Here is a 72089-nt window from a genome sequence, read left to right on the forward strand (position 1 = left end):
TTGTGAATGTCTTTTATTTCACCAATGTCTCAGAGTGAGGAGGCTAAGCCGACATGTGTTTCGTCCTTCACCTTCAAGGTCTGGCACGTGTTTCGACCTTCACTTTCAAGGTCTTCTTCAGGGCTTTAGTCAGCAAAACAACAATATGATAATACAGAAACTGGTATTATATGCAAAATATATACAGACCAGTGGCCAACCAATGGAGAGTCACAACGTTGTGGAGAGCAGAAACAATACATGGTAATCATAAAAATAAAAAAGCAAGAGAGAAAAAGAAGGACAAATGAATCAATTGTACACCCATCTCACTACATGACTTGCCATTGTGGCGCTGGCTCACTTTGTGAAAATCGTACTTGATTACAATTATATATTGATTGCTTTAAACCTTGGGGTGCATTTCATCTCTGCGTTCCATGCAACATCATAGACAATGTCAGTTTCCCTCCTTCTGTCTGTCTGAGGACATTCAGAACCCCTCAGTGAAATATATCCGATAGCTGATAACTACACACCTGTAAAAGCAGAATTCCAAAAGAACAGACAGTCGCAATGACTTTCGTGAGAATGAAGCATCAAAGGCTGTAAGCAGAGCAGTGATATGAAGGAGACTAGCTGGTGGGTACTCCAAAATCATTTCTTATTTAACAAGAATTGCAGGAAATGATGGCAGAAACTATTCACTCGGCCCTTGCACTTCTCTGGACCGCTATGGTGTGCTTCATCTAGAGGAACTTCATTGTCTCTAGCTATACGCAGGCAGTGGTAGAAGTGTAACGTAAAAAGTAGTGGAACTGTTGTCTCGGCAGTGGAGAGGGTAGCTAGGAGCATAGTGCAACATGTGACAAGAGTTGCGGCCGGGGCAGTGCAATAGTCTGTGCCTAGTAACTAAGGCTCCTATTGCAAAGTTACACTTGCACAAGGACATGACTGGACAAATCCTCTGTATAGAATGGTGGATATGGTTGTAAAAAGTAGAGGAATGGTAAACAGAAAAAGCAAAAGTAGTGGAACACCGCTCCCGACCGTTCCCGCTCACTTCAATCACTGGTTGCAGGGTGTTGGCTTTTGAAATTGTGTTCCTTTGTGCCTCCCAACCACGTTCCAACTGGCACATTAAATAGATGATCAGGCTTGCCATCTGAAATGTACCTACTGCCAATGAAAGTTTAGTCCTACAGTTTGCAAACCCTCAGTAACCTTTGGATAGGTGGATTATCCCTTCCTGGGCAAGGCCTACTACATGCAGAAGTGGTGCACTTCAATTGCTGGTGTGCAGCTACAGTCTCCTAGCAGGCTGTTTTATGTGCTAGAATTATGACTCACGAGGCATATGCCTCCCTAAGTTAGGGTCCCTACTTAACTCTTTTTTCAATAACCATAATCAGCTGATTCGAGAAGTGCCACTGTGGCCACTTCCAGAAGCTAATTGTTGTGAGGAAACTGGCCAGTGGAGGAGAGCATGGCCACCAATTTACTGAGATTCTTCGCCAGAATTTGCCGATATTACGAGTCGGTAAGCCACCTGCGCAAGAAGGGTCAGGGAAGCAGGCTGAACCTGAATAACTGCTGAACCCATATACATGCACTTACAAATGGCCGAACCCTTACCCTCACCTGTAAATAAGTTGGAGCACAAAGGTTGTCAAGTGTTGGCAATAAAAGGCCGTAGGATTTTATTGTGCAGATATGGTATGGGAATTACAATAATCACATATCATAATAATATCATACTTTTGGGCACCGGGTCCTGAGGTTACCCCCTCTGGCCCGTGCCGCCTTATTGTCCCACGACTTGTAGTGGTCACTGTCCAGTGTCCTCCTTTGCTTTGTTTTTTCTTTGTTCTTCTCCCTTCTTTTTGTAGGGTGGGAGGGTTTTTGTGGTAAAGAAGCAAAGAGTGGAGGACGCCAAGTAAACAGCGAACCTCCTGTTTGTTTGGGTCCCCGTTCAGGGTCCACAAACAGATTGTGATTTCTTAGGGCTTGCTGCCCTTATTTATAAAAAACCCAGGGAAGCCCTGGACCTTTGTAGTGCGTAGTGGGGGCTGTAGTCCAGCCCCCAGGCCGGTGTAGCCGACTGTCTTCCACCCCCCCCGAGGGGAGGGGCAGGTCTTTGCACCTGTGCCCTGTCTGAATGTCGTTACTTCCAGGTGCATTAGCACCTTGCTGCTTTGGGAAGGGTGAGGTGATTGTTCAAACCTCACCCTTCCCTTGCATTGTGTGGTAGAGACTGCGTGTCTCTGTGTCCATGGGTGGAGAGGAGCAGAATTGGAGTGGGGGGCTGACCCTCTCCCGGGCCTGCCAAATGGTAACATCAGTTACCTTGCCTCACCTTGAGCGGCCCTGCGGCATTGCCCATAACTGCTGAACCCATATGCATGCACTTACAAATGGCCTAATACCTGTAAATAAGTTGGAGAACAATGGTTGTCAAGTGTTGCCAATAAAAGGCTGTAGGATTTTATTGTGCAGATATGGTATGGGAATAACAATAATCACATATCATAATAATATCATACTTTTGGGCACCGGGTCCTGAGGTTACCCCCTCTGGCCCGTGCCGCCTTATTGTCCCACGACTTGTAGTGGTCACTGTCCAGTGTCCTCCTTTGCTTTGTTTTTTCTTTGTTCTTCTCCCTTCTTTTTGTAGGGTGGGAGGGTTTTTGTGGTAAAGAAGCAAAGAGTGGAGGACGCCAAGTAAACAGCGAACCTCCTGTTTGTTTGGGTCCCCGTTCAGGGTCCACAAACAGATTGTGATTTCTTAGGGCTTGCTGCCCTTATTTATAAAAAACCCGGGGAAGCCCTGGACCTTTGTAGTGCGTAGTGGGGGCTGTAGTCCAGCCCCCAGGCCGGTGTAGCCGACTGTCTTCCACCCCCCCCGAGGGGAGGGGCAGGTCTTTGCACCTGTGCCCTGTCTGAATGTCGTTACTTCCAGGTGCATTAGCACCTTGCTGCTTTGGGAAGGGTGAGGTGATTGTTCAAACCTCACCCTTCCCTTGCATTGTGTGGTAGAGACTGCGTGTCTCTGTGTCCATGGGTGGAGAGGAGCAGAATTGGAGTGGGGGGCTGACCCTCTCCCGGGCCTGCCAAATGGTAACATCAGTTACCTTGCCTCACCTTGAGCGGCCCTGCGGCATTGCCCATAACTGCTGAACCCATATGCATGCACTTACAAATGGCCTAATACCTGTAAATAAGTTGGAGCACAAGGGTTGTCAAGTGTTGCCAATAAAAGGCTGTAGGATTTTATTGTGCAGATATGGTATGGGAATAACAATAATCACATATCATAATAATATCATACTTTTGGGCACCGGGTCCTGAGGTTATCCCCTCTGGCCTGTGCGGCCACACATGGGCAGGTTACCGGCTGACCGTGTTCCCCCGAAAATATCTCTTATAGGCAACCCCTGGAGGCTAGGGGTGCTGAAATTTCCCGAAATGAATGTTCCATGCCCTGGTTTGATAAGTGGGTGCCGTCTTTGAGGAAAAGGTCTGGGTCACCCAAGGTAATGGCCGGATGTTTTATGAAGCCCAGGCCTCTTGCTATACAGAATTTCTCTAGCCCCCTGTTTAGTTTCCTTCTGGAGATGTCTACTGATTTGTAAGATAAAGTCCCCTGCCATTTCTTTCTGGGTAGGATGGCCAAGAAGTATATTTCGGTGTCCCTCCAGTTGTGTGAAATGCCCGCCAGAGAGCAGCAGATTTCCTCAAATAGTTTTCTCCTTCCTGTGGTCACCAGGTCGTTGCCCCCCAGGTGTACGATCAAGAATACTGGTGGGTCTCTGTATGCTACCAGTTCTGCTAGCGTGTCGTGGATGTCAGCCCAAAGGAGGCCTCTGTATCCCCACCAGGAAGCAATGGTGTTCCTGAAAGGTGGGCCCTCTTTGCTTTCTTCTGCCCAGCGACCTGTCCTGAAGACGAATAAGTGTCCGACTATCCATGCTGATCGGAGTGGGGTCTTCCCCACGTCTGTAGTTTCTAGAGAGGTGGAAAGGGAAACGGGGGGGCAGGGGGTGAGCTATATTAGCTGTGGTCTGATGTATCTTTTGTAGCAATCAGACTTCCATCCCCCTATGTTTTTTAGCTGTTGTGGCGCCAGCCCTCCTTGCCATGCTGATGTAGCGGCCCCGATTCTAAAAGAGTGTGTGCCAACTTCCTGTGGATCCCATCCCGCTTTGCTGATTGGTTTCATCAGCACCCCTTTAAATTGGTAGCGGCTTAGTGCTGAGGCATCCTTGTGGATTAGAAACCTCCCCACCACTTTGGGCCTTTGTGCGTAATAGAGGTTGGTGATGCACACCGGGCAGTTTGTTGCATCATCAATGCAGCAAATGTTGATGGTTCTTTTGGCTCCTGTTTTGGACTGTTTGGACTGTTGTATGTCTATACTGACGCTGTCCTGTCTGACCCTGGCCTCCATGATGCCTAACCCGTTGTTGGCTTTGGTGCTGGAGGCGATGAGTCCGAAGTAGGCCAGAAAAAATGCTGTTTTAAATAGCATGGTCTCAAATGGATGCCAGCATATGGCCTCCAGCTGGTCTGCTATCTTTACTAGCTTGTTGAAGTCTAGGGGGCGGCGGGTGTCTACATGGGTCCCTCCGTTCTTCCCCAGCCTTTCATGGCATAGGAGATTAGGACATTCTGGGTGGGGGCTGAATCTCCCCGTATTTTTGTAAAATATGAAATTGCTACTAGGTGTCTTTTTGCCCAATCTCTCTTAAAACCCTGTTCATGCGCCCATTTTAAAAATATTTCTGTCTTTGATCGTTAATAATTCTACATGGTTTAAACCTGTGGCTATAAATACTGTTTGTAAGCACTTACTGTACTGAGCTGTGGTAGTGCTTGCCAGTGCTTTCTCTGCCATCTCTGTTAGGAACTCCGTGCCAGGGTTCGTATTCTCTGTGGGCAACGTGTTGTTGGCACCCGTTTCTGAGGTGCCTGGTTCTTGTTGGGCATCCCGGCCTGGGCTCTCTGGCGTTGGCGTTGATACCGTTATTCCTTGTCTCCCATTAATGACCAGCATTCCGCTGGTATTGCGGTCATCTGTTCCTGAGTGTGTGGTGCTAGCTCCAGGAATCTTGGCCACTGAAAGCGAGATAAAGCATCAGCAATATTATTGTCTGCTCCCGCAATGTGTTTTGCCTTGGCCACAATGTTTTCTTGTAGTGTGACTGCTGTAATGGTTCATAGTACTTTCCGCACTAGATGACATTTGGTAGATCTTCTGTTTATGGAACCTACCACCGCCATGTTATCGCACCAGACCAAGAGTTCCGTGTTGGCTAGCTGTCTGCCCCAGATGTGTTACGGGTAGCCAAATGGGGAATATTTATAGAAGGGTAATGTTTTTTGTCCACCCTGCAGATTGCCATGATTTGGGCCATTGTCCTGCCACCCATTCTGTGTCTAGGATGGCTCCAAAGCCCCTACTCCCGGCTGCATCAGTGAAGAGGACCCTTTTTGCCCATGTATTCAATGGCGTGCGCCAAAGTGAGGTCTTGTTACATTTCTGAGGAAATTCCCCCAAATTTCTAGATCTTGTTTCACCTCTTTGCCTAGCTGGATGTGTAGGTGGGGTTTGGTGTATGATTTGATTTTTAGTTCTAGAAATCTGGAGAATATTTTCCCCTGGGGGATGATTCTGGCTGCAAAGTTGAGGCCTCCCACTAGTAACTGGATTTCCTTTGCAGTGCCCTTGTTTTTAGCTGTTAGGCCCTGAATTTTTTCCAGGAGTTCAGTTATTTTTATTTTTTGGATTCTGCATAAGCCCCCGGCCGAATCTATCTCAATGCCCAGGAAGATTATATTGTTGGCTGGTTTGGTCGTTTTCTCTGTTGCCAGAGGGATGCCCCATGATGCGGCCATTCTTTCTAACATGGCCAGTGCTCTACTGCATTCCCTTGACTTTGCTGGTCCCATCACCATGAAGTCATCAAGGTAGTGTACTACCTTGGTCCCTGGTCTCTGTTTTTGGAATGCCCATTGGAAGAAAGAGCTGAATTGCTTGAATAGGGCGCAGGATACTGTGCATCCCATGGGGAGGCATCTGTCGACATAAAATTTGTTTTTGAAAGTAAACCCTCGCCATTGTTGAGAGTCTGGGTGAACTGGCAGTAGTCTGAAAGCAGATTCAATGTCTAGTTTGGCCATCAGGGTGTCTTTACCGCATTCCTGCATGAGTCTTACTGCCTCCTGGAAGTGTGTGTAGGATACCGCAGATTCAGTGTGCTGGATGCCGTCGTTCAGTGATAGGCCTTTGGGGTAGGACAAATGGTGAATTAGCCTCATTTTTACAGGTACTTTTTTGGGGACCAATCCCAGGGGGGATATTATGTAATCCCTAAAAGGCATGGATTCCCAGGGGCCTGCAATCCTGCCTAATAGCAATTCGTTTTCAATTTTGCTCTCTACTATTTGTGGGCTGTCCCTGGCTGACTTCAGGTTTTTGGAGATACTCTGTATCCCTGATCCTTTGAAGGGGATGATGAAACCCTTGGTGAGACCTTGCTGGATCGCCTCGCTGGTTTCTCTGTCTGGGTAATTCATCAGTGCTTCTCTAAAATTGTTTGGGTTGATGGGGGTTCTACCTGGTTCTAAAAGTGGGGTTGGCAGGGTGGGGTTGGTGCTAATCTTTTGCATTTTTGGCTGGGAGTCTAGTGCACTTGCTTGCTGCAAGTCACCGTTGCAGTTTGTGCAAGAGTGTTTGTACCAGCATTCCTTCGCCCAAGTGCATAGGTTTTTCCCAAAATTCCTGCATGGGATATTGGCTTTGGGTGAGTGGTTTTTGTTCTGCCTGTGGGCATTAGACTTAGCCGCCCATGGCTGATTCTTCCGAAAGGACTGTTCCTCCCCCTTTTTGTGTTTTTCATTTTCTGAAAATCTGGGGCCCTGTGCACTTTTGTTATTTTTGGGTGTTGCTTGGCTGGTCTCTTCCTCTGATGGAGGCTTGGCATTTAGCATGTTTAAGTCATTCTGTACCTCATCCCACTCTATAGCTGGCCTCTCTGACATGCTGCGCCTGAATCTAATATCATATGCTAACGAGGTTTTTCCCTTTTGAGCGATTTTTACTTGTCTGATTTTGTCCATGTATGCCCATAGTTTTCTGCCATCCTGGGAGAATTTTTCCTCATATATAGTTGCCAGGATGGCGAAGGATTGCAACCAGTTGTCCCAATTCTGCTCTACCTGGGTGTTTCTGGCTATGGCTTTCTCCTCTATCTTTTTGGGAACCCTAAAAGCATCTCTCCCTTTTCGTTGGGGTTCTATGAGTGAAAAGATTTCGATGAACTCTTTTGCCCATATAGCTTCTTTGATTGAAATGTCAATGTTCCATGTCAGGCATCTTTTGTATCTATTCAGGATTTCTGTCTGGAAAGATTTCAGTTCTAGGTCTAATTGTGCACTGCTGATCATGACCATGTCTGATGGGCTGTTGTTGCTTGTACCTGTCTTGCATGGTGTGTTTGCATTGGGGGTTGCCCATGCTTTTAGTGCACCCGTCGGGTCTGGTGTTGCTGCTGTTGGAGTATGACCTATGGCGGCTGTTGTTGGTGCTGTTAGGGTGTGGGGCTGTGGTGTTGATGGGGCTGGTGGTGTTGTTGATGTTGCGGGTGGAGGGGGGTTCACTATAATTTCAGGTTCTAGTGGTATGATGGGGCTTGAAAGCCCGGTCCTGCCTGTTGGGGTGGCTGTTTGCCCCTAATTTCGAGCAATAATTGTTGCATTTCACTCATGTTTTGCATAATTTTGAAGTTTTTTGTTTTTGTTAGCTTTTCCTGTGCCCTGTGTTGACTTCCTTTTCTTTGGTGGTGGTGGGTCGTCTTCCTGGGCGGGTGGCATGGGCACCCCTTCTTTTGGTAGGCCATACATGTTTTCTCTGACCCAAGCCCAGCCATAATGCTCAGCCGCCTCAATTGCTGCCAACAAGTGGGGTGATTTGGGTTTCTGTGTTGGGGTTGTGGGTTCCTGTGGTTTTCACTTGGGGGCCATTATTCTTTGCCTGTTTGAGTAAAAGAATTGTAAAATACTTTATACCCTTTTGAAAATGTGTGCAATTACCCAACTGCCTTCACGAACACGTGACTATTAAATTGCCATTTGGCTTACTTGCCCATGCAGTTAAAATTGTATATGCACTTGATTGTTTATGCTGCTACTTGCTTTGGGTAACTGTTTGTTGTTGTGCCTGTATACCTCCAACTTTATGCAATTTGTCGGCTATATTGTTTCAGCATAATGAACAACCTTTAACAAAGTAGCATGGATTCTGAAAACTCATTGATTTGTGGCCTGGCAGCTATACAGTTTATTTTTAATTAATTTCTTAGGGCTTGCTGCCCTTATTTATCAGACCCAGGGAAGCCCTGGGCCTTTTATAGTGCGTAGTGGGGGCTGTAGTCCAGCCCCCAGGCCGGTGTAGCTGACTGTCTGGCCCCCCCTGAGGGGAGGGGTAGGTCTTTGAACCTGTGTCCTGCCTGACTGTTGTTCCTTCCAGGTGCATTAGCACCTTGCTGCTTTGGGAAGGTTGAGGTGATTGTTCACATCTCACCCTTCCCTTGCATTGTGTGGCAGAGACTGCGTGTCTCTGTTTCCATGGGAGTAGAGGAGCAGGCTTAGAGTGGGGGGGCGCCCCTCTCCCTGGCCTGCCAAATGGTAACATCAGTTACCCTACCTCGCCTTGGGCGGCCCTGCGGCATTGCCCAAGCCTGGCCCATGTCAACCAGAAAGATGGTGTGTTCCAGCCAGGCTGAGGTAAAATGGAAGAGGAACCCCAGCAGAACGGTTTTAAAACCATTATAGACTGTTGGCTGGACACCACTTCTAAGTAGGCGAGAACACTGAACCACTGAGATCTGACAAACAGAGCAAGGAATTATGGTATTTTCAACATTTCAATGCACCATTTAGCCTATAATCTTGAGGAATCTGTAACCCAGGCTATGTGCAGATTTTCCCAACTAAAATTGTAAAGCATGCAACAGTGCATAGCTCCAAATGATCAACAAACCCTTGTATCAGGGATGTGATTTGGGGGTCGCCAGGGGTCACAGCTGCGACCATTGAAGTCTCCCTTGCTACCCTTGAGGTCTCCCTTGCTACCCCTAAAAAAAAATATACATTTTTTTAATGGAAGTTCCTGGGCTGTGACCAGCGCCATGCGGCTCTTTGTTTCTGGAGTGGCTGACTTTCTTGCTGGTTGGGTTATATTGTATGTATATTTGTTCAATATAAAACGCTTAAGCTTAAGTGCTATACAATAACACATCATTATCATTTGGCCTTGAATGTCTGCTTGCATTCACAGTCATTTGGTAAAATGGGCATATACACACTAATATTAACGAAACATATAGTGATCAATTTTTGTATGAAATGTATATCACATTACAGTGATATCATAACCATATGTTTCATAGTGTACTTAGGAACAATGCTATGCGATGCCATTTCCTGTTTTGTCAAGGGGTGAAAGGTCGTGTTCCATTGCTTCCCATGATGTCACTTCAGGTGGGGTCAAATTACATCACTTCCTGTGATGTCATCAGAGGTCAAGGGATGTGTGATGTGACTTCCGAAAACCCCAGGCATTTTCGTTAAATGACGTCCCGGCCTTGTCTTACCATTATTGTTTATTTTTATGGAAAAAGGTACAGTTTTCTGCTATGATATGCCATAGATTTTACACGGTCTGCTGTCTTTCGATGGCATGAGCAGGATGAACCAGCTTGCAGATTTCAGAGGACACGCCTCACTAATTACAAACGTTGATAGTCCCTGCCCAAATGAGCATGCTACCAGGAGAATTTGTAATTTTTAAAAGTGTGCATACTGGGAGCATATGGAAATTAAAAATGGACACAGACGGACACTTAGAGCACATTGTTAGCTGAGCTGGCATGGCAGGAATGCAACATTCATGCCGTGGAACCTTGGCAGACGCTCTGGAAAAAAATTGACACTGCCGATTTCCAAAGACGAATAAGTCCTTGCTGGTGGATAGTACGTGGGCATAGCTCTCAATCTGTTGTGGCCCCAAGCCGAGTGAAAACACCCGATTTTTGTGTTGCCAGGTGAAAGCCCCTTGACCTATATGGGTGTGTAAGGGGCTTGGCGGGTGAGAGAGCTGCTTACAAGGCAGGTGATGGTTGAGAGATATGTTTCACAGGGGCGTGTCCAGACTCTTTTGACCGGGGTGGCCCAAGTGGGGCACTAACGTATGCAGGGGTGGCATGAAGTACCAGCGCACACACAGATAATGATCATAGTTTAGGAAAATGGGGTGGCAACCGGGGTGGCCAATCAGATTCCAGAGAAAGCACGTGCCACTGCAGGCCACTCCCTGGACACGCCTCTGATGCGTCGGACGAGATCCAGGATGCAGGGATGCTGGCACTGCGAATGCAGGCCGTTGGTGAGGATTGGAGTTCTGGAGCAGTGCTCTTGGTGCTACTTGCTGCTGCTGTACTGTTGCTGCTGCATTGTGGGTACTCATTCGGATTAGCTTTCTTGTTCAGCAAGATGCCAACAATGCTCTCATTGAGTGGGTCATTTAGCCCCATAAAAATCTGTTTAGGAATCCAGTTTGAGAGCACCCTTTCTGCTATCCCACAGTGGGATGGAACATGAGTTCCATCCTAATGTAACCACAAGCTAGAGACATTTTTGAGAGCGACCAACCCTGGCCAACACCTTTCCATCGACTCCATAATTCCTAGTGTTTATCGATCATCTCCCATAATCCTATGATGCCAACCTTCCCCTCAACTGCACTCCTTCCGGTCTTTCCCTGGAATTTCCTGCTGTGGTGGACAGGATCAATCCCCCATGGCTATATTGATATGTATGGGGTGTTCTGGTACTCAATCTCTTATTGTGCCTAGATCCTGGTGCGTATTTTTGTGACCATCGTGTATTGTTTTCTGTTGCCAGCATTGTCCTTTTCTGGTGTACTCCCATTTACTTTGCTATGCTTTTGGTCTTTCAGACAGGGGCATGCCTCCATTTTAACTTTGTTATCAAGCCATTTCTCTGCATAACCGGTCAGCGTCAATGTACCTTTTCAGAGGTGATAGTGTGGTCTCTAAAAACATTTTAATTTTTTTTTTAAAGTATTTGTTTGCGCAGTGGGACATTATACAAAATAATGTACGATGCCTAAAGCATTAAAAAGGGTTAATAAGAACACCTTTTATTACAGCACTTAGAAGCAGGAGAAATCCAGCCTGAAGCTCTATATAAGAAAGCCCATTATTATTCCCATTATTATTATATTGCCATGTTGTAGTGCTAATGTGGATTGCCCTTAATCTATGTAAGTAAACACATGTATTTTCCACAGTGACTGTTCCATTTGCTCCCCACCACCACCTGCTCAGAATGACAGTCGAACTCAGCCCAATGTAGGAAGATTCCCGTCAAATCTGATATCTTATCTATTGTACCTTCTTTTGCGATCAGAACGAGCATTGTTCTTCCCTGTATATGAATCTAAATAAGTAAATTTCGGCCTTAGTCCGCGCTATACAAATGTTTAAATAATATTTTAAGTAATAATAAATCTGCACACGTTCACAGTGTGGGAGAGTACAGAGTAAAATAAATCTTGAATAGCTCAGTGGCCAACTATGTAAACAAATAAATAAATAAAGAAATGTCTATTGCTGAAGACCTGATATTATACACCTACACACAGGACAATGGGGCAATCATTTTAAAGTCGAAATAGGTTGAGGCCAGGCTATTTCTCATTTTCCATCATCACACATTGTCGCGCGGTATCAAGATTTTATGTTTTAATAAACCCCGCCGCATACGCTGGTAGTTTACCATTCGCCACTCTGACCTTTTTGAAGATTCAGCATTGTCATTAGGTGGCCACAGCACGCTCACCTCCAGCCGGGATAGCGCCGCTGTAAATAGAGGAGAGCCATGGCCGACCGGCCAGATCGCGGAATATTGAAAAGGTCAGGAGACTAAAGAGCAAATAGACACACTGTGCCGTAGCTCATAGAGCAGATGAGACATTGCAATACCAATATTTCATCTGACGACACATCGTAATGGCGGTAAAAAAACGGCACAACATTAATCCATCTTCGTGCCAAAAATCACCAATGAGTTTGGAAGAGGTAGCGACTTGGCTCAAAGTTTCTACTCGTGACACTCCAGCATCGTGGGCAGAATTGGTGGGATGGGCATACAATTCACTCCCTAGTTTTGTTAAATTCTGAATACTCTCACAGCTGTAATTGGCTTGAGTAACTGGTTTTATGGTCCCATGCACAAGGGTGATCTGAAAATTGAACTAAAATCATACAACTGTAATGGTGGACTATATTGCTAGAAGAACATATAGGCCACCATCCTTAAATTTTCTCAAGGTTTCTTTTTTTTTTACAAAAGGTACTTGTATGAAGTGAAACGTCAGATAGAATAATTCAAAATGTGAAGACAGTAATGAGCATGTTCGTATTATATTCTTTCAAAAAAAATCTCAATTGAAGATATGTTATTGTTAACTTCCCTTCACAAAAAACATAGTAATTCAGTGAAAAACTTTCTTGAAAGGACCTTATGATTTTAGAACAAGGGATACGCCTTGCCTGAGAGGTTGGGGTAATGTGACCATGGGGCCTGGGAACCAGGGGTGGACTGTTCCTCCTCTGTGTGGTAACCTAGTTTATTTACAAAGTTTCTCATAGGAAAGGGGTTGGGCTTGCTGGCAATGTGTAATATGGGGCCACTTTGAACATTATTTCCAGGACCTCCTTTGGTTTCCAGTCCACCCCTGCTGGGTGCCACCCCCTGTTGCATGATGCAGAGCCATGGGTGGCATGGGGCGTACCCACAGTCTACCCCACCGTCAACTATGTGATTGACTGGCGCTTGTCACAAGGACATCTCATCATTTCTCATCCAAAGATATTGGTTCAGCCTCTAGCTGCAAGAAGATGCAGGAATAACATCAGCAGAGAAATAGCACCCACAGGACAGAGATTCCCAAGTGCATGCTTTCCCAGGGGAGGTTTGCGAGCCCTACGCCTTAACCATATGTTCTGGGGGTGTTAATACTCTCAAACCTGAACCCCCCCCCCCCGCACATATACTACCTCACAGGTCCTGGAGAGACAAGACAAGAATTCTCATGGCAAACAGATTACCAGACAATTCCTCTGATCAAAAGCATGACCTATAAATCAAAGATCGCCCAGTGCCTATAAAATGTCTTGCTTTTTGGAGATGGAAGCAGTGGATCTAGCAACATGAAAATCAAGAAAATACTGGTCAAGAGGAAACCTGGCCAATCACAAAACCAGCATCCTGAATGCAAATAAGTGAAACCCATACAGCTCAGACCAAATCCAGCGATTGGGTTAAAGGGGCTTAAAAGGCAAACCGAGAGGCTGGGTAATGTGGATGTTTGCAGAGAGTGGAGTCAAGGAAATGGAGCATGCTGGAGGTAGAGGTTACTTTGAATGTGGCTGGAGGTGAGGATGTGACTGGGAGAGAAGAGCAGTGGGTCAATTTCGAGGAGAGCAAAGTGGTAGGCATGGCAGAAAGAAGGAGAAGGTGAAGAATATCTGGAAGCAGTTTGGGAGAGAAAGACTCAAGAGGCTGGGAGAGAAAAAGCATCAGTGGTGGGAGAGACAGAGACTCCAGATGTTGGGGAGAGAGAAGCACCAGAGGTTCAGAAGAAAAAGGCCACAGGGATAGTTGAGAGAGATAACCCATAGGTTGTATACATGGGAGAACCGTAAGAAATTAAGACGATGGAAGACAAGGGTGTAGAATTGGTGAATAACCAAGAAGAGTGAAAAAGGGGAGTAACACACATACAGGAGGAGGACGGGAAGGCATGAGTCACCATTATCCATGATTTGATGGGCATCCTCTACCACCTGGATGGTGGCTGTCTGCATGCTACACTTGGGGAAGAACCCCAACTGGTAGTCATGGAGGAGGTATAGTTGTTCAGTTCTGGCAAATAGTTGTGTTGCGACTACTTTTTCCAAGATTTTGCCAATAAACAGAAGGTTCTTAATTGAACGGTAGTTGGCCAGGTCATCTGGGTCTAGGGTCAGTGTTTTCAAAATAGATTGTATGAAACCAGTCTTGAGGCTGTCCAGGAATTACTCTTCTGTGAGGGAGGCATTAATGATGCTGAGGAGTGTGTTGAACGCCGGACCCATAAACTGTTTAATGATGGAATACGGGGTGATATCATCGGAGTAGGAAGTAGGTTTATGGGAAGCAATTGTTTTTAGGAAGTCTGGGGGAGAGAGTGGAGAGAATTCAGTCCAGAGGGGCAGTGTGCCTGCTGGAGTGCAGGGGGGCTAATGCTGTGTGAGTTTGATTTGATGATCTGTCAGATTCTTTCTATGTTTCCAATACAAATGCTGATTCCATCAGATTTTTCCTGAGTTGCTGGCTCCTTGGGGTGGAATAAGGGTTTTGTACAATGTTTTACTACTTCAAAAAGGGCTTTGCTTCTTTTAGAGGCTGCTGCAATGATGGTGAAGTAGTAAGCAGTTTTGGCTTTGGTAATCAGAATCCTCGGGTTGGCGAGGAGAGATTTGAGGTTGGCGAGATCTCCAGGGTTACCTTTTTGCCCACCCATTTCTCTAGGGCTCTGATTGAGTGTTTGTTGAAGGCGAGCTTGTGGTGTACCATGGGGTGGATGGTTTGCTCTTAGCATGGCTAGTTTTTAGGGGGCATGAGAGTCAACCAGTTTCATAGCAGAGTTGTTGATTAATTCCACGAGGACAGGGGCATTTCCTGTGGTTGGGAAGTCTGAAAAGTTTGTCGCTAGATCATTAACCGCAAAGGTTTTGAATGAACAGCGCTGAGTGAGGGGACATTTGGCCTGATCATTGAGGTCTGTGGTGGAGTGGGTGATCGACAGTTGGATGGCAGCGTAATCAGACCCCTCAAGTGTGTTATGGTCTGCAAAGGTGATGAGGGCAGGGGTGATGGAAAGACTAAGTCTAGGATGTTGTTGTTGCGCATTGGCGACAAGCACAATTTGCTAAAGGTCCATGGATCTGGTCAGTGCAAAAAACATTTTTTCAGTCTGGTTGTCTGTGTGAGACTTGGGTTTGTTAAAATCGGTGAGAAAGACATTGTGCCTCATTACAAGTTTGCCGGTCCGGTAACATCTGTTCCCATAAGCTACCAGCACTGTTGTTACCAGACTGGCAAACTAGGAGTCCTGCTCGCAGATGGCTTTCTGTCCGCCAGGTCTGACCTGGCGGGCAGACCGGTACTGCGAGCAGATCATGTCGGATGCACCGGCACCATTCACAAATGGTGCCGGTGCATCCAACCTCCCCATTCCCATTGAGTCCAAGAGGACTCAATGGGAATGGTGAGTAATGAATACCGGCACCCGGCAATGGGGATATACCGGATCCACCGGGACTGGAATGCCCCGGTATGTCCCCGTTGCCAGGTGCCGGTAGATTCAGGACTCCACTGGCAGCCGTAGTCATAATGAGGCCCAGTATAACTATGTGCAAATTCGTCAGAGAAGTGTAAGCTGGAGTTCCAGTGAGCATGAACATGTCCATGGTGGAACCCTGATGCAGCATTTCCCCATCCAGCAATTCTATGCAGTTAAGAGGCAAGGGAGCCTATAAGGCAATGGGTAATTTCATGGATCTTTTTGTTGGAAATATTGGTGCTTTTCTTGTGGCCACTTGATGGTGATTTTAATGCAGTATATTGTTGGATTGTGGGGGCAATTAACTTAAATACTGAGGACATTGCATTTTGATGGCAGTCTCATTTAATTATTGTTATGACCGGCTCTTGGTCGTAGGGTTCACTCCACGGGACACTCAGGATACACAGGCCAGGTATGCTTAGTGGTTACTTTATTAGGGTTCTTCTGTTACAAGGATCAGATGTCATCATAGTCATTAGGAGATAAAGAGGATAAGGGACAGGAGCAGGAGCCCACTGGCTCCCACCACCCAGGCTCACATAATCGAACTGCCTGGATTGGAACCCATTCAACTCTAAACATTCTAATCTCACGCTCCAGACTCACAGCCTACATTCTGATGGTGACATCAATCCTGGCTCAGCACACATGCAAGTATAAGAGCCAACCCTAACACCTCCTTTCCTACAACAAACAAACACACATGGAGGAAGCAACTCTAACACCTCCTCCTCTTGCATAAAGAACAACACACTCTTTCAAAACAACAAAACACACCTCACTCTCAGCAGAGTTCCGCTAACCCCAGCGATTGAACAAACAGGCGTAACTAACATCCTACGACAGTCCCAGCCGCCACAACTAACAGTCCTAACCAATCAAAATATCACAAATCAACTTCCGTTGGGAACAATTATGTGCTTACGTTGATTTTAGTGGGTCATTACATTTAGTGGGGCGTTGTGGCATTTCATGATGATTTTAAGGACATTTTATGGAGACCTGGGGGACTTATTAACTCATTTGACAGGATAACCATGATGAGCAGTTGCTGAAATGCCTCCTACCTTTGCCAGATGTTGTGTCCCATACCAAAATCCACGTTTGGAGATTGTTGGAAAGTAAAACATTTAAGGACACACCTATTGGATTGCTCAGCGATGGAAAGAAAAGGCCTTTCTTAAAACAGTTAAATTCTGAAACCTTTACTAGGATCCTTGTGTAAAGAAAAGTAGTCTAGTTCCAGGTTGATAACTTTCATTTTAAGACCAGTCTGTACTTCATATCTTCCATTCCCAGAAGGACTGACTCAGCTCGTCATCGTTCTCAAGTCGGACCATTGTGTACCATAACATTTTCAAAATAAGAATCCTTGTTATTTTAGAGTTTACAAACTGAAGAACTCCAGCATGAAGTGATGCATAAGAGCATACATTATTAAATAATTACTAATGCAGCGCCTTGAAGATATACATCCATGAACCTGTGCGCTCTTACCTGAGCCAGAAATGAAATTCAGACATCGTACAGATGACAGAGCTGGCAAGAAGGAACTATATCACAGCTGTTTTAAAAGGTCAAATGTAAGATTGTCTTTCAAATTATTGACTCACAGATTATTTCTTGACAGGGGCCCACAATAGCCGACTCAAAATCCATCCATGTGTACTTTGAAAGCCCATTTTACACGTGCTTACTAGACCCATTCCTGGCTCTATGAACAATGGACACGTGCGTGGCCAATCTCCTCATGATGCACAATGGGAGGCTGCGCACCCCCATCAGTAGGGCCTCACTCTGGATCCTTCTGGATCAAATTGCTGGCTTACACTGGGGGTTTCATTAAGAGCTTAGCCGTGCTACCTCTGGTAACACTGCCAAATGGAATTACTGGTCAGTAACTTGAAAAGTCGGTTCAAAATCATTTAGACCAGTTATTCCCCATTTTAGAGCCCAAGAGGACTCCATTGAGGAAATGAGACATTACTGCATGTGGTATTATTGCATGCAGTCATGGTTTTGTGTACAGAAAATGCCCTTCTCACTACCTAGAATAAACTTTATTGGATCCGATTGCTCTATTAACAGATAATAAATAACACACAAAAATACAGCAATGTGCAAACACAGACAGCCTACAGATCATAAAGATAAACAGAATACATAAATAAAAACCCTTTGGAAAAGACTCTTTAATGGGGTTGTGCAAGCAGTAATAAGATTTAGAATTAGGTGTGGCTCAACAGCTCTCTCTCTATCAGCAGAGCCTCCTAGACAAATCCATTTATACTATAGAGGACTTTTGAGTTATTACAATTCTTTATAAAAGATAACACAGCGCAATACAGCCTTATATTAAAATTGCTAAAATGGGGGGGCGGGGGGGGTCAATGTTTTCTGCGTATATCAGAGAACTTTCTACAAAACAATCAAAAATGGGAAAGATTCTCAACAGCTCCTGTGTTGCATAAATATTTTTTGTCACGCACCGACTTACCCCCATTTACAGGAAGTAAATTGAGTCTGGTAATTAGGACCGGTCTTCTACACTCGCCAGATATTATGTTACATATTTCACCTCCATGCGTTGCGTTTGTACGATAACTAGCAGAGAGTTTCATCGAGGATATGGTATTCACTTTTAGCCTGCTCTCTGCTTTACAATTTATATGACCTGTGTTAGAGAAGAGAGCTCATCAATATTCAAGTTATGGATCCCCCAGTCAGACAATAGTTTAGGGCCTTGCATGTACCAAACGTATTTATTGACCACAGAGGAACCTTCTATTTGCCCCATTACAATTTTCAGGTTTGGGTTTTCTGAAAGGCGTAGATAAACATCAGGAAAATAACAAACGCAACAAGCGCAACAAGCGCAACAAGCGCAACAAGCTTTCGCATGTGATGCAATGCTAAGCACCGCCATTTCAAGGTGCAGCACGCAATTCCGGATGCTTCGCAGGAGAGTTAAAAGTTTTTTTTAATGGTCTTTTGTGTAACCTCAATCTGCGAGCAATCAGAGTATCCCCAGATCTCACTCCCATAAATCAGAAGGGTACCCAGCTTAGCCCTGTATAAACTGAGACATGTGTCAAACATACAGCCACCATGCAAATAAAAAAATCTGAGAAGACCTGATAATCTGGAGGCCCCCTGTACGAACCATGAGGAATGATTTCTGCATTTACCAAACACCAGCACTTTAGTTTTTATTATAATCATCTTAAAGCGTGAACGCTGGAGTACTAATCAGAGTTAGTAAGGGCTTGATTTAGACCCCCTAGGGGTCAGGTCCAGTAATGCAGTATCATCAGCATTTAAAAGCGCCACAAAAGTGTTGATTGTCAATAAGTGCCCATTTCTCTACTCTTGTAAGCAAGCATTTGGTGAAGAGTTTGCTTGAAATATCTTAGAGTGAGATTGGGCAATAGCAATTATGGTCAACAATAGACCCTTTTTTTAAAATAGTGGTACTTAGATTATATAAAATAGCCTGCCACCAGTTCACAAACAGTTTAAAAATGGTTGAAAGGAGACCGTGCGGTTCAGCAGCTTTGCCAGAGGTCAGCTCTTTTAAATTCTTGGCAATCTCTTCCGTGCTAAACACCATGGGCCTGATTCATGGAATATTTGCCCAGTTCAAAGTGAATTTGCACTGCTGAAAAGTGACTTTGCACTGCCGACACAAACCCTGATTCATGGAACCGTGCAAAGTGTATTTTTGCTGTGCAAAGTCCAGGTAAAGTCATTTTGTACTGCAAAAACGACTACGGGCTGACTCTGCCCAGACTTTGCACTGCAAAAATACACTTTGCACGGTTCCATGAATCAGGGTTTGTGTCGGCAGTGCAAAGTCACTTTTCAGCCATGCAAATTCACTTTGAACCAGGCAAATATTCCATGAATCTGGCCCTATGTCTCTTTCCTTTAAATCTGTCCCTTTTTCTCTAGCCGCCTGATCTTAATCAAAGAAAATCCCTTGAAAATGGGATATCCACTGATCAGGAGAAATTTCAGGATCAGTCTTTCCTCCTGGGCTATCAAACACCCTACCCACCAATTTCCAGAATAATTTACAGTCATTAGTTTGAACTTCCCTCTCTAGATGCTCCGAATTATTTGGTTACATAATACATTTTTTCATCTTTATACATTGTTTATATCTCTCCTTAAGGCTAAATAAGACTCCTGCATGAACAACCCCCCCTGTAACCGACTTCGTAGCTCGGCACTCATGCCGAGCACTACGAGCACTCATGCCAATACTGATATTGCCATTATTCCCCCTCACGCCAACCTCTTACTCAGGTCCCAAGTCCAACTATTGTTGCAGCAGAAAATAAGGTTCTTCATGGCTGCTTACTTTGACCTGTTTCAAAACGGCCACGGTCTTCACTCACAGGACCTTATTACGAGCATCGAGGTAATGAAAAAAGGAAGGCAGAATGGTATTAGCGGCATCAATTACTGGTCTGGGCCATTACGAGCCGACAACATGTTAATGCGGCACCTGCTCGTACCGTGCCCCTTCTTACCGGCATGCGCGCGTACACGCGCCCCTTCACAGCGGCAGTACCGGGATGCCGCTAACAGGAGGACATCACAAGTCACGATGGGCATGCACTTACCGGCATCCCACAGGCGATAAATAGGACCTGCACAATGGTGGTATTACAGGCATCACGGAGCACCCGCAAATAGCAACCTGCAGTGTAGCCAACTGCCACAGGTGCACACAATCACCACAGGTGGAGCCAATGGAGCCTGTCCCAGCACAAAAGGAGCACACCCACACACCACACCCCTTCCAACACAAAAATGATCCCACCTGCTGTAGTAATCCTGGGGCTGGAGGACATGCCTGCACTGCTACACCGGCAACAACAACTACAACAACAACAACAACAGGCAGCACAGAGGAGACGCAGGAGGAGAAGGAGGGTGAGACAGGCCCAGCAAGTCCCACCAGTGCAGCCAGTGGTACCAGGTAGGCAGTCACCAATACCTTGCATCAGAGCCAGTCCCTTCAACCTAACCCCCATGCAGATCCACACACTGTACCATTTGTACCGGGACACCATCACCACCATAGTGGACATGATACACAACAACATTGTCAGCCTGATAGAAATATGCACTGCCATCCCCCCTCTACTGAAGGTGGTGTCTGTGCTCCACTTCCTGGCCACAGGCACCTACCAGCACACAGTGGGCAAGCTACATGGCATAGCACAACCACTCTTTTCACGCATCCTGACCGAAGTGCTGGATGACCTGTGAAGCATGCAGGCAACCACATATCCCTACCACAGACTGCCCAGGAGCTCGCTGACACCAAAGTTGGCTTCCATGCCCAATTGCGTCGGTGCCCTCGACTGCACCCATGTAGAATTGGTGGTCCCTCATGCCATTGAGGTAGTGTACCGGAATCGTAAGCAATACCACTCCATCAATGTGCAGATGGTATGTGACTCCAGCAAGATGATCATACATTGTTGTGCCTGATATCCCGGATCCACACATGATTCCATAGTGCTGCGTAAATCCACGCTACCCCGCTACATGGAGCGACATGCTGGACGATGTGCCTGGCTGCTTGGTAAGTTGCCCGACAGGCCCATGGCAGTGCAGTGGGGGGGTGAGACCGGGGGGGGACGCATACTCCACCTGGGTGAGATTGGGGGGGACGCATACTCCACCTGGGTGGAACACTGTGGGGGCAGTGTAGGTGGAAGGTGCAGTGCCACAGTGTCCCAATGCTGGACTGCCCTCTGATGTTGTGGACAGATGTGGACTGGCCAGTAATATGGCATGTTATGGCATGGGGCACACTGGTGTGCCCTGTGTGGAGTGCCGGGGGGTGGGCAGGAGACTGCGTGTATGCGGACACACTACATGGATATTGTTCTCCATGTCAGAGAATTCCTCCACGTGGCCATCCACGTCAGTGAGGGGGGCAATGGCTGCTACCTCCCCTATGGAACTTGTGGCAGCTGACTGGGTTCCATCGCCCTCTTCATCTGCAGGAGTTGTCGACTCCATTGTGGCTGTGTCGTCGCCTGCTGTTGTCACCTCCTCTGCTGCCTTGGCATGTACTGCTGGCCCTTGTTGCACTCTGGGCGTTGTTGTTGCCCTGGAGATGGAAGGTCCAGTGCCTTCTTGTCTGGCCTTGGTACCCTTTGTGGATGTAGTGGCCTTTGGGGCAGACTTCTGGCCATCACTTTCTGCTTCTGTGCCTGTGGGGGGACAAGAGATGCAGGGCATTAGTGATGGTGGTACGTGCAAGATGCATGATTTGGTGCTGTTCAGTATTTCACATTTAATGCATTGCTTTCTTGTAGGTGTGACACTCATAGTACTTGCAATGTGGGGGGCCATATTGGCATATGCCGTGGACTCTCATTTCTGGACTGATGTGTTCTAGGTGGCATACCGTTGTATTGCATTTTGCGTGATGTGTGACATGTGATTGATCCTGTGTGTTGGTTGTCTGTTGGTAATGGTATTGGAAAGCAGCATGCATTTCATTGTGCAAGTGTTTGGGCCACCATATGGACATGGATCTGTATATGTGTGTATGATGGCCTATGCATTGGCTTGGTTCACTTTCACATCTGTTGTGCTACGTCATGCTTTGGTTTACTGGGGTTTGCGGGGTCACTCACCTCCATCTCCTGACGTCGCCACACCCGTCTCCATTTTTCCGAAGCCCTCAACCGACTCCATATTTATAGTGGTGCTGCAGGTCTCCTCCCATCGCATCAATTTGGTGGGCGAGTGGGCCCTGCCGCCTGTAGCCATGGCCTCCCTGCGTTTTGAAGATAGGATGTTTTGCACCCGGAGATGTAGGTCGTCCCATCTCTTCTTGCAGTCTTTCACCGTGCGGGGGGTGGTGCCAACCGCTGTCACCTTCCGTGCCACCTCCTCCCATATTTGTTTTTTTCTCAGTTGGACTTCCCGTTTCAAGTTGTTGGCAAACGCCTCATCCGCATGGGATGCCAGCGTATCCGCAAGCATGTTGAGCTCCTTGTTGGAGAAGCACTTCTTGCGCAAGCGGGGGTTGGACTTGCCTTTGACATGATGGATTTAATGGCCCTGCTCTCAACTCTGTAGCACTACTGTGTTAAGCGGATTGCAATGGATTACGTTTTTTAAGATGGCCACCAGCGCATTTCCCATTCTGGCGCGATGACGTTACTTCCGGGTTCTGGTATTACATACCCAGTATTTGCTTGATGGTATTGCCGGGTCCGTTATTAAGGGGTTGCTCCTGGGCGGAGGCGGTATCAGTGGGTCCCCTGAAGGCGCTATCGGGAGGTTGGGGGGCCTTTAGCGGCATGACGGTGCAGCCATTACTGGCATGGGGGTTTGCACGTGCTCGCGCTCTCGTAATCAGCCGCTATTAGCGGCGTCGAGGGTGCACGGACGCGCTAATACCACCATGCCGGTAATGACTGCGTTTTTACCTCCATGCTCGTAATGAGGCCCACACTCTTCTAAAAAAGAAAGGTGCTGACCCAAACGTATCGGCTATCTTTCGTCCTGTGTTTCTCTTTCCGCATTGCGCTAAAGTGATAAAAAAATTAAATAAGGTAAGCAAACATTGTGAGTTGAGACTATAGAGTTGTTTAGCATAACTAAATGATCAAAAAATAGGAACTACATATGTGTATATTTAAATGAAACTAGAACATTATTTACTTGTTTACAGAAGTTGTCCCATGAAAACTACAAGACAAAATAGAAAGAATTGTCAAATATAGTGCAAGGTCCTGACGAAGACGATGGACATGGGGGAAGATAACCATGAGTCCAATGATTTGTCGAAACATGTGTAGAGCAATACCACTGATATCATTCTAAGCGGGAAGAACTCTATTAATCAAACAATCGTAGATTGAGATGACAATTTCCTTTTGTGACCTAACAGAGAAATATTGTCTTGGTACAGCACCATTTTGTTTTTTAATCCTTAGGATTGTAAACAAACATTTTAATTTAAAACCGGTTCAACCCAATGTGTAAACTGCATTCGGTGGTTATGTTTTGTTTACCATTAACAAGTAAAGCCTTGTTTTGTGCAGCATGTGAGGAGGCTGGATTTCGCCTAAGGAATATAGAGAGATGTGTAATCAGTCGTCTTGTGCACTGAGCCCGAACAGATTCCTCCTTTTACAAACACGTTTAATACAATTTCCAACTAATTTTGTGCAGTAATTATTTTCTCTAGGATTGCATGGGTTCAACTTTGTTAAGGGACGTCACATCAAGCAAGAGCTTAGTGAGACACGTGATTCCAATTTCGCAAATCCTGCAGAGCATGCAGCTGAGGAAAATGAAAGCCCGGGCTCGCCATTCCCATTCTGATGCTAACAAGACACACCCCCGGTGCTGAGTGCTCGCAGAGCTCTGACGCAGTATAATTGTCTTAGGACAGTGAGCTTCCTTTATGCAAAGCGACACCATCGTCGATTAATGAGCTGCTTGTGCGTTTCTGTACATTTATGCCTGACATGCACATGATGCATCTATATAAAGCGAGCCAATAAACAATTACTTTTTTCCCTCGCCTTTTAACACAGAGCAGGACAGAGTTGAGACCCTTGGAGTGATAATAGATGACGCACTAACATTTAAATCTTAAATTAACTGACTTTTCGGGCTCTTTATTGTTTATTAAAAATGCGTATGAAATATGAGAGATTTTCTGCAGGCAGGAATTGAACATTGTGGTACAGATGTGTCGTACCCTTGGAAGGCACCGCCCAGGGCCCTGCTCTGGTTCTCAAGGCAGAGGAAGATTGTGCATGGTGCTGAATTTTGTGTGAGATATATCTCTGATTATTTCCAGTGTGGGAAGCTAGACTTTAGTTTGGGCATAGCTTCAACAGGGCTCAACATGGTGACATAGGCACGCATCAACTCATCTCCTTTGTTCTACCACACATGTGTTAATGCACTCGTTGAGAGACAGGTATAGGCAAGCAAGGCAAAAACCTTTAAATATTTAACAATTTAATAAGACTTTAAAAACTGTAATTACGGAGCTGGTAGGGGCTGATGCGATTAATTGGGACACTATGATACTGTGGGCCCTCTTTGCTGTTCTTTAAAAAAAAAACAAGCCTCCATAGGTTTCTCTCCATTCGAATGTCTATTGAAGAGGGATGGGCAAATTCACCCCCTGCTCCCTCTCCTATAAGGTACATGACGCAGAAGAAGGCCATAAGATATTGTAACCCCCATACTATTTCGGACTGATTCCTAGTGCTCCAGTAATCGATAAGTATGTCGAAAGGTACCCACTCAGCCAACCCTACAGACCAGGTGCGGAACAAGCCTTACCCAGAGTGGATGAGAAGCCTCAGGCGACATCCAAAGAGAACTCAATTGACAGTATTGACTAAAGCGCTGAGAAGGCAAAGCCACTGACGTCGGTAGAGACACCCCGACGTAGCAGCATTAGACAGGAAGCACACGTGCCATTCGCACATCGGGAAACAAACACCTGAATACACAAAGAACACGAGCGTACAGTTCTATAGTTAGAGGACAGATAAATATACATATTGCCATTGCTTTTATTATTTTGTCACTAGCTTAATGCACCAATGCAGAAACCGTAAGAAGCAAGAGATCCTGAATAAAGCTTGCAGATGCTTATATGCAAATAACGTAATGGAACTGCAGGTGCACCTATGGGACTTGACAGAGCCAAGTGTGACTAACATATGGAGAATATAGAAAAGTACGAACATGTAGAAGCCACGTTATGGCTTAGAAAAATTAGGAAAATTACAGCAGGCCCCAAGCCCTTGAGCTGAACTGAGGCTAATTCAGGCTAAATGAAGAGCAAACGTGTGAGACAGGACCTGCGGCCAACGCTACCAGATACAAACGATATTCCATTCCCTGAACCACAGTAACACCAACTGAAATTAAGGCAAATAATTCCTCATAATTCAGAGCTGCAGAAGCTCCAAATCACAGTCTCCGAACACCTGACCCGGCCAATTCAGATGAATCAAAACCAGGAGCTGGGAAAGAGAGTCGATCTCATGCCGCCAGACAGAGGCTTGCAACAAAGATGTTACAGTGTGAGACAAGTGTTGCACAATATGAACAAGCACTCCCATAGTCTAAGGTGGTGAACACAAGTTACAATGCAGACACATAGTCATTCTTATCACCTTGAGAAGGTACACCAAGAGCTGAGAATCACTTCAGATCCCAGGCCTGGGGAGATCAGCTCTAGCCAATCACAGCGCAGACTCCTAGGGGTGGGTAGCAACGGGCAAGAACCAATGGTAAGACCCTCACACTGCAACATTGTTTAACGGTAGTAAGTTGGGGATGGACCAGACAAGACACCTGACATCCGGGAGCCAGTAGACGAACAAGTATAGGGTCAACTATAGGTGGCACTCTGTACTCAATCCAGTAGTGCGATAGGTTTTCTGGAGAGTGGCCCAGGTTGTGACATCACAATGACACCGTTGGGATACAAAACTGGCCTGCGAGCCAAGAGACATTGAGATGTCTTAGGATTTCTTCAATCCTTGTGCTGATCCCTGTTGGTTTTTGGCTGTAATAAACTGCAGTTGAACTTGCTGACTGGCTAGATCTACGTTCCTTTTGGGGGAAGGTATTAGGCATTCCAGGAGTCTGCAAACTCCTAGTAGCCCTCGAACCTACCTGGGAGTTTGTCCCCAACACTATATTGTGGAGACCCCAGGGATACGGTTGCAGCAGCCAATAAGTCATTTGCTTACTGACTGCTGTAAAACCACTAGTTTGCCGGATGTATTTTGTTCCAATGAGCAAAATACTTTCAGCACACCAGCAAGTGTGGCATTTGCAGCAGAGTATTGGTTACTGCAGCCTAGCAGTGTTTTGCTGGCAGTGTTTTTCTCACAGAGCACCTCCAAAGGAAATCCTTCGAGACTCTCCATAAGCAAAACACATTTTGCACACCAGTAATGGTGGTGCCACCTCTATCGATCTGTGGAATGTATTTTGCTCGCAGAGGGTCTCCAAGAATTTCCTTTGGAGATGCTCTGCAAGCAAAACACTGCCGAGGGATGGCTGCGGCAGCCTCCCATGGCATTATCTTTCCAGCAGTGTTTTCTCTTCACACCGCATCTCCAAAGCAAATACTTGGATACCTTCCATGAGAATACATTCTGCACATCAATGAAGGTGGTATGTACATAGCGCCACCTTTAAGGATGCTGAGACTTTGGGGTGAAAGTTAGTAGTGGGAAGTGAGAGGAGAATGAGACATATAGTAGGGATTGGTAGCTGGGGAATGTAGTGTTAGAGGAAAGGTGTGAAGGAGGAGAGTGAGAACTGTAGGTCAGAGAGAAAGTGAAGAATGGCAGCCGATTTTAATTTCCTTTTAGTAATGGGGAGGAACGTGGTGAGGAGAGGTCAGAGGGTGGAGAGGAGATGGTGGCAGAAACAAAGGAGTGATGAAATAGGGATGGTGTGACAGTAGTATTCGTGGCTGAGAGGGAGGTGGAGATTAATTAGAGATCCAAAGCATTACCCCCTGTGGCAGTGGGTAGGTTATGGATAGAGTGGATAGCATTGTCACCAAGAAAAGGCTGAAGTTCAGATTTCTGAGAAGTGGCTGCAGGCTGAAGGTTAAAGTCACTTTAGAGAACAAGGTGATGTTTAGTGGAAAGAGAATCAAGCAGTTACCAGAGTTCACCAAAGAACCAAGAGGGTGATAGATGGAGATGATGTGAACTGAGCGAGGTGGAACAATAGTAGAGATGGTGAATTCATTGAGGATTTGTGAGGCATTGAGGCAGGAAGAGATTAGGTGTCCGGTACCTCCACCTCTGCCAGTCAGACGAGGAGAGTGAATGAAGTACAGTTTGGAGTCATCTACAGCCACCAGAGTGGCAGTATCAGATGAAAAAAAGTAAGAAGTTCTAGGGCAGGAGAGATGGCATGAAAGTAGTCAGTGATAAAGGATGTTTTGGTGCATACAATTTGAGCATTCCAGGTGCAATAATCCGTTAATGGGGTAAGGAAGATAGGAGAAGTTAAGTCTCAGAGGAAGAGAGGTGAGGTGGATAGGTATTAGGGGAGGTATGGTTAGCTCGTTGGCTTGTTAGAAATAGAAGTAGAGAGATAGAGTAGTGGGAGTTATGAGATGTGATTTCTACAATAGGGATAGGGATAGGTGAGTAATAAGAGCAGCAGGAGAAGCTGGAGTGTATGCATTATAGATGAGTACCGCAGTGTGGAGAGACAGCACAGTAATTAGCAAGCTAGGAACACTAACAGGTTTTGCAGGGAGCAGTGCAAAAGCAAAGGCTCATAGGTGAAGAGGCAAAGAGGCTAGTCACTTTACTGCCCTTAACTGGGACGCCCTTGGCTGGCCGCCCCTAAGGAGATCAGAAGTGATAGCACTGATCCACGATGGCCACAGGAAGTGATGTCACTGATCCAAGATGACCACAGGAAGTGATGTCACTGATTGAAGATGGCTGCAGGAATTGATGTTATAGACAGAAAACAAATCCACAAACCAGAGGTGCTGACACATTCTCTCATCACCTGATCGTCTAGTCCATCAGTGGCTTGGCTCTCTGATTTTGTCCCCTGTGTTGCTGAGATGAGACAATTACTTCCTGATTCGTGTTCCCAGAGGAATCTTTCATGGCCTTCAGCTGCAGAGTGGGATGATCCAACATGGCATCAAGTAGTATAGTAAACTTTCTTTTGTATCAACAGGGCAGGAACCACACTTTGCCCCCTTATTGATCTATCTGGCTATATGTTTGCCTTCGGCTGAATACTTGGTACAACTATTCATTATTTCTCCAAACAGTAATTTTCACTATCCTGTAAACACCTAGTAGAAAGGTCAGGAAGGAAAGGCTGTAAGTAAGGAAAGGATGCAACCCACTGATGAAGGAAACACTGATTGCTTTCAAATATATACACAGCAACTAAAGGACAGGAGGACAACTGTAATGCTGTTGTATGAGTTCTTTCAGTAGCGAGATGGTGTACATGAAGTCTTCGGCAGGTGGCAATGCTGGTCTAGTACACCAGCAGTTTTTGAGTTTTTTTATACAAAGAGGGACAATGCACTACGATTATATGCCTAACACCTAACTATTCGTATTGTTAAATCTACCATTATATATGCAGATGCATTAAAAATGTTTCAAAATGTAAAAATCGCCCTAAAAATATAAAGTCCACTTTATACAAATCCTATTTACATTGGGTCCTCACAAGTGAGGCAACCTAGCCATGGCTCCCTGGTGTTCTTTGTTGCTGTAGCTCCTTTTTCTGGATGATTTTCCCCTGGGCCACGAGTGCTTGGTTTGCCCAGGGCAGCATTGCTACCAGAGTTCAGACCCAGACTGCGTATGTTAGGAGCAGCCTCGGGTCATCCTGATGAAGTGGGCACATTTACCAGAGGCCGCCTGGTACACCTAGCTGCAGAGGAGGCCCCAGAGAAGTCCTCCAGCTGGGCTGCATATACCCGATGTGACCTGGGGCTGTTATGCAGCCAGTGGGTCCACCATGGAATGATTTCAAGCCCTTGCATGGTAGTGAATGCAGTGCAGTGCCCCTCCTGGCAACATGGCACAGCAGAGTAACTTCAAGACCAGGCATGGTGGTGAATGCGGTGCACAGCACCCCTCCAGGCAATGGGGCTCCACTTTATCAGTTGAGACAGGCTCAACCAGGTATGACTTCAGATTATCAGGCATGGAGCATCAGCTTGACCCTCCAAAGTGAGGGTCAGGATTAACTACCCTAACTGCTATATGCTCGTTCCATAATTTATCTCCACAGTGAAGGTGCAACCTGGGGATATTCCTGGCTATACCACTTTGTTTGTTTGCCTCAAAGAATGACCACATTTCAAGGGAGGAGGGGTTGCATAAGGAACATTGGCCCTCAATCTTAGTTTGGCAGTATTCCCTTACTAATTGTGTGGAAATACCACCAAACTCTGGTACCATTGCTGCCACTCAGAGCAGTGGAATTACTGCTGGATTATAAATAGTGGCATGACGGTGTTAATCCCCATTTTTGGAATCAACAGGACTCCATTAAAAGATTTGGCAGATTTATTGCAGAAAATCTACCAAATCCCCAATGGATCCATATCACACCTTGCTGCATGTACATCCTCGAGTTCAAGAACAAACTTACAATACAGAAGTGCAATAAAACTTGTGATAATTCCATTACCACCAAAAAGAAATTACCACCAAACAATTACTTCACCATTGAACTCACAATGAGGCACAGTATCCTGGGTCAATACATGAACAGAAACAACCTAAAGATGAATAGTCCAGATTGATGCATCCGTGATTCCACAAGGGTATATCACAACTCTGCTGTAGACATGTGGAGAACTGTATTGCTGTTTCCCTCACCATTTAAGCCTCACTAATTCCCACACTGTACTTCACAAATTTACTTAAGTATGAGACCCCCACATGCACCCCCTGGAAGTCGCAGTTCTGCATCTTGCTGACCCCATTGCCTTGCGGGGGCCACCTCATCCTTTTATTTTCTCCCCAGTGTTTTGCTGCTGTTTCCTGTGCCAATATCTCAATTTTGCATGTACTTCTCTCCTCTTCTCCCTAGATCCATCATCTGTAGATTACGTGCTAGCTCACCTAATGATTGGTCGCATCTCTTATCAGCTTGCATGCTTTTGCCAAAAAGCCACCTTTTGTCATCCCTACATGTGACTATCTGCTACTTTGGCCTATGGTTAGAGACTGTGCTATATTTGCCACATTGCTGAAGGACAATCAATTTATTCAGAAAGATGAAGAAAGACTGATGAAGGACAATGACTAGCAATAACCAATAGATAAGATCCTGCCTGTGCCCCAAATGAAAGAATGCTGTCAATTTGAAGGTCTGATTATCGTTTAGTAGCTGTTGCCCGCAGCTTCGCTCATGTGGATTTTTGGATTTGGGACAATAGGGGTTCTCCTTTCAGGTGCTAGGATTACCAGAGAGTTAGGCGAGCTCACTCTGGAACAGGCCACATAAAACTTCCCATGCAAGAAGCAGTCTCCCTTAGTTCAATCCCTGCTACCTTTAAAGTCTTCCCCTGAGATTAGTTGATGGTCATGGCCAAACAAACCTTTAAGGTGAACAGAAGTCTTTTGAATTCTAACGGATATTCTGAAGGTATAAGAGGTATTTGTGTATGAACAATGACTCCCCCTGGCCAGAACCTGTTAGCACTGTAGCCTCAATCACATTTCTGTGGAGAACTTTCACTCGCAATCTGGTGCCATTAAAGAGCTTAGCTGGGTTGAGGTTTCTGCAGTAATATCACATGTGATCCCGCTTTGAGAAGAAGTTTGTTTTCGGGAAGACCAGGAGGATTTAAGTTTTCAAGAACTCAACAGGGTTGTGAACTGCATCATCACTTTGACCCACTGAGTTTACAGATTGGTACTCCATTTGGATACTGTAATAAGTATCTTGTTGATGACGGAAGCCAGGCTGCTCTTTGGCGTTCAAATGGCACGTTCTGGACATTTCTCCATTTGATTTTTTTGTCAGAGTAAATTTTGGATGCGAGGTCTGCAAGGGAATTGACGACTGGGCCTAGGTCGCAAGGGATGACAATTTTGCTCTTAAATACAGGATACGATACTTTACCAATTTTAAGAAGCAGTTCAGAAACTTACTTTATAATGAACATTTAAAATGTGAATTTTTGCTTTTCTAACATCTTCGGTTTGTGAGATATGGGTATCCTTAAAAAGTGATTAACCCCCTTTTCAACCCTCTTAACTGGATTTTAAAATGTGGATTTTTAGTGGATTTTCGGAAAATTGTAAAATACGTGCTTCTCTATTTTCGAATAAGAATCTATCAACATCTGTAACATCTCCGTTTTTTGAGATATAGGTATCCTCATAAAAAATGTAGCCCCCCCTATTCATCCGCTTACGGAGAGAATTTCTAAAAATTATTAGTGGGTGGCTACGTCATGAAAACAATGCACCTTTAAAATGTTCACGTTCCCAGGTTAAAAGGTTAGAGCTGGGCATTAATGAGTCAGTCCATCAGTCAAGACTTTTTCTTTTATATATATATAGATGTATCGAAAATGTGTCCACCAATCATTAATCAGAAGTAGACTGGGCCGTTGTAGAAGTGTACAAACTCCCCTGTCTGCAAGGCTATGACCAGGTTCTAAATTAATAAGTACAGATTGCTGAGGAAACCGTCCCTGAAGGCTGCTGAGAACATGTATATGCGGTATACACCTCAATCTACACTGCAGCCCATCCTTTCGCTCTTGCCCAGTCGGCTAGCAAAAGGCTAAGTGCTACCTGTGCTTTCTCTGGGTCTGTGCTGCGCCCATTAGCTTTCCCAACTCATCCTAATCATGATGTTGGAGTGGCTCATCTATAAGGTGGATTTATCCCATTCACCCTCTCACCTGTCCACGATGGCTGACATATGTTGCTCTACTAGTCCCTGCTTTTTCAGCTTTTGGCATGTGATGGGCCTCTCCAATATATGTAATCCCTTCGCCAGAGACGTGAATCATTCTGAGAATGAAAGATTGCGTCCTATTACCTTGTGTAATAATATAGCACTGATTACAGTGTTTTTGAAGTGGGAGGATTCCAGCATGAAGCACTACAAACCTGAAAACACCAAAGCTCTCCATATCCTGAATTCACAGATGGAGGTGAGACTCTGCACACCCATCCACATTGGCTTTAGGAGGCTGGGACCCACAGTTGGGGCAGAACTTCAATCCTACCAAGCAACAGTGTCTGCAGGAGCACCCTGGAGAGATTGCAGAACACAAACGGACTCCTGCATCTCCCGGAAACCCTGTATTGGGGTGCCAGTAGTGCAGTCCACTGTGCGTTGACTCTAGAAAGATGGTGCCAGGTGTCGGTATTCTCTCCACAGTATTTTCGCTGTCAGGAAGATGGTGCGGGGCTCAATACAATGGCTGTTCCTATCTACGCATCCGTTCTGGCTGTCCTGCTGATCTATGGTAACAGGGAGCTGCATTAGGAGAAGCCTCAGCTGTGTGCCCCTGTACCATGTGTTCAGCATCCCTTTTCCCACCCACCATACAGGGGGCAGATCCTGCTCTTAGACTGGCCTGGGGTCCTGGGCATCAACGTCCAGTCTCTCCTATGTTGGAGGCATGTGTGGAGGGACCTCTTCTGAGACCCTGGTCATGGCGGTGACACTTGCAGGACTCTCAGGGCACTTTGGGCTCACCTTGATAAGTAAGCCCTACGCTTGTTAAGTTGTCCCTTACACAAATGAACAGGACGGCATTATATTTGATTCCATAAACAATTGGGAGAGCAGTTATATTTATTCGTTTGATTTCAGCGATTGCCGCTTGTGTTCACGAGACAACCATAAGAAGTAAATCACCAGCATGTGAATGGAGAAATGGAGCAGCCAGACAATGAGGAATTATCAAGCTAATTGTCCTTTTTGATTTAGAGCTTCAGAGCACCCAGATAAGCTGGAAAATGGCTGCCCACTGTCATGGTGCACTGTGAACTCCTTTTATCTCAACTTTATCTTGATCTCACAGAAAGCGTTTGAATATTCATGTCGGGTGTGCGGACAGGACACCATTGAAATCATGCAGGCAATAATACGGCCCTTGCAGAAGGCAATCCACATGCTCCTTTCAAAAATCCCTATATCCTAACACTGCTGCAGCACAAAGGAGCGCTTGAATAACATAAGGAAGCACAATCAATGTTAATACTTGAGTGAATTTGAAATGTTCTTGTACGTGCTTTTCAATCTGCAATGAAGCTGCAGGAAGACCCAACAAAAAGATGTAAAAGAGGATCATCAAGAAACCCCCAAATAACTTCCAGGAACACATTCATGGCCTAGTACCAAATAACTCTATAACTGGCACTTTCTACATGCTCCCTAAAATACATAAAGAAATCCACCCTGAACACCTAATCATCTCTGAGTCAGGCATGCTGACTGAGAACATCTCTGGCTGGGTCGAGAAAATCTTGAAGCCACTGGTAAGGGAGACACCCAGCTACATCTAAGACAACAATGATCTACTCAGAAAACTGGACGATATAGGCCCCCTGCCAAGGGGCACATTACTGACAGCCATGGATGTGGAGTCACTCTACACAAACATTCCCAACATCGATGGCACTGAGGCATGTATGAATGCTTTTGCCAGTCAAAACCCACTTGCTGACACTATAGTCAAGCGCATAGAATTCATCTTGACTCACAACAATTTTACATTTGGTCCTGATACTTAAGTCCAAATGATGGGGATGGCCATGTATAATCGAATGGCTCCGCACTATGCTCATATATTAATGGTACAATTAGAGACTGATTTCCGTGACACCTCTGACTGCGGACCTTTGAGATACCTGTGCTACATCAATTACATCTTCCAGATTTGGGCTGCTGGGGAACAGGTGCTCATTAACTTCAAAAAAATATTTAATGAATTCCACACAACTATCAACCTCAAACTCTCCTACTTTCCTGAAAAAGTACATTTCTTCAACACCACCATAACAATAAAAGATGACCAGCTACAGACCACAGTACATTGCAAACCAAATGACTGTGCCAGCTACTTGAAGAGTGACAGCTTCTACACAGTGCACACAAAACATGCTTCAATATTCAGCCAAGCATTAATATACAACAGAATATGCTCAGACACAAGGGACCGGGATAAAAACATACAAACTTTGAGATCAGACTTCATAAACCGTGGACAACCGCAGAATTGTGGACATACAGATTCACGGGGAAACACGGATCCCCCGCAGCAACCCCTAAGAATACAGAGCAAAAGACACACAAACTCAGGTAACACTGGTAGTCACGTACAAGTCAGATTTGGAATTCCTGCACAAGAGTGTTAAGGATCTCCAACCCATCCTGCAACAAGATGAAAGTCTGAGAGAACTTTTCACTGAGATGCCCCTCCTTACTTTCAGACAACCAGCCACTCTGAAGGGAATAATGGTCAGAAGCAATCTACACACAAACAGTTGAGATTATGCAACTATGCCTTACAGGAACAAATGACAACCTACCCACATATCAACATTTCGGACACAATCATGATAACCCTCATGGGGCAGGACTATAAAATTATGGGGCGTTTTACATCTGCATCCAACAATATTGTTTACTTGATAATGTGTATGAAATTTCCCAGTTGTGGCTGCTATGTTGGAGAAAGTAGTCAAACGCTACTAAAAACGCACAAACCTCCATCATCAGAGTGTCAAGCGATGAACAAACAAGAGTGCAGTTGGTGATCATTTTTCAGAAGCTAATCATACTCTTGATGATCTCAAAATTGCTGTACTTCTGGGTTAATTTTAAGTCTGACAAAGCCAGAAAGACGTATATATTCCAATGCCTGTACATTTTCAATACACTAGCAGGGCGCTTGAACAGACATCACGGTTTCATGAGTCACTACCCCTACTAACAGCCTCACTATTTCCACCCATAGAGATACAGAGATCACAACATTCAGGCCTGACACTTGCCATCATTTTTTCCAAAGCCATTCACAGGCATTCAACTGACACTGTACCAACCCTACCAACCTATATAAGACAATTAATCATTGCAGGGCTCCCTCTAACCCAACCCCATCTGGCCTCAGAATGCCCAACCTGAAAGCTTCCCGGAGACTTGTCAGGGCCCGTCTCTAGTCCAGCCTCACCCTTTCCTCATGATTGTGATGCAACACAATCCTGAGATGGAATTTGACACAACGTTACCACACTGGTATCCACTAGTCACAGGCCTAACACATAATTGATTGTGTATCCATATTTAAGTCTTCTAGAGGCACAAGCCTGATATGTGGATGATTGTTCTAACACATATCTTTCAAGGGGACTGGCCTGACATACCATGTCTCAACTGGACTGCGCCTACTATGACTGACGCTAACCCATTCCCTCCTACCTTCCTAAGAGCACTAACAGTGTGGTATGTTTTTTTCTTTCCCTTCTCTTCAGTTACACAGGCCCTTGTCCCACTTAACACAGTGTACCAGTTAGACCTTGAAGATTGCAATGTATGGGGAGTTCAACATTTAATACAAGCCTCCCCGAGCAAATTTACACATCAGGTACACAGACAGGCACAGATAACAGGGTATTTCCAGGAGGGGCCATGTAAGTTGTGGCTAAACAAGGCTGAAACCTATCTGGGGATGCTTGTCGACTCGTGCAGATGGGATGTGACCTAGCAGTTCAGGCTGGGCTGCCCTTTGGGGGTGGCACCAAGCCTGATTTGCATATGGTCATTCCCCTTTTGTAACGGCTTTGCAGACGAAAAACGATGGTCTGGCGGGTTGTCCAGAGCAATGCCAGAGATTAAGATGTATTCCGAACTTTCCAGCCATCACCTCTTGTGTTTTGCTATAGTCACCCGAGTGGGATGGGTATGCCCAGACATGGGTCCTGTGCCTGCTGGGCCTAGAGCCCAAAGCTACTCCTCACTGATGAGGCCGAAGAAGGCTGAAAGCAGTCTAGGATGCTTGCCGTCTCATGCAGAAGGGATGTGACCAAGCAGTTTGGGTTGGGCTATCCCTTTGCAGGTGGGGCCAAGCCTTTTTTTTTAATGTATTGATTTATTTGTAATGCGCCGAAAGACATCTAGCATCGGAGTGCAAAGACATCTGCACGTTAAGAACGAACATCAATAATGAGACAGAAGTAGATTCCAGAAGACATTTTTAGGAGATAAGTTGGTTGATTGAAAAACAAGGTTTTAAACGTTTTCCTGAAAACTCTTAAATAAGGTTCTGTTCTCAGTGCAATCGATAGTAAGTTCCAGAAGTTGGCTGCTGTGATCCAGACAGATAATCTACATTTTGTTTGAGGAGTGTAATGCTTTAGTTGGAAGATATTGCAGAATTAATGATTTATGGTAGGCAGGAGTAGGTTCAAAGACTCATCTGTAGACCAAGGTTCCTACTTTAAAGTTGATACATTCCTGGATAGCGAGCCAATGGAGTTCCCGTCTATGGTTTGAAATAGTTTCCTGTCTTGGTACTTTCTTAACAATGCATACTGCATAGTTTTGCAACACTTTGCATTCCAAGTTGGAGGTTGAGGCTCCGATCAATAGGGAGTTACAATAATCAAGCCTCAGTAGTTCGAGCAATGGTTGCACTGTTGTTTTCCAAAATATGAGGGCAGATGTTTTTAAGAAGATGTAGATAGCAATTACAATTTTGGCTCCACTGTTTTACGTATGAATCTGTGTTTAAAGAAGCCTCTAGTTGGAAACCTAGGATTTTCACCTTAATCTGTACGGGTATGATTTTGTTTCCAATTTGAAAGCTCTTAAAATTAAGGATCAGTTTTGCTGGGGCATGTTTTGACCCAAAGATAAGGAGCTCTGTTTTGTTGCCGTTAAGGCCGAGCCAATTTATAGACATCCAGGCTTCTATATCGTGGTAAATATTGGTAAGAACCGCAGTCTGCTGTAGAATCGCCAGTAGTTTCTATGACTAACTGGGTCATCCGCATAGATTGTAAAAAATATACACAGGTCATCTAAAAGTGAAAATAGATGCCTGATGTATAAATTGAATGGGACAGGTGATAAGCTTGCCCCCTGAGTGACTCCACACCAAATCGGAGCTGTTGGGAGCACGCTGGAACCCACTGGATTTTAGATTTTACGATCTGAGATAAAGGAATGGAACCAATTGACTGCCCCCTCAGAACAATGACTTAGATGATGTAGGGAGTGAAGGAGGTGGTCATGGTCCACCCAGTCGAAGGCCGCTGATAAATCCAGTAGAACCAGTAACCATGTTTTTCCTTTCTCATTGATTTTCTGCATGTGTTAATTGGAGGTCCACTGGTGCTGTCTCGGTGCTGTCGCAAGGATGAAAGCCTGATTGTCTGTTATGAAGGATATTGTTATATGGTACGCATGATTGAAATTGCAAAGAAGCAAGTTTGTCAAGAATCATGAGAAGAAAGTTGCAATTTGTGATCGGTCTAAGATTGCCAGGATCCTTTGTGTTTAAATTAGGTTTCTTCAGCAGCGGCGTGACAGAGACTTTCTTGACTTGAATTGGGAATCCTATCTTCTCTAAAAGATGCATTCAAAATTCTCGTCAGAAATGAAACAAGTAAGTCTTTATGCTGTAGGATTAGTTTGGTAGGCAGAATGTTTTCAGAGCAGGAAGTTAGTCGCATGGATGTTAACATTTTCTGCATGTCAAGTGTGGTTATTGGAGAAAATGAAAAGAGAAGATGATTTACAGGCTTATGATCAGAGGGCAATTGTTTATTAGGTTTGATGGCATTATACGTGGATTTTTTGATGTTCTCTCTGGTATTTGCAATTTTTTTTTTAAAGCAATTTGGACCTCTGTGGAATCTTGATTAGTACGCACAAAGGAAGTTTTAAGTGCCTTAGGCTTTTCAAACAGTCTTAGGGTCTTGAAATGTTTTCTGGAGCAGGACGATTCTTTATTTATCTCTGAATTGCAGCAGTTCTTTTTTAGCTTCTACAAGTTTACTTTTATAACTTTTATCTGCTTCCTTCCAGGCCTTTTTATTTTCATCAGTTTGGTGTGTTAATCAACGTGATTCCAATTTACGCATTTCTCTTTTTAAAGCATTAAGGTAAGGAGTAAACCATTTTTTGTGCTCAGGGTTATCTCTTACTAATCTTGTTCAAAAAGGAGCTGTTTTTTTCCAGCATCTTTGTCAGGTTATTTGAAAAGGACCAAGCTAGGTGTTCGAGTGAGTCAGTGGTTAATGCCTCAGCCATGATTGTATCAAGGCAGGTAAATAAATCACAAGAGTGTATCCTTTTAAAGTTATGACTTGTAACTACTTTGTGGGGTTGTGTGGTTTAACAGAGCCTTTTGGTAGTTGGATATGGAAATGAACAATATAATGGTCTGACCAAACACAAGTCCGGGTCTGGTCGATGTCAATGTTATGATTTTTGGATACCACACAGTCTAAAAAGTGATCATTATCTGTTGTGGGGTCATTGTTCGCTGCATGAAAGTTCATGTTGTTTAAGGCTCTTTCTAATTCGATGGCTTAATTGACTGATGTGTCACCGCACCAATGATTAATATCTCCTAAGAATAGTGTAGCCCGGTTTAGGCCCTCAAGGGAGTTTAATATCTGGGTGGTTTCTAAGATGAAACCAGGCATTGCCGATGGCGGGTGATAGATAAGAAGAAGATTTATACATCTGTTGGGATTTGGGGTCATTTTAGCATTTGGGATCCCGCAGCCCTGACATAGAGTTGGTGAAGCAAAGACTCCCAGTTTCATTTTTGCAATGATTGCTAGCCCCTCCTCAATAACCTTGTTCCCGGTTTTTACAAAAGATGGAAAAACCTGGGGGAAGTGCAAGACTTATCGATGGACCTCTGGTGTCTGAAATCCATGTTTCCGTGAGGTACAATATGTCCAGGTTGTTATCAACGATCAGATTGTGAATGTCTTAAGCATAACTAATCAGAGATCTGGTGTTCAAAAGGGCAATTTTTAATGTTGGCCCTTTCCAGGGTGTAGTATAAGAGTTACCGTCATTTGTGTTTTTTTGTTGCTGGGTACATGGGACCTGCAAGTCCTCTAACGTGGTAGTCACTCACAAGTGTGGGCTCATGGCAAATAGAGCTACCAATAGACATGCCATGCTCGACAGTTTGGGCTGGGATTGATGGTGATATATGAATTTCACAATCTTTTGCAAGAGACGTTCCGGTCCCTTTAATTGTATCCGGAACTAATATGTTAAGTGTCTAAGTAGATTCTTGGGTCAAGTTTTGTGGTATCGCTATGTTGGTCTCCACAGAGCCCTAAGTCAGGAATGAGCATCATACAAGTTGTAGCAGCTGGTAGTTTCAACTGGGTTCAGAGAATTACCTAAAGCATAGAGTTTTGTCAGTTTTAGTTTGTTTATTAGAGCAATGCGATTTGCTTGAAGAAATGCTAGAGATAGTGATTCTCTTGGAGGAAAACCCAACTTTCAGAAAGTAAACAGAGTGTTTAATATAAAAAATCTAGTAGAGCACCTAGAATTACCTTGGTAGACGAGAGTGGGTCGCTGAAACGCTGTGCACAGTGATGACCGGCGAAGACCAACTGGTTGCAGAAGCGCAGGCACTGAAGTGCCTGACGTTTCTTCAAATGTGACTCTTGGAACTATGGGAAATGTAGTTTCTGCAGAGAGCGATAGCCTGATTTGCCTGATTTGCATATGGTCTTTCCCTTCTGTAATGGCTTTGCAGGTGAAGAACGATGATCTGGAGGATTGCCCAGTGCAATGCCAGAGGTAAGATATATTCCAAACCTTCCAGCCATCACCTCTTGTGTTTTGCTAGAGTCACCTCGGGTGGGATGGGTATGCCAAGCCGTGATCCGCGCCTGCTGGGCCTACCGACCCAAGCTACTCCTCACTGATAAGGCCCAACAAGGCTGAAACATGTCTGGAGATGGTTGTGGTCTTGTGCAGAAAAGATGTGACCTAGCAGTTTGGGCAGGACTGCTCCTTTGGGGTGGGACCAAGCCTGGATTGCACATGGTCTTTCCCCTTCTGTAATGGGTTTCCAGGCGAAGAACGGTCTGGAGGGTTTCCCAGAGCAATGGCAGAGATTACGATTTATTCTAAACCTTCCAGCCATCACTGCTTGTGTTTTGAAATGTTTTTCAAAGGTTTCATTCCAACTCTGCGTGAGGAAGTGGAGGAATTCCACAAAAGCACACATATATGCAAAATAAATAACTTTATTATCATATATAAAGTATCAACTTGTGTTTTCTTTTGGATCAACATTATATATATCTCAGGCCAGTACAGAAGCAGCCAGAAAGCCAATTCATTATTCAATTAAACTCTTACTACTAGCAAAAATAAAAATGTCACCACGGCAGATGCATCAAACAATAATGAAATGTCTTTCCTTAAAGAGTTTGAAAAACTTCAAAGAAAGGAAGTAAGTGGTGGGAGGAGCACTCTCTACAGAACTATATTGGTGTAGGCAGAATCCCACAAGGACTTAGAATCCTCACAATTTCATCATTTGAAGAACAAGACCCTGACATGTGGCGAGAATGGGGGGATGCAACCAATGGTTGCTCCAACACTTTTCTCAGACTCTTGATAAAATATGCTAGAGGTGACCCTAGTAAAATCCTGAGAAAAATGGCTGAGCTCGAAGAGAAAATCAAACAGTTGCCAGAAAATGAGGAGGGAAAGAAAATGAAGACCAACATGGACACTAATTATTTATTTATTTGTATTCAGTAATTAAACTTTTACTAATATTTAAAAACACAACAATCATTATAATCATTAAGCTCATCATATTCAATATATTAATATGACAATAGTCACACCGTAAAACACTAGCCTATAGAGTTATGAGGACAAAATTAAGTCAAGAAAGCAGCGAAAATTCTTGCGAGACAAAGCAGATTACGAGGAAAAACCAAAAGCAGACCACCGGATCAATTTGTGGCAATGAGAGCAAACTCAGTGAAACTCCAACGAACTCTGAAGCTGACATAACGGCCAGTGAAAACGAGGAACCCTGTGTGTGTATACATTTTTTAAGATGGCAGAGAAGAAAAACAAACAAGAGGAGGAAATGAATTGCGAGGACAGGGGATGGGAGGAAGAAAAAATTAGGACAGACCATGAGAGGCCTACCCGTAATTAGCCGGGAGGTCAGGATGGAGTGATCGACAGTGTTTAAGGCCGCTGATAGATCTAACGGAATCAGGGCCCCTACTCAACCACGGACACCAGGACACTCTCCGTGCCCCGCCCCGGGCTAAATCCACACTCAAAGGAGTCAAAGAAAAGGGATGTTTCCAAAAGAAGAGGAAAGCAGAGGTGAAACCAGTGATTCAAGTAATTTTATAGAGAAAGGGAGAAAGGAAATTGGGTAAAAATTAGCCAACACCGATGAGTCCAGGGACGGTTTCTTCAACAGGGGGATGACTGTTGCTTGTTTCAGTTCAGCTGGAATCGAGCCTGACTGACAGCATGGTTCACAGCATTAGTGACAAAAGGCAGCATGTCTGGCATCATTTCTTTAACTGTAGCCAGCGGAATCGGGTCAGAGGGGGCAGCTGACTTAAGCTGACAAACAGCCTGTGCAACGTCCTCTGCCTAGAAAATCGGGAAATCTGACCACACCTGTGTGATAGTCTCAGTGGGCATCAGAGGGAGGGAGATTGCTCTACAAGGCCTACTCATAGAGATAGTTTCCTGAATGTTTTCTACTTTACAAATGAAGAAATCAGAAAGAGAATCACATAGTTCCTGCGAGGGCTGGACCCCTGAGGAAAAAAGGGCAAGTAGACGAGAAAGATTTCACCACCGAAAAAAGTTCCTTGGACTGGTTCAATGCACATTCCACTTTCTGGGTATAAAACTCTGGTTTGGCATACAGGGTGTCTTTATGGTAACTTTTGACAATTGATCGCAATGTGGATTTCTCGGACAAGCCATAAGATCGTTGCCATTTACGCTCTGCTTGCCTCACGAGCAAGCGAGAAGCTATCGGTTGGTCGGTGAACCAAGGCTCAGAAGGAGCCCTCCGTGCCTGCACCAATTTCAGCTGGGCTCCCTGATCAGCTACCTCTTTATAAATAAGCAAAAGGGAGGACAAATTAATACTGCCCTTACATTTGTACAAAATTAGCGACAGTAGCCTGGATCAGGAGGAGCCGTGGATTGACATTAATTAGTTAACTTAGATTTGTATCTACTGAGGAAAAGTGAGCACTTCTATGAATCCGATTTTTAGCATTTTTATGATTTTAGGAATTATTTTGTTTTTTTAAAAATGTGTTTTAATCTATAATAATGCTATTTATGCGATTGATATTTTTAAAATGTGTTTTTATCTTGCTCTATGCCTTAAGACCAATGCTCGAATAAAGGAATGATGACGATGATGATGGTAAGCAAGAAGGGGCTAACTTTCGAGAACCCGTCTCATGTTTCCATGGCAATCATCTTCTCTTGGGCGCACTTAAGTTTAATGAAAGGGATGATGAAGCGTCCCCTTGCTGCAAAGGGAACTCATGTTTTTGGCTACAGGCATTATTAGCACTCCATGTGTGATGGTGCGGTGGTATAGTTTGATTTCTGTTGCCATTGTTGTTGAAGAGAGAATTGCCTGGCTGTCAATGGTCCACTGTCGTAGTGGGTGGAACCACAGAGTGATATGCATATTGACTTTTTCCAATGGGCACCATCCCATAGAACACATTTGGCCTTGTTCAGTCTCATTGGAAGGGCTCTCACTATTTGTCACAAATATGGATGCGTGCAGTACACACTAATGGTAAGAAAGCGCATACACAGCTACCGGGTGCTCATCTGATCCAAGCTCACCTCTGAAAAGGGATATTTTTGGTCACCCCTCAGTCAAGGTGTGTGGAAACCGCTCATCCTTTGAGGCAGAGTCTCAGGAACATTGTCAGGTAATGGTTATGGCCGTTCCTAACTGTGCCTGTGCCAGAGGCCCGATAGCTTGCATGAGGTAGGCAGCTGTGCCACCGATTAAATGTTTTTTTCTCCCTCTGCCACTGCTGAAAGCTTGCCAGTCACCTGTGGGGTACCACAAGGATCCCCTACACTCTACAACGTGTTTACAAAGCCACTTTCCCATATCCTGGATTATCTGGGTGTCACCTATACTAATTATGCGGATGACAGCTACATATTCATCCCTAATACAGGCAACCACAAAACTGATACTCTAGCCGTTAACTCTATCTACCAAGTCATCCAGGCCTGGATGGCGCAACATGAACTTTGCTTGAATGACCAAAAGACTGAGCTTCTCATCTTAGGCTCTCACCAAAGACTCAGTAAACTAGACCCGTTGTTCAAATCTTTCGTCATTGATGGTAATACAATCAAGTTCGCTAAGAATACAAAAACGCTTGCCATCTATATCGACCCCACCCTCTCTCTGACCAGACAAACCAACGCAGTATCATCTGCTGCAGCATATACATGCAAGCTCATTACAGCATGTCGTCCTTTCCTATCACCAGCCAATTGCACCACTCTAGCTAGGACCATGGTTATGTCCAAAATAAATTGACTATTGTAACGCCCTCTATCTCGGCATTAACCAATGCAATATCAATAAGTTACAAGTCATCCAAAATAATGCTATCAGAGCAGCACTAAACATCCCCAAGAACCTTCACATTTCTGAAACTAGATGAAGCATCAGATGGCTCTCAGTATCTGAAAGAGTCTCACTTAAAGCGCTAGCGCTAACGCATAAAAGCCTCGCTAACCAAACAACTAGTTATCTGTCCAGCAGATTTACCATCCACACTACCAAAAGACCACTCAGAAGTGCCCAAACTAATTGCATCTCCATACCGCACATTAATCTTCAGAGATCTGATGGGAGCAGCTTCCCAGTCTTGGCGGCAAAACTGTGGAACTCGTTACCTAACTCTACAATTCTGACCAGAGTGATCGCCAAAATACTGTCTGACTAGTAATTGGCTTCTTCTGGGAGAAACCGATCCTGGGTCTCCCCTTGATATGGTTGTATTTGTATTTTGTATTTTTATTATTTATATAGCGCGCCAGGCCCGAGGTCATCCGGGCGCATCACTTAGGTTACAGACATAATACATAGCAATGTAATAAGGGGAGCAGTAGAGTAAACAAAAGGACATTTTAGGATAATATACAAGTTATATACAGATTAACAATCAAATGATAACTACTTACAAATTAGCACCAGAGTTATGAAATGGGGAAGAGTGGACAATCAGAGTCAGGGCAAGTCTTGGGCAGACAGCCAGGCTTTGGCTTTGCGCTCGAAGGCCAAGAAGGAGGATTCCGCTCTGAGAGGATTAGGTAAAGTGTAAGGGATCCTTGTGGTAGCACACAGGTGACTGGCAAGCTTTCAGCGGTGGCAGAGGGAGAAATAAACCTCATGGATCTGTTTTCCAAGAATGAAGTGATCCAAGCTGTTGCTTTATCAGAGAAATGGGTGGCTATTTTAAGGTGACGGCAAAGGATTTGATGATTTACTATGTCAAAAGCCGCAGATAAATCTAATAGGAGTAGAAGGGCCAGTTTACCCTTATCTTTTAGGTCTTCAATCTTTGTTTTGAGATCTATAAGGGTGGTTTCCGTACCGTACCGAGGACAGAATCCTGATTGCCTCAGTCCCAAGAGATTGTTAGCTTCCAGACAATCTTGGATCTGCAAGTAAGCAGCACGATCAATAATTTTTAGCAGGAATGAGACCGTGGTAATGGGCCTGTTGCTGGTAGGTATATTCGCATCCAGTGTAGGTTTGTTAAGGAGTAGGATGACCCAGGCATCCTTCAGGTTGTCAGGGACAATTCCAGAGCTAAATGAGGAATTTATGAGCATGGTGATGAAGGGCGCTAGATTACGCAAAGCCTCCTTAATAATGGAAGCAGGACATAAATCACCCTGACAGTTAGAGGGTTTGAGATTGTTGATAATATGTTCAACTTCGATGATGGAAAAGGGCGAGAAGCTGAAAGGTTTCAGGGAGTAAAAGTTGGTGTTATTGCTGACCTGAGGGGTTTTAGGTTGCAGGCCGCTCTGGAGACTGTTTTTTTAGTCATTGATTTTAGTTTGGAGAGTGGCAATTTGACCAAGGAGTGCCTTTTGATTATTGGCACAGCATGTACTGCCTTTGGTACAGGTGTCAGGAGGAGTGGCAGGGGATTCCAGTTCCTTTAATATTCTGAATAACTCTTTGGTATTTGATTTAGCTGGTTCGATGCACTTGTTATACGTTTCTCTTTTAGCCTGAAGTATAGCCTCTTTGTAGTTCAGAGTGGCTGATGCAATGCTTGCTTTATTTGTTTCCGTTGGATTGCTTTTCCAACGTGCTTCAAGGTTCCGTTTTTCTTTACGTAGGATTCTCAACTGCGGTGTAAACCAGGAGTTGAGGTGGGCCCGTGGTTTAGGTTTTCTGGGTTTGATGGGTGCAATAAGGTCAAGGGCTTTCAACATAGTCTGATTGAACGGGTCTACCAGGACTGTTGGATCAGAGCATGAGGAGGAGTGTTTATTGAGAACTGGAAGGATAAGTGGGAGTAATTTATCGCAGGTTATGTTGCGCTTGTTTCTTGTGGAAGTTGCAGGTGCGATGTCAGGAATGGTATGGAGGATTCTGGCTGGGATACTGAAGGTGATTAGGTGGTGGTCTGTCCACGCACATGGTTGGTCAGATTCAACATTAATGTCACAGTTTAAGTCGGCTATCCAGTCGAGGATCCTGCCCTTGGAATGTGTAGCATGTTGATCGGTTGTGTGAAGCCTAAATTAAGTAGCAGGTTATTGATGTCATGGGCTGAGGCATCATTAGGGTCTTGGAAGCCTAAATTGAAATCACCTAATATGATTATTTGAGATTTGGTCTTGGTATTATTAGCAAGGATATAGGATAGGTCTTCAGCAAACGTGGATATAGGCCCAGAAGGCCTGTAGATAAGGTGGAGAGTAATAGTCTGATTGGGGGTGAAGGCTAATTTAGCTGTGAGTAGTTCAGCTGAGCTAATTTGGTAAGCAGGGGAGAGGCAGAGATTGATAGAATGTTTATGTATGATGGCAATGCACCTCCTTTAGTTTGACTGGTATTGCGGTCATTTCTAATGATGGTATAACATTCAGGGATAGCTAGCGACAGTAGCGGTCCTGAGGCATTATGGAGCCAGGTTTCAGTAATGGCCATGAGGTCAAGGTCATGAGTTGTGATGAGATCAGCCATATCAAGTGCATGTGCCGTAAGTGATCTGGTATTGATCAGTGCAGCCTTAAGAGATGTTTTGGAGACATGAGGTAGGTTACTCTCATCAGGATTAATGTCCACTATAGGTGTGGGTGGAAGGGTGGCGTGAGCTGTTGCCTCTCGATGAGATAGGTTAGTATGATGGATGATGTTTGTAGGGCTGTGGGAGACATGAGGGAGTCTAGATCCGAGTCTGAGATTCCTTAGGGGCACAGTGCAAGGTTGGTTGGGAGTTAGTTTTTTGGCAAAGTGTTCAAGCCAGAGGGCAGGGGAGTTGATGTAGGGGTTAGTGGAGTGAGCAACTGTGGCTGTCGCCAAGATAGGGTGTTGCTGCCGGATGATATGCGGAGTGCCGCAAAGGCTATGTGCATGTGAGGTAGGAGGCATGTTAGGCATAAATTGTGGCATGCAGGGGAGCGAAGGATGAGAGTGCCGGCAGGTAAGTGGTAAGGCTGCTGGTGAGGCGTTGCGACCAAGTGAGTATACTCCAGACAATGCCAGTAGCTTGAAGATGAGACACAGTGCGCGGTGGACAATAACAGAGGGACTGAGCCAGCAATTTGACCAAGGAGTGCCTTTGACCAAGGGGGCTAGGATGGACGGGGTACAGTTTGCAGAAGGTTTGTAAGCGGCGCTGCGGTTGAAAGTTGGCATGGGCCAGAGAAAAAGCCTCAGGCTTGTAGGCAATTTGACAATAGCGCATTGGTAACAATGGAAAAAATACATCAAAGGATGTGCAACATTTAAGTTAGCAGTAGTGTTCTTAATTGTGAAGACAGAGGTAGTGCACAGAGAGGAGCCAGTAGTTGGCAATTGGTCTAAAAACGTTTGACGGGATGGATCAGTGTAAAGCAATGAATCAAAAATTACGATACAGCGCACTAGCAAGGAACATGAATAGGGCAGTTGTGCAAACTGAACAAATCACACGTGGGAATCGAGTGGTTTTACGGGCATCCGGGTAGTGCAGATACAGAAAATAATCAGCAATGCAATAGCGCAAAGGCAGTCATATGTTGGTGGGGTTGGAGCCACAGAGGCCGATAAAATGTGAATCAATGGTAATACGTAATGCAGTCTCCATGTACAATGAAAGGCAGTTGTAGGTACGAACATAGACAGCAAGTACGTGTATATTAATCAAGTGGACCGCGAAGGCGGGTAAGAAGGTACGCACTTGTAAATTAATGCGATAATAGGCACGGGGGCATTATCTAGAACGGATATGGCTAGAAAGAATAGTCAATGCCTATATTGAATGTGAGTCTTACTGTGGAGGGGCAGGTAGCCTGGGGCGTGTTGATAGGTCGGCGGTGGAACATCCAGTCTGAATCATCGGGCAGGGTTCACAGCAGTAGCAGCAATGTTAGATTCGGGCATAGATTCCAGGCGAACGGCGAGGAAGGCTGCGGACAGGCTGAAGACAGGAGTCAGCCTTAGGTTTCCGTGCCTATGAGTTCAGGGCCGGCTAAACGCCTGCCGGTGCTGCATAGGTTCCCAAGAAGAGGACGCCAGCCAATAACATAGCAGCTGGGTGGGATAGGGCAGGAAGAGTAACAACAGACTATAGGTCGGCCATTTTAAGCTGTGCAAACGCCTCATGGTTTGCAATGGAGACGGCAGGGTGCATCCATCCACATCAAGAATAATGCTCCAGTCTGGGGCTTCAGGGTGCACACAAGGTTAAAGTGAAGTGCTAGGCGCATATTCAGCGCAAGTGCAGCGTAGCACACAATAGACCTCAGCAAATATGCAATAAGCCTGCAGGCTTACCTTTCAAGACGGCAGGTACTCCGTCACACGGAGCACGGTGGGCACTGCTCCTGCAGTGTTGGAGGAGCTCCTGCTCCTCGGAATGATCTGTGTCGGCTGCGCAGGCTGAAGACAGCAGTCAGCCTTAGATTTCAGTGCCTATGAGTTCAGGGCCGGCTAAACGCCTGTGAATACGTTGTGAATAAGATCTGGTGCCTTTTCAAGTGCACAGTTCCTAAAACTCGACATTTCTATACCCTTGCGTTCCTGTCACTGATGTTCCTTTCCTCACTCTCTCCCTTCTTACCTTTCTCCACTTTTTCTCCCCTTCCCTCTCCTTTTCTTTAGTCCCTCTTTCTGTCATACAGTCTACAAGCCACCCTTTCCATATCGCCACCTCCAATGTCCTTCTCCTTATACACTCTATTCCCTCTCCTCTACACTGTGCTCTCTTCTACACTATCCTCTATCCTCTGCTTTCCTCTCCCCTCTGCTGTCTCCTGTCCCCAATATACTCTCTACTCTCCAACCCTCTATTCTCTACTCTGCTTTCTCCTCCGTCTCCTCTCCTCCCCTTTACACGTGTCTCCTCCCATCCTCCCACATTTAATAACCTTCATACACTCTCTCAGACACTCCTCTTACTCCCACTCATCTATCCTTTTACTCTCTACATAATCCCTACTCACACCTTCCAACAACCATTCTCACACTATCATATAGGTACCACTCTCTCTCTCACAACCAACACCTCACCTGACACAATCACCACCAGAGTCTTCTCAGTGCTCTGCTCCACCATCCTTCCTCCTGCTGGTCTCTTGGTCCCCCTTCACTTCACCAGACCTCTCTCGAACATCCCACACTCCTGCTTTCATCTACACGGTTTTTCTACCACTGACTTCTTGTGGTGATCAATTCCTCCTATTCTCATTGGTTTGTTAAGTCACCTGTTCCTTTGTCCCAATACGATCTTGCTATTTCCCTCTGAATAGTGGCATAGCTGCAGAAAACTTTAAAATCCCTGCTTATCCCACTCCCTTTTTGTTTGTATCGTTCATGTTAGTCTTATATGGCGGTTGCCAGTCAAAGGATCGAATCTAAAGGGTCGACAGGTCAAAGGATCGACACCAAAGGGTCGACAGGTCAAAGGATCGAAGGTTTTTTTTTTCACATTTTTTTTTCTTTTTTGGGGGGGTCCCCCCAACCCTCTTTTTTTGCTAAAAACCACTTTTTTTCCCTAAACGAAAACCTAAAAAAAATATATAATTAAAAAAAAATTCGATCCTTTGACCTGTCGACCCTTTGGTGTGCTATCCTTTGACCTGTCCACCCTTTTGATTCGATCCTTTGACTTGACACCTTATATGGGTTCTGGAGCCCGTGTCACCAGGGCAAGCATGCAGTGAGTTTTGTTTCACTGAGGATTTGTTTTGCAGGACACTTGCTGCTTTTAGTTGGTGAGTTTCTCTCCCAGAATGTGGCAACTTCCATATTTTGCAGAGCTTCCTGGTACATGGAGCCCTGAAATGAGAGAAACTGAACTCTAACCAGAGGAAGGTAACTCAGGCATTGGGTGATTGACAGTGGTACCTACCCATCTGTAACACGGCACATGAAAGGCGGGACAGAGACGGGGGCTCTCCCAACTGCTGCAGCCTGTCATTCTGCAGGACTGGCTCTGATGAAAACCCTGGTAGACCTCCTGCCCCAGGTGGAGAGGTGTTTGTATCCCCCTCTGACAGGGTCAAGTCCCTGACTCTGTCACACACCATATCTCACTTACACTTTTCGTCCAGTGCAAAGTCTACCTATCTGCACAGGATTCATGTATTTAGACCCTGTAACTGGCACACTTTTCTCTTTGACAAAAACCCAAAGGTATCAGATAACTTGGTGTTGAAAAAATAATTGCTGTCCAAGGATGAACAACCATCAACAGTGGTGCCAGTCTAAAAGCATAGCAAATAGGGTAAACGTCACAGCACTAACCCAGCCAAAAAAACATTCCCAGGGTGAATTGCTCTCAGATGCCCCAACATTGTTATTGACTTGCAGACTGGCTGGGGTGGGCCGAGCTTGGCAGTGCCCTCCGCAAATCCAACCTGCACACCTACTGACCTCTGTCTGAGAGGCAGAGCCTTTATTTTGATGTTAACCAGAGGATGAAGTGTTCTCAATTGACCTCCATCCTTTACCGCACCAGAAACAGAAGGTAAAGCATGGCGAGAAAGGGCAGTCAGGGCCAGGCAATGTTTGGGTACCGGACATAATGCAACTCGGCAGAATGTGCTAAGGCATAACAACAACTGGGCATTATTTGTTAAGTGGCCACCGAGTAACTGGCAATGATGTGCCAAATTAGTAGCTTGGAATCCGATTTTGATGTACCAACTGGGCATAATGGAAACTGGCAAAGATTTGTTAAGTGGGCTTAATGTAATTTTCTAACTGGGCATGATGTAAATTGTAATAATATGCTAGCTGGGTATACTGGACGCTGGCATTGGCGTTCCTGCATGGGTTATGATATGGTGTGGTATTTATAACACGCCTATACACAAGTGTTTCAAGGCGCGATGGTTGAAATATACATACATGAAAAATAGAGAGAATAGTATTTATATTTACAAACTTTTGGCGCTTAAAAGTGGAACTTCAACTTTGGTTTTCTATTGCAAGTATGAACCTACAATTTTCAGCATGCAGAGCGCTGTTGGATAAACAGTCAGGTATGTCACTTGGCAACTAGGGCCATGATATGACTCATTTACATTGCATTGATGCTGCAAGATGAAAGAGTCATACATACCGGGATCTGATTACCCAAAACTCAATTTTGCATTGATGCTAAAGAGCGTTCCTTGATCAATGCTAGCGCGTCCTTCGTATGCAAATGATCACTATCATGTCTGTACCCACTCTGCATTGCTGTGCTGGGAAGCGAATACAATACCATAATCATGATGGGAGAAGCGGTAATAGATATAATCAGCGCAGACTGATCAGGCAGATATAAATAACCCACATGTACAAAGGTTCGGGGAGGAGGCCAGTGCTCGCAGAATGCACAGCAGCTGTTGCTAAAGAATGAAGCCCTCGGTAATTGCACAGCACCCTCTTGTCTGAGAATGGCATCTCCAATCAGAATCTCCAGCCCATTCACTTCCACTATAAATAATCGCGCATCCACTAATTAGCACTTCATTGTTTGAATTAGCTGTGAGAGTTCAAGCAGCAGAATGCCTGCTGCAAGATGCTTCTGTGATGGGATTGCGCCGCCATCGCTCGTCTTCTCCTTCCATTGTCAGGCCTCTTATCTCAAGGCTCGCTCTGCTCCCAGAAGACCTGACATTAAGGCAAAGCCTGCACTGCACGACATAGTCTTATACTGTAGAGGTTTTACTCTGCCTACTTAAAATCGACCCAACCCCATGGGTACTTTCCCCCTCTCTCTTAGTATCTCTAGACAGACAGAGTCAAGAAGCCAGAAAGTGGCCTCGCTTTGGCACAGAGCTTAGGAGACTTTCAAACGCAGGGCACCAGTTCATAATCTGCTCAGTCAGTCGCAAAGAACATGGCAGCACATAAGGACATCCAGGACCTGCCAGCTGGCTGATTTTCTGTCTTCTTTGGACACGCAGAAACTAGAGCAGTTTTAATCACTATTAAGTGAATCAAATGTTTTTGCAAAAATAGAAGTTCTTCCTTTCTACAATGGCTAATTAGCCAATTTCTCCAGCCAAAACTCTCCCCGTCTATCTTGTTCTTAACATTTTGGATAGAATTTCTTTGTGTGGGTTGTCGGCCATTTTGTGAACTGCCTTGACCTCTGAAATAGAAAGTGAGATCAATGGCGGGAAGCATAAGCAGTTTGTGGATCTAGTTTTCATAAAAGCTGCAAAATAACCATGCACACAGACCTAGAAATCCTTTTCCACCAGTGAATATAGCCATACTACCAATAGTAGAAGCAGTATGAAATAATGTAAGTCTGGAAGCTCATATGGTAAGTTAATTCATGCTTTAATGTCCATTGGTCAGCTTAATACTCCAGGTTTGTAGGTAGACAGGTAAGAAGGTAAGGAACAAAAGACAGGAACATATGTATGGTGAACACTGATCCCCCACACCCACCCAACCAACTACTCTCACTTCAACTGCCCCAACAGTTACTTTCAAAACCCAAGCACACTAACGTTCTAGCTGCAAGAAGCTCTGAAGTCACCAGCTGACCGACCACACACATTACTACACTTTGCCCTCCGTCACGCACAACAACAACTTCAGAAAGAATGAAAGCAGGTGACCCGCAACGCCATCAGCCTCTCAAAGATGCCACACACTCCAGCCTCTCCCACAAAGTGGCCAACAATGCAGGAAATGCCAGAGTCCAGTATCACAGAGAGGAAAATTAAGCTACACATTACAGACCAACATACGGACCACAAAAATGCCAGGACTTCACCCAGAATGGTTGTGCACAGAAATGATTAAACCACCAAAAGAACCTCCACGACACACCAATCCTAATATAGCAACGCACACTCCTTACTGTAGCAATGAGGAAAGGAAGAACAAGGAGTCCACCGATGTAGAAAAAGAACACCACCTACCTAGACCCACAACCAACAGGAACACCAACTAGGAATAAAAATAACAAAAAGGACATCCACCCATCCCGAGCTGCCCCTCAGGACCTCAGGCCTGCCACACCTGAGCACAATATGGCTCAACTGCGTGAAAACTACACAGCATACAAACCTGCGGCAGACGGATCACCTCTAACCAAACCAACCAAATGAGACACATGCAACGCTTCATTACCTCCACACACATGCACCTAAACACAACACTGACTCCCCACACATACCACCAATGAAACAAACCTAATCAGACACTGGCACCTTGCCAAAATCAATCAGAAACATAAAAATGCTCTTAGCTCAAAACACACCACGCACCTCAAAATGCCTCATGCACAACCATATGGAACACACAAGGTGAACACTGACAAACACTCCTTGATCAGGAGAACAAAACAGGAACAAGGTCTTATCCTTGACCCATCTCACAATATACCCTACTTGATCAGGTGAACAAAAAACCGGGGTCTTATCCTTGACCCTACCCACAACACACCTCTTCTTGACATGGAGAACGAAACCAGGACCAGGTCTATCTTTGACCCTACTGAGCTTATGGCCTTTGGAACGTGCATTTACGGCTGGATGGGATTACACCAGAATAATTCTGAGTCCAAATAACCGGACAAACTCAAGAAGATGGCAAGTTGCTGTTTTATTAACAATTATCTAAAACAGAGAGGTTGGTTAAGGGACACATCTAGATATACAATCAACTAGGAGCTAGGTTTGTTATTGGCTGTCTGATATCAGGAGGACAACTTATGCCTACCTCTTCATACGTGACAAGTGTCTGGCTGGGTTGGTTATTCCAGTCAGCTGGAAGGACCCACGTGGTATCCCACTATTGGTTGTTCCTTACTTTTTGTTGTAAAATATATATGCTTGTTCATAAAAAGGTGCTTCAAGACTTCATGCAAGTTCAATTGTGATTTTCTTTATTAGTTTGAAATTATTTTGTGATAGGCCTGTTGCAATAATTGCTTTTTTGTCCAATGCATTTCGGTCATTCATTTGACCTTCATCAGGGACTGCTATCTCCCTCAGGTTCTTGATTAGAAATGCGCAGTTGCGGTCCCCTGACTCCCTCTTCATATGTGTCATTTTAAGACAAATCAGTTACACAGTGTTCATTGGTTTCTCACGCTGTAAGGTCCTTCATTATACAGACTAATGCAATTGGTTGGCATGCTTGTGCCATGTCTGGATCATTCGGTTCAATTAGCAGCACTTAAGCCAAGACCCAGGTGAAAGTAGATAGGACCTGAGGCTGCCCTGCCACCCAATTAGCCCAGCATCTCTCATCACCCATGCCTTCTGCCATGGAATTCTCTTTGTACTTGGCCTTGCAGAGTATTCCCATTCTGGGAATGCACAGGAGTGAGGGCACTCGCTATAGTGTCTGGGACTCCAAGTTCAAACTCTATTTCCATCCTTGACTCACATGACAAGAGACCATGATTCTGTTCATTCTGTGAGCTTTTAAGTGCTTTAAATGAATTAAGACTTGCCATCCTTTGTGTTCTTTCTTGCACATTAACGTGAGAGGATTCATTCTCTGCACACAAGTTCTTCTTCACAGTAGATAGCTGACCTCGACTTCTTGGTTCTTGACTTCAGGCCAGAAAGCCTCTCCACACAGCTCCACTAGCCTGCTATCTATTGCGAAACAGCTTTTCACTCTTTCTCAGTGAGTCTTTGGTCATGATACCAATGTCCAGTTTTTATACAATGGCAGCTTTGCCTGCATTCTATTCACTACTTATAGCTAGCCTACAGGATGACTTAATCTATCTTGCATTTCAGCATCTGTACATTCATTAAACATATGATTTCTACAGCACTTTTTACCATGTAATCTTGTCCTTTTCCATTTTAAGGTTCAATTGATTCTTCACTTCATCATGTTTCCTTTAGGAGCCATACATTGTCTTCACTCAGTATCTCAGGACATCATGGATACTTTCTTATGATCATCAATTCATTTTATTACCTCTTTCTCATATACCTTCAAGGAGTTCCTCCTGCAGGCTGTCATCTACTCAAGGGTACATTTGATATGGTCATCTTAATGTATACCGTCTGCATTCCCCCCCCCTATGGTCGAGTCCTTGACCACCTCCTCGAGTGTTCCTGCTTCTTTGGATCTCTTCTTAAAGAAAGTTTTCCTTGGTATCATTATCTTTGTCACCCCCCTCAGGGTGCCTGCACTATTGATATGTTTGTCCAGACTCCAGTTCATGTAATTGCAATCACCACGTGGGTTACAGAAGACCCAACTTCCCATATAATTCTTACGATCTCTTGGATACATGAACTTTTTTCCCTCAGGTGCCACAATACTTGCTTTTATGCAGTCTCTGATGGTAACTTCAGTCTGCGCATTGTCTTCTGTTTCACCTTTTACATCGATCATGATCTTCATTCTCACTGCTTCCTTTGCTGTTTTCTGGAATTGTCCAATTATTATCCTTAGAACATAGAATCAAAACATTATCATCACCAAGATTGCTTGAAGGAACTTGAATATACTCGCCATCCAGTCAGGAATCCATGAAAACATGTATGAGAACCAATCGTCCACTCCAATAGCTTCTGTCTCTTCCTCCTTTTTGTGTGCAGTTCTGTCAACGTAGTTATTGCATCCATCAGAGTCCCATTCTCACCATCATAAGATGGTGTGAATGTACAGCAAGAAGGCACGACCCTGGCGCAAACACCTTCTTTCATTGCTGTAATCATGTCAAGGACATACCTGTTTTGGAGGGTCATTAACCTTATGGCCCTCAATTCTTCCTTTATGGCATTAAATCCTTTTATAGGTGCGCTGATTGTCTGTAACAGCTCCCATCTGGTATTCTGAAGCCATTAGCTTCGATTCATCAGTGCTGGACACCCAAGTTCGCTAACTAGGGCTGGGTGTGCTGTTATTGATGAAGTCCCTCAATACCCTGCCCCGGACAATAATGCTTGTGGGTTTCTCGGTTCAGGTAACTTTTTAGTATTGTTTTTAGCTTGGGCTTTAGGCCCGATCCCCTCCGGACTTGATGAAACCTAAAAACCAACACAGATTGGCATCTGGGGAGTGGTACGTCAAAGGTGGTCAAATGCCTAAGGTGTCCTGTGGGCTTGCTAGGGAGCCCACCCAATTAACCTAACACCAAGAAAGATAAAAAAAGAGGCAGCTCTGATTTTGAGGCTCATCTTGGTATCAAACCAGCCCATGATAACGGGTTATTTTGAGGTCGTCAGTAAAAGCCTTACTGTTGGCCTGCCAATTGACTGCTCAATCTAGGGTCAATTTGTTAAGTACCTCTTTTGACATGAATGTACCGCCTGAAGCTGAGCCTTGTACAAGAGCACCTACTGACGACCCTGCAACCCCAGTTGAAAAAGACTTTGATAAGCACATTTTAAGCCCTATTTCCTCGATTGACAATAATGGTTCATTGCTTCATCTGTGCTATACACTTAAACGTAATTTGGTGGGGTATAACACAGTGCGGCTTAACAACGTTATTGCTGCAAACCTATCTAGTAGCTCAAATTTAGTAGCTTGGGCCAACGGATCCGAGCCAGTAGAGAATGATAGCCTCAATTAAGCTACTTTGATTTTCTCATAAAGAGCGGATTTACAGGGTGACATTGAAACCATACTCCTTCGCATTAATAGAATCTTAGCCAAAGTTGAAGGCCTCCATAATATTTGCTCTGACGTGGCAGCTGATCATCTCCAATTTAAGTCAATCATGGCCAAAAAAGCAGACATTATTTTGGATACCTACTTTGTGACTACTACAGCCAGGCAAGAAGAAATAAAAAGGGACAGCTCACAGAATGGGATGAGCAGTGACCAGGATAAAATCACAAAACCTACAACGAGAAATGAAAAATCTGTGAAAGAGAGGTGCACATGCTCCTACTGGGCAAAACACAGTCACTAATACTCAAGGCGATGGAACTACAAAGCAAGTAACCATGATACATTTGTGTCACCAGCAGTGGTATCATTAATATGTATGAGTGCTGATACCTTGTGATCACTGGGTTACAAATTGACAATGTGTTATTCTGTGATTATTGTGATTATTGAGTTGAAGAATAAGGCCCTTTTTGTCTCCCACGTAACAAACCTAAATGGGTATACGAGGTCCCTTGCCAGGCCCCCTGCAATACGCCATAGGGCCTCATTACATGGATGGCGGTAAGGGTTTACCGGTACCGGTATTTTACAGGTACCGGTAAATCCTTATCGCCTTACTATGAGGTCCCTTTGCGGGTTGTGGAATTTGACGCCTGCTTTTTGCAGGCGTTAAAAACCAACCCGCAAAGGGACCAGGGAGCTAATTACAGTACCGCAATTTGCGGTACCGTAATTAGCGCCTTCACCCATTCCCATAGAGCCCTATGGGGCAAAAATGGGAATGGGGAAGGGCAATGGTGGAAGGGGGAATTACCGCCCCGCCAACCTTGGAATAGGGCGGTAATTCCCCTTTCCACCAAGGCGGTGCCAGTATTTTACCGGCATGAACCATGGCGCTAGTAGCGCCATGGTTCACTGCCATCCGTGTAATGAGGCCCATAGAGTGCCCTCCACAGACCGCCCCCTCTCATGATAACATCAGGCTTGGGAGTGAGACAACACACTGGGTGCAACCATGTGGGGATATGGCACCCTTGGGGGAATTGAGGGGTATGGGGTCCTGAAGGTACGATATAGCAAGCTGGAACATGAGGGGTTACGGTCACCTAACAAGTAAAGATGGGTCCCCTCCCCTTGCCTGCCAAGTATGATGTTGTCCTTTTACAGGAAACTTGGCTTGAGTCCTCCATATTTTCTGAGGAGTATCACATATATCAAGTCAAGGCCAAAAGGGGCCTCCATGTCAGATCGCACGGGGGGCTTGGAATTGGCATTAGCTAAGCATTGACATCCTGTCAAATTGAATTTGCCTCTGTTAGTTGTACCATACAGGTCGTTGAATTGAGGTTGGGTGATGTTGGAGAGAGATTTAGCATGTTGATTGTGAATCTGTACACTCCGCCTGATAATCCAAGCCTGGATGGAATACATGATCTTCTCTCCAAGGTTCTGACAGGGTTGTCTGGATCATTTGATAACCAGATAATCCTCCTAGATGGGGATTTTAAGGCACAATGCATTAATGATCTAGAGTTTGGTACCTACTGTAATGTTGTAAAAAAAGTGTCAAATGTTGCAAAAAAGGGGAAATGATAAGGGCTCCCAATGGGTTCAGTTCCTGAGAAATTGGGAGCTAACATTAATGAATGGTAGAGCTGCGATGGATGTGCCGGGACAATACACTTGGAGTATGGGCAAGAGCAAAGCAACCTAAGATTATTTCTTTGCAATAACACATGCTTGTTGAAAACCAGTGAATTAAAAGTAGAGCCGAATTGCTTTAGCGATCATGCTATTTTGCCTCTAACCTTAAATTGCCTAAAGGCTACAACTTACCCCCAAGTTTGTAGTTGGGTCCTTCCTAACCACGTGGGCAACTGTATCTGTTGGACCGCTAGACATGTTTGTAAGGCCAACCAATTCTTTACACAAGCTTTAACAAGTGATATTAAGCGGTTGGCCCTATCAAATGGTAACAAAATAGAAGCTTGGCTAAAACAATTAGTCATAAAGTCAGGTGTAGACCAACAGGACAAGCTGGTAGTTGTTGATAACCACATAAATAGATTTGACATTGCTATGCGTGATGCTAAAAGAGCAATGAGGGGAAAGTTGAGAAGACTGCAAGGCATTGGCAGACTACCTCATGAGAAGAGTCATCAGATAAAGGCAATCAAGTAAGATTATAGTCAATGGCTAAAGCATTGGCGATACTCGGCCAAAAATAGTAATTGGCAAAGTATGATTAGTGCCCTGCAAAGTATAAATGGTAGTAATATCTGGTGGATCCTTGCTTGTGATAAGGGCGAGAGAATGAAGCAAATATTAAACCCTATATAGGAAGAAGAATGGCTACTATACCTGATTGCTTGATCAGGTGGAAACATAGATGAAGCGGTGGTCGGCTATTGCCCTGGCGGATGTCCTTTGATGATAACAATGGAGAGTATTGAAGTAACGATCTCGAAACTCAAGAGCTCTAGGGCCCTGGGCCCGAATGGTCTTGCTAGTATTGTATTAAAACAGGACCGAGTGGGTGGGCTGGACCCTTTGATAGGGTGTGCACAGCCAAGGAAATCCCAGACTATTGGCAACAGTCGATTCTCCTACCTATTTATAAGAAGAGAGATAGACTGTTGCCGTCTAGCTATAGACTGCTGTCCCTCCTGCACGTAACAGGTACAATCTTTTCGACTCTGGTCCTGAGACATCTTCAGGCATGGGTCGATGAAAAACAGTTGCTTCATTTTACACAAAGCGGTTTCCACCCGTGGAGTTCTACTACTCATAACCTAAGGGCATTCGATATTCTGTTTCGCTGGGCAGCGACAAAAGGAGGTCTAGCGCTGTATGCCATCTTTATTGACTTTCGGCCAGCTTTTGATTGTGTTTGTCGTACTAAGCTATGGGCCAACATGGAGGGCTGGGGCTACCCAAGGTGGTTACTATGTATTTTGAAGGGCCTTCATGAGAACACGGCGGGCCATGAAATGTTAGATGATTCAGGCACTACGACTAGCTCAGTTCTGCTTTACAGGGGAGACAAACAAGGTTGCGTTTTGGCTCCCCTGTTGTATAATTTGTATCTGGCGGATTTACCACAGTGTTTTGATAACATGGCCGGATGTTGCCCTAGAATTGGAGGAGTGCCTATTCCTGGTCTATTGTATGCAGACGATTTAGTTATCCTAACCACACTTAAAGTGGAGTTAAGAATATGTTTGAAATTTTAGTCGCATATGCAGCCAAAAAGATTTGATCGTTAATATGGTAAAAACAAAGGCAAGGCTGGTCTCAGCACAGAAGGTGAATCGTCCCACTGTTATTACCAGCTTGGGAAAAATAGAAAATAGCTTATTTTTGATAAGTACCCTTATTTGGGCCTTGAAATGAGCTCCAGCCTGTCCTACACCCATATCATAGAGGCCAAATCTATGAAAGGCTGACGGGTTACCAATATGATAGATAAATGTGCCCGACAGATGGCAGGTTATTCATTGGAGGGGATACTTACACTTACACTGGGTGCAACCATGTGGGGATATGGCACCCCTGGGGGAATTGAGGAGCATTGGGTCCTGAAGGTATGATATAGCAAGCTGGAACATGAGGGGTTACGGTCACCTAACGAGTAAAGATGGGTCCCCTCCCCTTGACTGCCAAGTATGATGTTGTCCTTTTACAGGAAACTTGGCGTGAGTCCTCCATGTTTTTTGAGGAGTATCACATATATCAAGTCAAGGCCAAAAGGGGCCTCCATGTCAGATCGTACGGGGGGCTTGCAATTGGCATTAGCCAAGTATTGACATCCTGTCAAATTGAATTTGCCTCTGTTAGTAGTACCATACAGGCTGTTGAATTGAGGTTGGGTGATGTTGGAGAGAGCTTTAGCATGTTGATTGTGAATCTGTACACTCCGCCTGATAATACAAGCCTGGATGGAATACATGATCTTGTCTGCAAGGTTCTGACAGGGTTGTCTGGATCATGTGATAACCAGATAATCCTCCTAGATGGAGATTTTAAGGCGCAATGTATTGATGATCTAGAGTTTGCTACCTACTGTAATGTTGCAAAAAAGTGTCAAATGTTGCAAAAAAGGAAAATGATAAGAGCTCCCAATGGGTTCAGTTCCTGAGAAATTGGGAGCTGACATTAATGAATGGTAGAGCTGCTGGGGATATGCCGGGACAATACACTTGGGGTATGGGCAAGAGCAAAGCAACCTAAGATTATTTCTTTGCAATAACACATGCTTGTTGAAAACCAATAAATTAAAAGTAGAGCCGAATTGCTTTAGCGATCACGCTATTTTGCCTCTAACCTTAGATTGCCCAAAGGCTACAACTTACCCCCAAGGTTGTAGTGGGTCCTTCCTAACCACGCGGGCAACTGTATCTGTTGGACCACTAAACATGTTTGTAAGGCCAACCAATTGTTTTCACAATCTTTAACAAGTGATATTAAGTGGTTGGCCCTATCAAATGGTAACAAAATAGAAGCTTGGCTAAAACAATTAGCCATAACGACAGGTGTGGACCAACATGACAAGCTGGTAGTTGTTGATAACCACATAAACAGATTTGACATTGCTATGCGTGATGCCAAAAGAGCAATGAGGGGAACGTTGAGAAGACTGCAAGGCATTGGCAGACTACCTCATGAGACGAGTCATCAGATAAAGGCAATCAAGTCAGATTATAGTCAATGGCTAAAGCGTTGGCGATACTCGGCCAAAAATAGTAATTGGCAAATTATGATTGGTGCCCTGCAAAGTATAAATGGTAGTAATATCTGGTGGATCCTTGCTTGTGCTAAGGGCGAGAGAATGAAGCAAATATTAAACCCTATTTAAGAAGAAGAATGGCTACTATACCTGAGTGATAGATCAGGTGGAAACATAGATGAAGCAGTGGTCGGATATTGCCCAGGCGGATGGCCTTTGGTGATAACAACGGAGAGTATTGAAGTAACAATCTCAAATCTCAAGAGCTCAAGGGCCTCGGGCCCGAATGGTCATGCTAGTATTGTATTAAAACAGGACCCGAGTGGGTGGGCACGACTCTTTGATAGGGTGTGCACAGCCCAGGAAATCCCAGTCTATTAGCAACAGTCGATTCTCCTACCTATTTGTAAGAAGAGAGATGGACTGTTGCCGTCTAACTATAGACTGCTGTCCCTCCTGGACGTAACAGGAACAATCTTTTCGACTCTGGTCCTGAGGCAGTTGCTTCATTTTACACAAAGCAGTTTCCACCCATGGAGTTCTACTACTCATAACCTAGGGGCACTCGATATTATGTTTTGCAGGACAGCGACAAAAGGAGGTCTAGCACTGTATGCCATCTTTATTGACTTTCAGGCAGCTTTTGATTGTGTTTGTCGTACTAATCTATGGGCCAATATGGAGGGCTGGGGCTACCCAAGGTGGTTACTATGTATTTTGAAGGGCCTTCATGAGAACACGGCGGGCCATGAAAGGTTAGATGATTCTGTCACTACGACCAGCTCAGTTCCACTTTACAGGGGAGACAAACAAGGTTGCGTATTGGCTCCCCTGTTGTATAATTTGTATCTGGCGGATTTACCACAGTGTTTTGATAACATGGCGGGATGTTTCCCTAGAATTGGAGGAGTGCCTATTCCTATTCTATTGTATGCAGACGATTTAGTTATCCTAACCACACTTATAGTGGAGTTAAGAATATATGTGAACTTTTAGTCGCATATGCAGCCAAAAAGACTTGATCGTCAATATGGTAAAAACAAAGGCAAGGCTGGTCTCAGCCCAGAAGGTGAATCATCCCACCCTTATTACAACCTTGGGAAAAATAGCTTATGTTGATAAGTACCCTTATTTGGGCCTTGAAATGAGCTCCAGCCTGTCCTACACCCATATCCTAGAGGCCAAATCTATGAAAGGCCGACGGGTTACCAATATGATAGATAAATCTGCCCAACAGATGGCAGGTTATTCATTGGAGGGGATACTTACCCTCTAATGGCACAGTTTCTCCCCAATGGTCCTTTATGGCCTAGAAGCATTATTAATGAAGGAGCTGAGATGGTTATATAGACTTGAGGGATATTTATGGAAACAGGTCCTAAAACTTCCAACTAATACTTTGGTGGAATACCTTAGGCTTGAACTAGGTCTGGTATCCTTAGGGGGCCAACTGTTAGCCGGGCAAGGAGGGCTCCATCTAAAGGCTAACTCTAATCCGAAATGTTACCTGTTGGCAGTAGTGGGGGCTGATATTGTGACAAAATGAGAATGCAGTGGAGGGGAATTTACCTGGATGAATAATCGACTATATGAGACTATAGATTGGCGTCCCAATTTTAAATTAGGAACTAAGTAGGAGGCCATGAAATCCCTGCTCAGGAGGAAGTTTGAACAAATAACTATATTCAGCTATCAACACTAAGATCTTATAGTTATGTCTCTAATGTCACTCCTAGCTATTTAAAAACTCAGCCCTACCTTTGCCAGAATTCATGCGCGGCGGTGCACAGCGTTATACTCAGACTGCGCACTAATCAACTCCCACTTTTGGTTTACCAGGGGGCACTACCGGGTACAATCGAGAGTCCTAAACATGTCTTTACTGAATGTAAACCATTGGGCGCCACTTGTATGACTACGTTTGGGAGACACGTCCATAGCTATGAATCAATAAAAAGTAATGTGTTTTGGAATTATTGTATAAATTCTGACTCTGAGGGCCTCATTATAACATTGGCGGAATGGGTTAACGGGTGCCGCTAATGAATGTGGACCCGTTAAACCCATTCCGCTTCATTACGAGGTCCCCTCGTGGGACCCGATGTGGACGTCTGGTTTTACCAGACGTCCTTCCCGGGTCCCGCGAGGGGACCAGGGAGCTAACAACGGGCCGTTGGTAATCGGCCCGTTGTTAGCTCCCTGCACCCATTCCCATTGAGCCCTATGGGGGCTCAAATGGGAATGGGGAAGGTCCGGGCCCGGGTTCCCTGTAGGGGGAATTACTGGGCCCTCCAAACTCGGAATGGCCGAGTAATTCCCCATTCAGGGAACCTGGACCCGGTTTTGGTTGCAGCCATGCCCTTTTTAAGGGCATGGCTACCGCCAAAGCCGTAATGAGGCCCTGAGAGTCTTCACATTACGTTGTACTGGCTGTGGCGGCACATCATAAAACTGCGTCCAGCAGACAGGAAGACATATTAATATTAATAAGGTTAGTATGTAACCCCATTAGATTAAACCTCAGGCTTAATTGCAGGCCCGAGGCACTGTGGTACTGTAATGTGTATTGTTAAATACCTATCTTCTAAGAAGAGCCTTCTTTGCATTATGGGTCTTAATGTCTTAATGTTGTAAGGTTATGTTTTATGTTTGAATTTATGTTTTAATTGTATTTTATTGTATGTATCTTAATGAATGCATTTTAGTGAATGCATTTTATGTATACTTTAGTAGAAATGTTAACCTTAAATGTTTTTCTTTAAGAATCATATCCAAATAAAATAAAATATATAAAAAACTTGGCACGGGTCAGCTGAGGTTGAAGTCCTCGAGGTTCATAGCAGAATTCGAGGTCTGAAGGTCAGGGTGTTTGGTGTTGTCGGTCAGCAGTAGGAATTCAGTCTTGATGGTGTTGAACTTTAGGTAGGCACCTAAATAAAGGATCAATGTGAGGCAGGCCTTAACCCTGTGGATGTCTTCTATGGAATTAATATTGAAATAGAGCTCCATGTCATCTGTGTATTGGTGGATGTGGATGTTGTGTGGGGCATGCCGGTTTCCAAGTAGTTCCATTTAAAGATTGAATATCAAGGGGTAGAGGATGGAACCTTGCAGGACGCCACAAGTGATGAGTAGAATTGGTAATCTGGAGGAATCCATTTTGATGAACTAGTGGCAGTTAGCAAGGTAGGATTTGAACCAGCTAAGGATGGTCTTGCTGATTCCCATGTGTCAATGTAGAATGTTAGTGGTTATCTGGTGGTCCACTGTGTTGAATGCTTCTGAGAGTTTGAGAAGAACCAGGAGGCAACTGTTAGGGAGAATTCTCCTTTATGGCTAATTTCCCTCACCTAGTGAGTCCCCCAGCAACTTTGCTAGACTTCTGGAGTTTATTTCTTTGCACTTGGTAAGAGTGTGAGCTTTTCCCCCACTCTTACCTGTGTTTTACCATGTGTATTTCTATGTTTTTGTGATTGTGGACTCTGAAGTACACCGCTTCAGTAGCCCCCTTCTTTTTGTGTGTCACACAGCATCTTCAGTGCCGTGGCACAGGGATGTCTTTGAGGCTTCCCCCGACTCCATTTCTAAGGCTGACTACAGTCCCCCAGAAAAGGGTAAGGTTACCATTAACTTTACTTAGTCAATCTACCACAGATCCAGTACACCCCATCTTCCATGGAGTACTGGAAAGGGTTAATTCGTATCCCTTTGTATCTGTACCACCTAGAGCATTGTTTCGCTATTTTAACATTTAGACTTGGCTGGTGGCAGTGGTATCTACCCTAACATTTCTACCGCGATTATATTAGATAAACGTGGTATTGTTCTTGGCTATTATATTAGCCTCGAACATAAACCCGCTCGACCAAATTGTCTTTCTCTTGGCTCCGGTTGGGTTTATTCGTCATTTCTTTTTGTTAAAGTCCTTCTTGTGTTTTACTTTTCACGGCAAACTAGGTTTGCCTTCTTTGTTCACCGTCCTTTGGCGGGCTTCTGCTCAGAAGCCCTCCACCAGGCACCTGGGTAGTATAGGTGGGCTGAATGTGAGGGAGGGGTGTAGTCACCCACTGCACAGGGTATCCTAGGAAACCCAAGTCGCACTTTGCCATGATTGGCTGAGGTGGTTGTCCAGGCTGGACAACCCCCCTGCTGGGTGATTGACAGCCAGGCTGTGTGAATGGGGGTTTTGCGCATAAAAGGCAGGTCTCTTGGGCTAGAAGTCAGAGAGTCGCCACTGGAACTACAAGGAACTGAAGAGAAGCGGAGAGGACGACGGCTGCTGCAACTACCCCGTCCCGGTGAAGCCCTGCTGCAGTCCTGAGCTATCTACCCTTTGACGACTAAGAGAAGATCCAGTCCCGAGTCTTCTTCCCTTGAGCCTGGTGGGGATAACCAGCTCATCTTCTTCAGCCAGAGGTCGCCTTCATGGTCAAAATCGCTGCACGCTGCTGTAGTGGTCCGGATAGCCACCTGAAGAGCCTCTTCTGTTTTTAAGGAGCGCACCTTTTATTCTTTGTCGCTGCTGCCCGCTTCATCCCTGTGTGGTGCAGACCCCCCTTCAGATGTCCTCCTTCACAACGAAGCTCCAGGAATCATGGGTCTGCGGGAAACCATCAGGAACAACTGCCAGGGCACCAGCTGCACCATTGGAAGAAGGTACTGTGTTCTGCTTGAGGAAACTGGGTGAACTCCTTTTCTTCATCTTCAAGGCTTGCCCTTGTCTTCCCTCCTTCTTATAACTTTTGCTTCCGAACATTGACAATATTGAAGTACTTTTGGCTACGTTGAATCGTGAACTGTCTGACTGTGTGATCTTCGGCAACAGGCCCACGGTGCCACTTGACCCTGGCTCCGGCCCTTTGACTTTTGAACTCCTGTCTCTGAGTGTTTCTCGATTCTGTCTGCCTAACCAAAATATTGCCTGTGATTTTTGCCTCCAACTCCCTCTGGGTATCTCAGGTGCTAAGTGTGTTTTTGCCCCGGTAGCATTTCATGTCACGGATACGTGTTTATTTAGTAGACCGAACTGTCAAAAAGTGATCGCAATCGTGTTCGCGGTAACGTGTTTTGTTCCTAACACCGGTTCATTCAAACACAGGGTACTTGCCTTGAGACATACTGTACAAAGTGAATTGGTTAGTTGTAGTATATGTGACGTGTGGTTTTTGTTTAAGTTTAATAGAAGTGTTGTGTTTATAACATATGGTTTAAAAATAAATGTACTTATATTTTTCTACCTGAAACCTCGAGTCAGTGTTTGCTTGAGTCACAGTAATTGTGGTCCCTTTGTGTAATCTCTGCTACTGCTCATATACTCTTGAGATAAGCCTGGCTGCTCTGCCACTGCTAACACTCTGACATAGTAGTACAGGCTTGTACCAAAGGTAAAACTTGTATTGCCACCTGTAGTCTTAATTGTGTGTAGTGGTCCCTAAGGGCACTGCACAGGATTCTGCCTAACAGCAACAATGGTCATCATTGAGAATGTTAAGGGCATTATTGATCACCTTTATGTTAACAGTTTCCATACTGAATCTGGGTCTAAAGCCAGATTGGTTGTACTGGAGGAGGCTGTTGGCTTTGATGTGTCGGAAGAGTTGTGTAGCTACTGCTTTTTCAAGGATATTACCAAGAAAGGGAAGACGGGTGATGGAGCCATCACAGTTGCTGAGATCCTGGGGTTCCAGTGAGGGTTTCCTGAGAAGGGGGAGGATTTAACTGGTCTTTGGGGTCTAGGGGATGATGCCACAAGTGTGGGAACTGTTGATGACTGCCAGACAAGGGCAGAGTGCTTCGTTGGGAAGATTCTTGAGTATGGAGGTAGGAGGATGTCACCTGCATTCCATGTAGTCTTGTGGTATGCTAGGGTGGCAGTGAAGTCTTCCATAGTGAGTTTTGTGGGGTGGGTAGTGGTGGGGTTGTGAGATGGGATGTGTAGTGTGCTGTCAGTTGTGGTATTGGTGTCATTTGCTGGTGGATCTTGCTGATATTGTTAATGAATAAAAGGTTAATGGCAGTGGATGTTTCGATGTAGTGTAGTACCAGTGGGTCAGGCAGAGGGTTGATGGAAGGCTTGATGGCTTTGAAGAGGGTTCTCATTTCATTGTTGGCCTTGGCTATGGTGTTCTGGTTGTAGTTGACCTTTGCAGTAGTGATCAGTCGTCTGTGTGTAGAATGGAGTTCCTTGAGCAGAGCGAGGTCAGATGTGTTGCAGGATTGTCGGCAAGTCTTTTCTTGTTTTCGGATGGATCATTTGTTGGTGTTGATAAGGTGGATATCTTGAGTGTACCAGGGTATTGAAGGTTTAGGCTTGATGGTGTTTTATTTCACCAGGGCATGTTGGCTGATGTTGGTTGTGAGTGTGCTGTTGAGTTCTTGGAGAAGGAAGTCACAGTCCTAGTGCGTCTTGAGTAGATCAGACCAAGTGAGGCGGAAGTTGGCGCTGTCTTCTGAGAGAGCTTCCACTGGAAGGTTCTTGAATGATCTGAAGGCTTGCTTGCAGGGTTTCCAATGGGTGTGCTTGACTGGTGTGGTGTGACTACTGTCAAAGAGGATTTCCCGATGGTCCGACCAGGTGAACAGAAATGGAGAGCTTTGATGGAGGCTGGACATGCTGATGATGATTAGATCAAGGACATAACCTTTACTCTGTGTGTTGTGTGAGGTTCAGTGTGTCAAGAAGGCAGTGGAGTTCTTCCTTCATGGACTTGTTTGCTGGGTGGCCACGGATGTTGAAGTCATGGTGGAAGATGTTGGCATGTGAGAGAGACTTGGGAGTGACCAGGTCTGTGAAGCTATAGATGAGGGGGTGTTGGGCTTGAGTGGTCTGAAGGTTAGGTGGAAGGTGACTGTGTCTGTTGGTGAGAGCAGAATATAGCAGGAGAGTGTTGGGGTGGTCAGGAAAGGTCCCAATGATATGAAGAGGGGTTCATGTTTCACGCACCATATTTCATAAAGTGAATGCGAGGAAGGGGGCTTGTCATGAAGAACCCACTGTAAAGAAGAGATGATAGTTATTAAACATGCATGCACACTGATATACATACTCAGGGAATGTATAAATCCACATGTAGTGTGCTCTATTTATAAATGTGTTAAACTCTGCAGTCAGGGGTTCACGAGGTGAATTCTGAGCATCTAGGAACAACTGGTTTTGCAGGGTTTCAGAGGCCAGAGGAGAGGTAATGAGTAACTGTGTGTCATGAACCGTCGTCTGCGTCCCTTCTGGACTTCGTGGTCCCTGACCCATAGGGGATTGAATACAGTAATCCTTCCAACATGGCCGCTTGATACGGAACGCTGCTTGCCAGTCTCTGCACTCCACGCTCTACGTTCTACAAAACAAACACCCCCCCGCGGCTCTGCGCGTCTCAACGATATTGCTGTAGTGGACGTGTGTTGCCGGAGTCACTCGGAGCTTTCTTCTGATTCTTGGTTCCCGGTTCCTTGAATTCCCTTTCCTTCGGCCCTTTCCTCTGCCTTACCTCCAATCTTCCTGGATTTTCACCCGCGCTCGGGTCACGGCATTCTGTGCCTCCGAGTGTGAGCATCATTTCTTCCTGGTCTCCATCCTGGTCATCTGAACGTATCCTGGAGTTGGATTGTGAACATCACGCTGGAATCCGAGGACCAGCACATGGGTTTATACAAATCCCAGACCGTGAGAAAGAAGACGCCACAGAAGGTCGCAAGCAAACAACAAAAACAGGTGAGAAGGGGAGAGACTTGTGACTGATTGAGATGCCAAAAAAAATGATACTGATACAGAGATGGAAGCCACGGTTCAAGACCTCATGCGAGGTATGCAGGAACTAACCACAGAAGTCCAGAACCTTAAGGCTGAGAATGCTGCATTAAAACAGCTAGTCTTGTTACGTGACTCTGCAACTAAGGAAAGTGTGTTATTGTCACAGTTTAGACAAACTTTATAAAAGGATACAGCCGTGTAAAGGATACAGTCAGCATCCACTTTCGGGGAGCCCTTCCGCTCTGGGGTATCTTGAACGTGCAGCGAACCAGGTTCTTCCGGGACACCTTGCGCGTGATGCTAAACAAGACTTCCCCCCCAAGAGCATAGCCTGTAGGAATTTAACTATAACTAACAGGCCAGGGGCTTGAGCAAAAAGGCAGGAGCAGCGACAACAGAGCTAAGGGAACAAACAGAACAATGATTCAAAAGAGTAACTATGGTTACCCAAAATGCAGCGACCAGCCACCCACAATTACCCTCTCTTACCTGCTTAGCCAGAAAGAAATCCCACAACCTTATGTAAGTCCGAACACACCACGGCAACCAGGTGATGCAGGAAGAAAGTCCCAGTTGGTAGAAGTTAGTGCAGAGATTCACCTAACCCGAACGGCACGAGGGCGCGGCTAGTGTCCAGAAAGCAATCCCTTATTCAATTCAGCAAAGCGTCCCTGAAGTGAAGGTAAGCAATCCAGGTAGTGACCAGTAGAATCAGGAGAGCGTTCATATAGTCACGTTGATGCGTGGATTGATGTGTTTTGTGACAAAATGAAAAGTACCATTAAACAATCCAGAATGCGTAGAATAATGAAGGGGAATTAGGAAGTCAGTGAAGATAGCAGCCAGAGGGGATAAACAGAGCTAAATTGGAAGTTCAGTGATGGCGAAGCAAATCCGAAAGCGTCACAACAAAAAGGAGCAGGAGAGAGCAATCCGTATACAAAGCCAGGAGTTCGATTACCAAAGGGAAAACAGTCGAGGGTTTTGGCGCCAGAAATGGTAAGGGAGGAGACGTACGGAATAGTCCTTAAAGCATGAGCCGGGTCCAGGAGATTCAGAAAAACAGGATAACGAGAATCGGGCACTTTAACTAACTGCTTAGTTTTAGGAGCACCCGTTGCATGGACAAGGATTATCTTTCCCAGGACGTGAGACGCGTTGCCGGCGTGTCATGTGATCGCAAAAAGGGGAAATGCTGGGAAATGTAGTGCGGCGTGTCCCGCGACTTGGAAATAGTCGCCAAGGCAACTTCCACATGGAAACGGATGACCCTAGTCGTCCGTGTACAGGAACGCGGGGCATGACAGTTATTGGGAGGAGTAGTGGACAAATACTTTGGTTCTTCAAAGACCCTCTGTGCCTTCCTTGATTCATGTTAAGTGCACTTCACCTTCAAGCCCTACTACTTTTCCACTCCGAGAGCAAAGGTGGGGTTTATGATCTCACACCTCACTGGTAATGCCTTGACCTGGGCAACCCCACGAGTCAATTCGGGCGATGCCCTCCTAGATGATTATGATGGGTTTGTGGAAGCTCTAAAGGCCATGTTTGATCGCCCAGAGCAGGTTTACAGCGCTCAAAAATGTTTACTTGAATTTCAACAAGGATCCCAGGATATGCTTACCTATGTGACCCGCTTTAAACAACTCGTGAAGGAAGCTGATTGGTCTCAAGAAGCCAGCTTCACCCTCTTCCAAAGAGGTCTGAATGAAGAAATAAAGGACGAGTTAGCCAGGGTAGCTCGCCCAAGCTCCTTCCAGGCTCTCATGGACCTTTCCTTACAAATAGGCTTTCAAATCGAGGAAAGAAAAGCGGAGAAAAAGAAGTCCAATCAACTCCCTAAAGGGCCACCTCAGACCATCCATCTAGACCAGAGCCCACAGCATCCCGACCTCAGAACCAGAACCCATGCAACTGGGGGCCTTCCGTGGACCCATTACCCCACAAGAAAGGATGCAATGGATTCACACTGGTCTGTGCATGTATTGTGCCTCCGAAAAGCACCTTGTGAGAGAGTACCCTATTGCTCCTCCACGGCGTTCGGGAAACGCCAGCTCCCGATCCTAGATGGGGCACAGTTTTGGGAGAGAGATGTCTGCTCTACATCAATTCCATCCTTGAACTCTCCTGGACAAAATAATCTTGTGATTCTACAGGCCTTTCTATCGCCTTACAAGAAAGAATCTTACCCCATCCTGGCATTAATGGATTGCGAAGCCATGGGCATATTCATAGATCATGATTGGGTCACTACTCACAACATTCAACATGAAACTCGAGAGACTATGCAACCTGTAGAGGCTATTGATGGGAGACCCCTGTCTTCATGACCCATAACCCTTCAAACTAAAGAGATCTTACTCTCTATAAACCATCATCAAGAGAGGATCAAATTTGACATTATAAAATCTGCCCACTATCCAATGGTTCTATGCATGCCCTGGTTACAGAAGCATAACCCCTACATCAATTGGGCAGCAGGCTCCTTGTTTCTTGGTTCTGAACACTGTATGTCCCACTGCTTATCCCTAGATTCCTTACCAAAGTCCTCTGAATACTCGCAAGTGATTCAGCAAAGTCCAGTCACGTCTTTAACATCATCCAGATTCCCAGGGCCTATCAGGCCTACTCAGATGTATTTTCGACCGCCATAGTTCAAGCTCTCCCTCCTCACAGACCTGAGGATTGTGCCATTGATACTGGACCTTCAGCAGTGATCCCTTTCGGGAGGATGTTTATTTTATCAGAACCTGAAAAAAGTGCCCTCTGGGAATACCTGGATACTAACTTGGAAAATGGCACCATACGACCATTTAAGTCCCCGGCGGGTGCTTCGTTATTTTTTGTTCCCAAGAAAGACACCAAGGAGCTCAGACCATGTCTAGATTACCGTGGCTGGATATCCTGGAATCAGTGAGAGGTGCAGTAGTCTTCACAAAATTAGATCTAAGGGGTGCCTACCATCTTATTTCTATAAAGGAAGGTGACGAATGGAAAACAGCCTTTAGAACACCCTTTGGCCATTTTGAATACCTGGTTATGCCCTTTGGACTTGCTAATGCCCCAGCGGTTTTCCAACATTTTATGGACTGGGTGTTTTCTGATATGCTGTTCATCTTCGTCATTGTATATCTGGACGACATACTGATATATTCTAGGGATCATCTAAAGCATGAAGAGCACGTAAAGGCAGTCTTACAATGTCTACATGAATATAGGCTCCTGGCCAAACCCGAGAAGTGCCTTTTCCATGTACCAACTGTTCACTATC

This window comes from Ambystoma mexicanum, chromosome 9 (assembly GCF_040938575.1).
Source record: "Ambystoma mexicanum isolate Mex_15411 chromosome 9, UKY_AmexF1_1, whole genome shotgun sequence".
Taxonomy (NCBI): domain Eukaryota; kingdom Metazoa; phylum Chordata; class Amphibia; order Caudata; family Ambystomatidae; genus Ambystoma; species Ambystoma mexicanum.